Source organism: Papio anubis, chromosome X (assembly GCF_008728515.1).
Source record: "Papio anubis isolate 15944 chromosome X, Panubis1.0, whole genome shotgun sequence".
NCBI lineage: Eukaryota > Metazoa > Chordata > Mammalia > Primates > Cercopithecidae > Papio > Papio anubis.
This window is the reverse complement of record NC_044996.1, coordinates 20,408,130-20,480,218: the sequence shown is the minus strand read 5'-3', so window position 1 is coordinate 20,480,218 and position 72,089 is coordinate 20,408,130. Positions and strand designations below refer to the sequence as shown.

Here is a 72,089-nt window from a genome sequence, read left to right as displayed (position 1 = left end):
TGGTTTCCTTTTGTTGTTGTTGTTGTTGTTTCGTTTTGTTTTTTGAGATGGATTCTTGCTCTGTCACCAAGGCTGGAGTGCAGTGGCACAGTCTTGGCTCACTGCAACCTCTGCCACCTGGGTTCAAGCGATTCTCCTGCCTCAGCCTCCCGAGTAGCTGGGATTACAGGTGTGTGCCACCACTCCTGGCTAAATTTTTTTGTATTTTTAGTAGAGACGGGGTTTCAGCATCTTGGCCAGGCTGGTCTTGAACTCCTGACCTCGTGATCCACCCATCTTGGTCTCCCAAAGTGCTGGGATTACTGGCGTGAGCCACTGCGCCCAGCCCCTTGTCTGGTTTCTTTTACTGAGGATAATTATTTTGAGATTCATCCATACTGTTGCATGTAACAAAAGTTCATTCCTTTTTCTTGCTGAATAGTATTTCATTTTGTGACTGTTCCAGAAATTATCAATTCACCTGTGAACGGGCATTTGAGTTGTTTTCAGTTTGTGGCTGTTACAAACAAAGTTATGACTATCCACGTGCAAGTCTTTGAATGTTTTCATATCTCTTGGATAAATACCTAGGAGTAGAATGGCTGAATCATGTAACAAGTATACATTAAACTTTTGAAGAAATTGCCAAATTGTTTTTCAAAGTGGTTGTATCATTTTACGTTCCCGTCAGCAGTATACAGCAGTTAGAGATTTTCCACATCCTAGTCAACATTTGGTATAATCAGTCTTTTTAGTTTTAGTTACTCTAATAGGTATGCAGTGACATCTCATTGTGGTTTTAATTTGCATTTTGTTAATGGCTAATGGCATTGAGCATGTTTTCCATGTATTCATTTGCGAACTATATATTTTCTTTAGCAAAGTGTCTGTTCAAAAATTTTGCCTCAGAGCCGGGCACGATGGCTCATGCCTATAATCCCAGCACTTTGGGAGGTCGAGGTGGGTGGATCACTTGAGGCCAGGAGTTTGAGACCAGCCTGGAGAACATGGTGAAAGCCCATCTACTAAAAATTAAAAAAAAAAAAAATAGCTGAGCATGGAAATCCCAGCTGCTCAGGAGGCTGAGGCACGAGAATCACTTAAACCTGGGAGGTCCAGCCTATACTCCAGCCTGGGTGACAGAGTGAGACTCTGTTTCAAAACAACAACAACAACAACAACAACAAAAACCCAAAACTTTTACCTGGCCGGTTGTGATGGCTCATGCCTGTAATCTCAGCATTTGGGGAGGCTGAGATGGGAGGACTGCTTGAGACTGGGAGTTTGAGAGCAACCTGGACAACACAACAATGAGACCTCATCTCTACAAAAACAAACAAAAACTTGCCCTTTTTTCTTAATTGGGTTACTTGTCTTTATATTACTCAGCTGTAAGAGTTCTCTATATATTCTCTATACTAGTCCTTTATCAAATATAATATTTGCAATTATTTTTTTCTAGTCAATGCCTTGTTACTTTCTCTTAAGCAGTATACTTTGAAGAGCAGAAGTTTTAGATTTTGATGAAATCCAATCTATTAATTTGTTCTTTCGTAGATGTGCTTTTGTTACTATATCTCAGAAATATTTGTCTAACCCAAGTTCAAAACAGATTTTCTCTAAAGTTTCCTTCTGGAAATTTTAGTTTTAGGACTGTAGTTTAGACTAGGTCTGTGACACATTTGGAGTTAACTTTTGTATATTGAGTAAAGTAGGGATAAAATTTTTTGCATATGGATATTAAAATGTTTCAGTACCATTTGTTGAAAAGATGATATTTTCTCCATTGAGTTGCATTTGCACTTTGTAAAAAAATCAATTGTCCCTATACATGTGGATCTATTTCTGTCTACATTTTGTCACATTGATCTATTTGTCTTTACACCAATACCACACTCTTTTGATTACTGTAGCTTTATATCTTGAAATCAAGTAGTGTTAGCCCTCCAACATTTTTTAATTGTTTTTACTATTTTAGGTCCTTTACATTTCTATATGAATTTCAGAATCTGCTTATCAATTTCTATTTGAAACCTCTGCTGAGATTTGGATTGGGACTGTGTTGAACCTCTAGATCAATTTAGGGAGAACTGATATTTAAAAGTATTGAGTCTTAATCCATGAACACAATATATCTCTCCATCTATTTAGATCTTTTAAAATTTCTGTCAATACCATTTTGTAGTTTACAGTGTACAGATCTTTCACATTTTTAACCAGATTTATCTCTAAATATTTCATATTTCTTATCTTATTGCAAAAATATTGTCTTTTAATTTGAATTTCCCATTATTCATTGCTAATATGTAGAAATACAATTAATTTTTGGATATTGATATTGCATCCTACAACTTTACTAAGCTTACTAAGCTTTCTAAGCTCACTCATTAGTTTTAGTAGCTTTTTGGTCAATTACATTGGAGGATTTTCTTTTTTTTTTTTTAATTTATTTATTATTATTATACTTTAAGTTGTAGGGTACATGTGCATAACGTGCAGGTTTGTTACATATGTATACTTGTGCCATGTTGCTGTGCTGCACCCATCAACTCGTCATTTACATCAGGTATAACTCCCAATGCAATCCCTCCCCCCTCCCCCCTCCCCATGATAGGCCCCGGTGTGTGATGTTCCCCTTCCCGAGTCCAAGTGATCTCATTGTTCAGTTCCCACCTATGAGTGAGAACATGCGGTGTTTGGTTTTCTGTTCTTGTGATAGTTTGCTAAGAATGATGGTTTCCAGCTGCATCCATGTCCCTACAAAGGACACAAACTCATCCTTTTTTATGGCTGCATAGTATTCCATGGTGTATATGTGCCACATTTTCTTAATCCAATCTGTCACTGATGGACATTTGGGTTGATTCCAAGTCTTTGCTATTGTGAATAGTGCTGCAATAAACATACGTGTGCATGTGTCTTTATAGCAGCATAATTTATAATCCTTTGGGTATATACCCAGTAATGGGATGGCTGGGTCATATGGTACATCTAGTTCTAGATCCTTGAGGAATCGCCATACTGTTTTCCATAATGGTTGAACTAGTTTATAGTTCCACCAACAGTGTAAAAGTGTTCCTATTTCTCCACATCCTCTCCAGCACCTGTTGTTTCCTGACTTTTTAATGATCGCCATTCTAACTGGTGTGAGATGGTATCTCATTGTGGTTTTGATTTGCATTTCTCTGATGGCCAGTGATGATGAGCATTTTTTCATGTGTCTGTTGGCTGTATGAATGTCTTCTTTTGAGAAATGTCTGTTCATATCCTTTGCCCACTTTTTGATGGGGTTGTTTGTTTTTTTCTTGTAAATTTGTTTGAGTTCTTTGTAGGTTCTGGATATTAGCCCTTTGTCAGATGAGTAGATTGCAAAAATTTTCTCCCATTCTGTAGGTTGCCTGTTCACTCTGATGGTAGTTTCTTTTGCTGTGCAGAAGCTCTTTAGTTTAATGAGATCCCATTTTTCAATTTTGGCTTTTGCTGCCGTTGCTTTTGGTGTTTTAGACATGAAGTCTTTGCCCATGCCTATGTCCTGAATGGTACTTCCTAGGTTTTCCTCTAGGGTTTTTATGGTATTAGGTCTAACATTTAAGTCTCTAATCCATCTTGAATTAATTTTCGTATAAGGAGTAAGGAAAGGATCCAGTTTCAGCTTTCTACTTATGGCTAGCCAATTTTCCCAGCACCATTTATTAAATAGGGACTCCTTTCCACATTGGAGGATTTTCTACAATAGAAATGGCCTTATTTCTTTCTTCACAACCTGGAAAACTTCTTTTTTTTTTTTTTTTTTTCCTGTTTGAGACAAGGTGTCCCTCTGTTGTCAAGGCTGTAATGCAATCACAGCTCACTGCAGCCTCAACCCACTGTGCTCAAGCAGTCCCTCCCACCTCAGCCTCCAGAGTAGCTGGGACTATAGGCATGCACCACCACGCCCAGCTAATTTCTTTTTTTATTTTTTCTTTCTTTCTTCCTTTTTTTTTTTTTTTTTTTTGAGACAGAGTCTTGCTCTGTCACCCATGCTGGAGTGCAGTGGCACGATCTCAGCTCACTGCACCCTCCACCTCCTGGGCTCAAGCGATTCTCCTGCCTCAGCCTCCCAAGGCTGGGACTACAGGCACCCACCACCACTCCCGGCTAATCTTTTTGTATTTTTTAGTAGACACAGGGTTTCACCGTGTTAGCCAGGATGGTCTCGATCTCCTGACCTTGTGATCTGCCTGCCTTGGCCTCCCAAAGTGCTGGGATTACAGGCGTGAGTCACTGCGCCCGGCTCGCCCAGCTAATTTCTTTAAAAAAATTTTGTATTCGTTCCAAGTCTTTACTATTGTGAATAGTGCCACAATAAACATACGTGTGCATGTGTCTTTAAAGCAGCATGATTTATAATCCTTTGGGTATATACCCAGTAATGGGATGACTGAGTCAAATGGTATTTCTAGTTCTAGATCCTTGAGGAATCACCACACTGTCTTCCACAATGGTTGAACTAGTTTACAGTCCCGGGAACCAACCCAAATGTCCATCAATGACAGACTGGATTAAGAAAATGTGGCATATATACATCATAGAATACTATGCAGCCATAAAAAAGGATGAGTTCATGTCCTTGGTAGGGACATGGATGGAGCTGGAAACCATCATTCTCAGCAAACTATCGCAGGAACAGAAAACCAGACACCACATGTTCTCACTCATAGATGAGAATTGAACAATAAGAACACTTGGACACAGGAAGGGGAACATCACACACTGGGGCCTGTTGTGGGGTGGGGGGAGGGGGGAGGGATAGCATTAGGAGATATACCTAATGTAAATGACAAGTTAACGGGTGCAGCACACCAACATGGCACATGTACACATATGTACCAAACCTGCACATTGTGCACATGTACCCTAGAACATAAAGTATAATAAAAAAAAAAATTTGTAGTGATGGAGTCTCCCTATTTTGGCCAGGCTGGTCTCGAACCCCTTAGCTCAAGCAATCTGCTCTCCTCAGCCTCCTAATGTGCTGGGATTACAGCTGTGAGCCACTGTGCCTGACCAGGAGGCTTCTTTCAAACAATTTGTTCATTTCATCTAGGTGTTGAATTTATTGGCACAAAGTTGTTAATAATATTCCCTTATTGTCCTTTTAATACCTGCAAACTTGGTAGTAATATCATTTCTCTCATCCCATATTACTAATTAGCGTCTTCTGTCTTTATTTTCTGATCAGTTTGGCTGGAAGTTTATCAATATTATGTATCTTCTCAGAGAGCCAGTTTTTAATTTCATTGATTTTCTCTATTGTTTTTATCTTTTCTATATTACTGATTTCTACTTTAATCTTCATCATTTTCTTCATTCCGCTTACTTTGGCCTTTATTTTTTCTTTTTCTAGAATTTTAAGGTAGAAGTTGAATTCATTGATTTGAGAACCTAGAACTGGCTTCTCTTCTAACATAGGCTTTTAGCACTCTAAATTTTCTTTTAAACACTGTTTTAGCTGCATATCTACAATTTTAATGTTTGGTGTTTTCATTTTCATTTGGTTCAAAAGACTTTTAAAACTCTTTTGAGATCTTTGACCTATGTGTCATTGAAAAGTATATTATTTAGTTTCCAAATATTTGAGGATTTCCCCAATGTCTTTCTGTTACTGATGTCTAGTTTAATTCCATTGTGGTCAGAAAACATACTTTGTTTGAACCATTTAAAATTTATTAAGACTTATTTTTATCGCTCAGAACATATCTTATCTTGGTCAATGTGTGTACTTAAAAATATATATATATTCTGCTCCTGGTGGTGGAATGGTCTGTAAACATCAATTAGGTGAAGTTAGCTGATTGTGTTTTTCAGGTCTCCTATATCCTTAATGGTGTTCTGCCTATTTGTTCTATTAATTATTGAGAGAAGGGTGTTGAAGTCTCTAACTACAATTGGGGATTTATTTTTTTCTTATAGTTTGATCAGTTTTTGCTTCATGTAATTTTAAGTTCTGTTATTAGTCACATAAATATTAAAGCTTATTACATTCTCTTGAATAATTGACCCCTTTATCATTATGAAATTGTGCTCTTACCCTTGATAATAGTTTTTACTCTGCAACCTACTTTGTCTGATATTAATGCAACCACTTCAGCTTTCTTTTGATTAGTGGCAACTTGGCATATCTTTATCCATACATTTAGATTTAACCTATTAGTGTCTAGATTAAAGAGCATTTCTTGGATGCAGCATATACTTGAATCTTACTTTTTAAAATTCGGGTGTTTTAACCATTTATTTTTAATGTGATTATTGATAGGCTTAGCTTTAAGTCTACCTTCTTACTATGTATCTCTCTTTTGGATTATGTTTCATTTATTATCTCCTTATTGGCTTACTATTTATTTATTATTATTATTATTATTATTGTTTTTGAGATGGAGTCTTGCTCTGTCACCCAGGCTGGAGTGCAATGGTACAATCTCAGCTCACTGCAACCTCTGCCTCCCAGGTTCAAGCTCCACCATGCCCGGCTAAATTTTGTATTTTTAGTAGAGACGACGGTTCATCATGTTGGCCAGGCTGGTCTCGAACCCATGACCTCAGGTGATTCACCCGCTTTGGCCTCCCAACGTGCTGGGATTACAGGTGTGAGACACTGCACCTGGCCTGAGTGGTTGCTTTTTAGGAGATATAGGGCCAGGCGTGGTGGCCCATGCCTGTAATCCCACCACTTTGGGAGGCCGAGGCAGGTGGATCACTTGAGCTCAGGAGTTCAAGACCAGCCTGGCCAACATGGCGAAACCCCATCTCTACTAAAAATACAAAAATTAGCTGGGCATGGTGGTACACACCTGTAATCCCAGCTATTCGGGAGGCTGAGGCAGGAGAATCGCTTGAACCCAGGAGGCAGAAGTTGTAGTGAGCAGAGATCGCGCCACTGCACTCCAGTCTGGATGACAGAGCGAGATTCCGTCTCAAAAAAACAAAACAAAACAAAACAAAAGAGATATAGTACAGGAAGTCTTCTCTTTGCTTGGTAATGCTAAACTGTAAAAATGACCATGCAAGCTGAACTGTGCAAAGAGATATTAATAATTAATGAAAAAGTTACAATTGTTCAATGACCCTGAAATTTTTTGTCAAAATATTAAAAACTTGCCTATCATTTATAAATGTATAGGGAAATGAAAAAACTATAATATATGAATATTTATTTAGTATACTATAATTTAAAACTTTAGTATACTGTAATTTTAAACACAATATTAGAAATATTGAGAATTAAAGTGTTTTGTTTCTTTGTTTTAAAAAAATATCAAAATGACATCCTCTTCCAGGAATATGGAATAGACACACTTGTCTTTCTTCCCCTCTCTAGGTACAAGTAAAAATTCTATACATTATATATAAAACAAACATAAGAAGACTCTGAAAGTTGAAGAGAAGACAGACAAGATCTTTTGGCTAGAGATCTTGAGACACAAAGAACACGGTGTTGAGTTCCCTGGGTTTTCTTTTTGCCTCATATATCCTAGACATGGTGATGAAGAAACTGGCAACCCGGAAATGCCAATAGGAACAGATAAAAAAGAGCCCCAGTAAAAACTTGTGCTCTCTCGTCAAAGTACCAGGAAAGGGATAGCCTAAGAAAAAAGAAAACATTTTGCAATAACTACTGTACTCCAGCCAAACACCACAGAAAAAAACTGCGGTCCCACCCCCAGCCGCATAAACAAATGCCAAGTGGGGAGCTTAGAATTCCACGCTAACAAGGCAGTAAAGAGGTGCTGCAACAACCCCACCAGGGAAGTGTCAAAGAATGCTAAGTCGGGAGCCAGGACTGTCATCTCTGTTGACCCATAGTAAGCTTTCCCCCAAGGATCTCAACGGAGATCACATGGAGAGCTTAGACTTGCCACTTGTAGCAGTAGTGAGGTGCTCCTTCCCTTCCCTGCTGGGATGGTGTCAGAGGTAATACTAGCTCCATAAAATAAATTGGGAAGAGTTCCCTCCTTTTCTGTTTTCTGAATGAAATTATGCGTAATTGGAATTAAATCATTAATCATTTGGTAGAATTCTCCAGTGAAACGATCTGGGCCTGGAGTTTCTTTGGTGGGGGGAAATTTTTAAATTACAAATTTATACAGAAAATCCTAAATAACTAACAGAAAAATAAAAACCTCTTAGAACGAGTAAACCAGTACAGCAAGGTTGCAGGATACAAGATCAATATACAAAAAATCACTTGTATTTCTATACACTAGCAATGAACACCCCAAAAATGAAATTAAGAAAACAATCTCATTTACACTAGAAATTAAGAAAACATTCCCATTTACAATTCTTAGAATAGAATACTAAGGAATACATTTAACAAGCAACAAAAACAGGTTGGAGGACTCATACTTTCTGATTTCAAAAATTACTATAAAGCTATGGTAATTAAGACTTTGTGTTACTGGCATAAGGATAGACATATAGGTCAACCAAACAGCATAGAGAGTCCAGAAATAAACTCATACCTCTACGGCCAGTTGATTTTTGACAAGGGTGCCAAGACAATTCAAAAGGGAAAGAACAATCTTTACAACAAATGGTTCTGGGACAACTGAACGTTCACATGCAAAATAATAAAATCAGACTCTTTCCTCACAACATAAAAAAAATTAACTCAGGGGTAGGGCCAGCTCCTAGGCCAGCAGCATGCAAATTGGCTTGTCAGCCAGCTACCATGGGTGGTGGCCTGGCAAAGGAAAGGGCTGAGCTCAGTTCCCCTAAAATTATAAAAGGAAACTCAAGAAACACAATGAGGCTAGTGATTTCAGTAATACAGCAAATTGAGCAATATGGAGAGAATTGGTGAACACTAGATGTCAGAGTGTCATTAGCCAAAAAAAGAAGACACAAAATAGAAAAGAAGAGAAGGTTGAAGAGAGAAACCACAGTGAGAACAAACCATAAAAGAAAACTTGATGGCCCTGGTGAAAACATCAATGAAGACGAGGCTCAGTCAATAATTAAGGAAAGAGAGCTAATAAGCACAAGTGGGTACCACTCCACTTTGATGATGTAGGACCATATAATCAATAAAGACCAGTATCCTAAACATCTCACAGGATTCCGAAACCTGAAGCAAATAAATTACACATAACAATAGGCAAAATGATATACAAAATTGAAGGCAAGAGAGACAAAAATAGATGATTAATATAAAGTTTCCAGTATAAATGAGGGTGGCAAGTTCCTTTAGAAACTTGGGACGAGGCCAGGCCAAAGACAGAGATGAGAATGAAAATGAGGCAGAGGAAATCCTCAAATGAGGATTATTTCATTATTCATATAGTTATCAAGAACGTGGTAAAAAAGTTGATCAACCATTTCAAGCAGAACTTAATACCAGGATTATATATTACTATGATGATACTACAGGCATACATACAGGTATATCCTGTAAAAGAAATATTGCATCAAGAGTATATTAAGCACCAAATTAAAAAGTTACTTCGGTAAAAAAAAAATTCAGAGTGGAAATATCTTAGAAAAAAGATGTATGAACGTGGCTTCTTGCCTATTTCCCTGACAGCTGGTTTCCACCACATTCAGACTCACTATAAAGCTTAATCTTATTTTAGAGACATTAAGCAATAGCACAGAAATGGAAATTGTGAATGAGAGCATGAGAAAAAAGATAGAACAAGATAAATAGCCCTTTCCTGATTGTCTTCTATCAAGTATGCCACAGACTTCTTTCAACTGATCAATTGTTCAGAATTCATACTAGGCCAAGCCTTTGGCTAACATACAGAGAGTCTGTCCTATATTCTCCAAGAATTGGAAGTCCACTGAGTCCAAAGAAAATACTGAAACAAGTAATCTTCAAGAAATATCTAGAAGTTTGTCTACCAATTTACCCCATTTAGACTCAGAGCCTTGGTGTCTTAGTCCATTTGGGCTGCTATAATAAAACACCATAGACTGGGTGGCTTATAAACAACATAAACTATTTCTCACAGTTTTGGAAGCCAGGAAGTCCAAGATCAAGGCACCTGCAGATTTGATGTCTGGTGAGGGCCTGCTTCGTAGATGGCATCTTCTCATTTTGCCTTCATATGGTGGAAAGGGTGAGGGGTCATTCTTGGAACTCATTTATAAACACACTAATCCCATTCATGAGAGCTCTACCCTCATGACCTAATCACCTCCTAAAAGCCCCATCTCTTAATACCATCACCCTAGACGTTAGGATTTTAACACATGAGTTTGAGAAGGGCACAAACATTCAGGCTACAGTAGTTGGATAGAAGTAAAAAAGAATCGGCTGGGTGCAGTGGCTCATGCCTATAATTCCAGCACTTTGGGAGGCCAAGGTGGGTGGATCACCTGAGGTCGGGAGTTCGAGACCAGCCTGACCAACATGGAGAACCCCTGTCTCTACTAAAAATGCAAAATTAGCTGGGCATGGTGGCGCAAGTTTGTAACCCCAGCTACTCAGGAGGCTGAGGCAAGAGAAATGCTTGAACCTGGGAGGCAGAGGTTGCGGTGAGCCAAGACCACGCCATTGCACTCCAGCCTGGGTAACAAGAGCGAAACTCCAACTCAAAAAAAAAAAAAAAAAGAAGTAAGGAAGAATCATCAACCACCCCCAGTGAAATAGAAAAAATCAATGCCTGTATCTGATGAGACAAGTCAACTACATCCTGTAAAGTAATAAGAATGAGAAGAACTTGATATTTTATTCGATGAAGAATTGAAATATAGAAGAATGAAAAACACATTTACTGATTTGTCTAATAATGATTCAGATTAGAAAATTTATGATCAAGATTCAGAAAAGATTTTTATTCTAATCCATACTCTGCCTTACATGAGAAAACATCCTAGAGGGTATCAAACAACAATAACGTGTCTTGGGCAAGAATTTTAATATTAACTTGCTAAAGTTATCAATAATATCATTATTATGTATTAATATGTCACATATCCATATAGCATATATCAATGATACTGTTATGAACACTGCACTTCAACCTGGGGGCTCTGTCTCAAAAAAAAATTCAGCTCACCTATAGTATAAGAGGACAATTAGGGGTATAAAGGCAGCAGTTAGATCATACAAGGTTTTATAGGCAATGTTAAGTAGTTTGAAATTTGAAGTTCAAATGCAGTACCTTGAAGGGTTTTACCAAGGCAAAATGACACATTCGAATTTTCATTTTTAAAAGAGCACTTTGGTTGCTAGAGGGAGAAGGGATTGATTGAGGAGAAGAGTGGGCAGAAAGCATCCAATGAGGAAGCTATTGAAGTGATATAAGAGATAGATATTGGTGGCATAAAGTTCAGTGGTGGCAGAAGAAGTGTAGAAATGAAAAGACCTAGATCTGATCCCCGAGGAATAGTAATTTAAGCATTGTATAGAAAAAGGAGGCTCTGTGGAAGCCAAAACTTGGTTCTGAGAGAAAGGGAATAATCATTTGTCAGAAACTGTGGAGAGGTTGAATTAGGTAGGAATGAAAAGTATGTCAAATTGATATGGCAGCTTGGTGATCTTTTCTGACCTCTGTGAAAGGAATTTTAGTGGGTCCAAAAGCTAAGTTGAAGTGGACCATAGAGGGAGTATAGACTTTCTGTTTCTGGCATGTGATCACTGCTGAAAACAACAAAAAAATACAGTCATGCACCACATAATGACATTTTGGTCAATGATGGACAGCATATACAACAGTGGTCCCATAAGATTATAATGGAGCTGAAAAATCCCTATTGCCTTGTGCCATCTTGATGATCCTGACCCTGTGTAGGTCTAGGCTAATGTGTATGTTAATGTCTTAGTTTTCAACAAAAAAAGTCTAAAAAGTAAAAAAGAAAAAGAAAAAAATTTAAAAATAGAAAATAGCTTATAAGATAGGATATAAAATATGCAGCTTGTACAGCAGTATAATGTGTGTTTTATGCTGTGTTATTAGAAAACAGCCAAAAAGTTTTAAAAATTAAGTTTATAAATTTAAAAATCACAGTAAGCTAAGGTTAACTTATTATTGATGATAAAACAACTATTTAAAAATAAATTTAGTGTAGCCTAAGTGTACAGTGTTTGAAGTCTACAGGAGTGTACAGTAATGTCCTAGGCCTTCATATTTACTCACCTCTCACTCACTGACTCACCCAGTGAGTCCTGCAAGCTTCATGCATGGTAAGTGTCCTGTACAGATGTACCATTTAAAAAATTATTTTATACTTGTACTGTACCTTTTCTATGTTTAGGTATGTTTAGATATACAAATACTTACCATTGTGTTATAATTACCTATAGTATACAGTACAGCAACATGCTGTACAGATTTGTAGCCTAGAAGCAATAGGCTGTACCATATAGCCTAGATGTGTAAGAGGCTATACCATCTAGGTTTCTGGAAGTGCACTCTATCATGCTTGCACAGTGATGAAATTGCCTAACAATACATTTCTGAGAACATATCTTAGTTACTAAGTGATGCATGACTATATCACTTAATTAATGGATAAGAAAACATCTTAAAAATCTCAAAGATGGGTAAGGAATTATCAGGATAAATCTAGAGACTGTGAGAACATAGAGAATTGAAGTACTTCAGTTTTGTACTGAAGAAAACTGCAGAATTTGAAGAGGTTGAGAATTTCAGCTTTGCAAAAGCCACTCAAAATTTAAGGGTAAAAGACACAAGCTTGGGGTCCAACTAAAGGTGGAGAGTCTAACAAGAGTCCTTTTTCTATTAAATTGGTACCCAGGAGGATACATCCTCAGTAAAGGAAAACTTAAGTTGCTTTCTTATCCACTACCCCGACCCCAAAAGACTACAAAGAATACTTCCTTGGTGGTGCTGAGCAGGAGAGGGAGGGAAAAAATAACCTAGAAGTTGTAATCATTCGGCTCCAATTCACAGTCCCTAGGTGAATTGAGAAACCTCTAGTCATAAGTTTAAAGTGACCCTGGCCTGTTAGTTTTCCAAGACACCTAACAAAAGCAAATATAAATTTTCTGTGAGGGAATTCACCTTTGTCCTAGACTTCAAAGAATTTACTCAAATTATTTTATAAAGAAATTAAGCAGCTCACAACAAAGTTAATCAAACAAAGAAATAAATTACCCCCAAATGAGAATCAACAAGAGTATCAGGGAGCAGAACTATACCCTGAAATAATTTAGATACTAGAATTATTAAACACAGAATATGAAGAACTACACTTTCTGATTATTTTTTGAGATGGGATCTCACTGTACCGCCCAGGCTAGAGTGCAGTACTGTGATCTCAGCTCACTGCAACCTCAACCTCCTGGGCCCAAGTTGTTCTCCCACCTCAGCCTCCGGAGTAGCCAAAACTACAGGTGTGTGCCATCGTACCCAGCTAATTTTTGTGTTTTTTTCTACAGATGGGTTTTTGTCATGTTGCCCAGGCTGGTCTCAAACTCCTGGCCTCAAGCGATCTGCCTCCCTTGGTCTCCCAAAGTGTTGGGATGAACCACTATGCCTGTCTGCTTGCTGAATTTAAAGAAATAAAAATATATGCAGGAAAAAAAAAACTGAAGAATAATCACATGTGAAAAATTACCCCATTGAAGTTCTGGAAGTGAAAATAAAAACCATGGTGGGAATTAATAACTCAATAAACTAAAGAAATTAGCAGCAACTTAGATACAATTAATTAATGAATGAAAGACAGTTCAGAAAAAAATTATTTCAGAAATCAGCACAGAGAGGCAAAGGCAATATATGAATGAGGGTACAAAATTACTTTCTGGACAAACTTTGCCAGTGTTTGGTAAGTTTCCATTCAAGTTGTATCTAATAGATGTTAATGAAGTTGTTTATGGGAAAAAAAAAGAATAAAATAAAGCAAATACCAGGCAGGGTGGCTCACACTTGTAATCCCAGCACTTTGGGAGGCCGAGGCAGGTGGATAACCTGAGGTCAGGAGGTTGAGACCAGCCTGACCAACATGATAAAACTCCATCTCTACTAAAATTACAAAAATTAGCCAGGGGTCATGGCAGGTGCCTGTAATCCCAGCTACTCAGGAGACTGAGGCAGGAGAATCACTTGAACCCGGGAGGCGGAGGTTGCAGTGAACTGAGATCATGCCATTGCACTCCAGCCTGGGTGACAGAATGAGACTCTGTCTCAAAAGCAAAAACAAAACAAAAACACAAAACAAAAGAAAGAAAGAAAGAAAGAAAGAAAGAAAGAAAGAAAGAAAGAAAGAAAGAAAGAAAGAAAGAAAGAGGAAAGAAAAGAAAAGGAAAAGAAAAGAAAAGAAAAGTGACAGACTGGATTAAGAAAATGTGGCACATATACACCATGGAATACTATGCAGCCATAAAAAAGGATGAGTTTGTGTCCTTTGTAGGGACATGGATGCAGCTGGAAACCATGATTCTCAGCAAACTATCGCAAGAACAGAAAACCAAACACTGCATGTTCTCACTCATAGGTGGGAACTGAACAATGAGATCACGGACTCGGAAGGGGAACATCACACACCGGGCCTATCATGGGGAGGGGAGGGGGAGGGATTTCTGTATTGGGAGTTATAATTTTGATGTAAACACGAGTTGATGGGTGCTGATGAGTTGATGGGTGCAGCACGCCAACATGGCACAGGTATGGGCCATATGTAACAAACCCGCACTCGCTATCCACATGTGTACCCTAGAACTTAAAGTATAATAATAAAAAAAAAGAAAGAAAGAAAGAAAAGAGAAGCAAACAAGAAAGAAACGCCAGGCATGGTGGCTCATGCCTGTAATCCCAGCACTTTGGGAGGCTGAGGCAGGCAGATCACCTGAGGTTGGGAGTTCAAGACCAGCCTGACCAACATGGAGAAACTCTGTCTCTACTAAAAATACAAAAAAGATTAGCTGGGCATGGTGGCCCATGCTTGTAATCCCAGCTACTCAGGAGGCTGAGACAGGAGAATCGCTTGAACCCAGGAGGCGGAGGTTGCAGTGAGTGGAGGTTTCACCATTGCACTCCAGCCTGGGCAACAAGAGCAAAACTCCATCTCAAAACAAAAACAAAAACAAAACAAACAAACAAACAAAAAAACAAGAAAGAAACTTGGAATTTAGTGTGATGGAGTCAGAAAGTCAAAATATACATTTAATCAGAGTTCTAGAAAGAAAGGACTGGAAGAACAGGGCAGAATCAATACTTTAAGAATTAGTATCTAAGAGCTTTTCAGAACTAAGGAGGGACACTAGAGTAAAGCAGCCAGGGGGTGGGGGGAACATATTACTTTCAAAGAAAGGATAGACACTAGATAGCCAACTGACAGCTGACTCTCAACAGCAACAGCGGAACCCAATAGACAATTGAATGATCACTTTAATGTGCCAAGGTGAAAATACCTATCAACACCTAACTGTATGCCTTCTAAAATAATCCTTCAAATAAGGTGATGAAATACAATGGGAGATATTGCCAGCAGTAGAGCCTCATTAAAGGAAATTCCAAAGGTAGAATAAAAGTTATTGCAGATACTAAGGATGCAGACAGGGAAGCAGAGCAAAGCAAGAGAAAAATATGTGGATAAATCTAAATGAATACTAACTGTATAAAAAATTAACTATATTTTACAGGGTTAAAGTATATACATATATAGAATTAAAATATGTAATTAACATAAACTGACAGGGAGTTTAGTATTAAATCTAGTATTTAATGGTCCTTCTGTTTTCTGGGAAAAGAATATTAAATTTTGATAAGTTTGCATATTGCAGTTTGTAGGACAACCATCAAAAATTAGAATTAGCTGGCATAACCTTGAAATTAAGAGACAGAAAAACTGTGGAATAAGAAAAGGCAAGAAAGAAGGGGAAAAACATGAAAAAAGAGGGACTGATAGCACAAAAATAAGGTGGTTGATATAACCCAAATATTTAAGTAGCTAAAATAAAGATTTTCAGATTGGACCTACGAAAAATATAATCAGTTATTTACTGAGACACATAAAAAGCATAAGGAAGCAAAATGATTGAAAGAAAAAGAATAGAAAAATATACACCACAAAATATAACCGAACCCAACTTGATCCACAGATTCAAGGCAATTCCCATCAAAATCTCAAATGTTTTTTTCCAGAAATTGACAAGCTGATCCTAAGATTCATATGGAAATTCAAGGGAATCAAAAGAGTAAAAAAATCCTGAAAAAGAAGAACAAAGTTGAAGGACTTACACACCAAACTGACTACAGAGTTATAGTAATAGTGTCCTATGGTACTGGCACAAAGATAGACATATAGATGAATGGAATAGAATTGAGAATCCAAAAATAAACCTTCAAACTTATAGTCAATTGATTTTTGACAAGGGTGGCAAGACAATTCAATGTGGAAAGAATAGCTTTGGTTAGGCACAGTGGCTCATGCCTTCAATCCTAGCACTTTCCAAGACTTAGGTAGGAGGACTACTTGAGCCCAGAAGTTTGAGACCAGCCTGAGCAATATAGGGAGACACCCTCTCCACAAAAAAAAATAAATAAAAATAAAAAATAAAAAAATAAAAATTAGCCAGACACTGTGGCATGTGCCTGTGGTCCCAGCTACTCAGGAGGCCAAGGTAGGAGGACTGCATGAGCCTGGAAGGTCAAGGCTGCTATGAACCATGATTGTGCCACTGCACTCCAGTCTGGGTGACAGAGCGAGACCCTGTTACCAAAAAACAAAAACAAAAACCTTTTCGACAAATTGTGCTGGGACACTGCAGGTGGATACCTGCAAAAGGACTGGACCCCTACCTCACATCACATGCAAAAATTAACTTAAAATGGATGTTAGATTTAAATTTAAGAGCTATAACTATAAAACTCTTAGAAGAAAACATAGGTGTAAACCTATGTAAACATAGATTATCAATCATTTCTTAGATGACACCAAACACTTAAGCAATGGAAAAAAATCGTATTATCAAAATTTAAAACTTTTGTGCTTCAGAGGATACCATAATGAAAGTAAAAGACAACCCGCAGAATGGGAGAAAATATCTGTGATAATACTGTATATTTAATATATAAAGAACTCTTACAATAGTAATAAGAAAGTAAATCCATTTAAAAATAGCCAAAGGATCTGAATGGACATTTCTCAAAAGAAAACATACATATGATCAACAAGTACACGAAAAGATGCTCAACATCATTAGCTACCAGGGAAGTATAATCCAAAATAATGAGATACCTCCTCACTCCAACTAAGATAGCTATAATCAAAAGACAGATAAAGACAGGTGATAGTGAGGATGTAGAAAAACTGAAACCCTAAAACATTGCTAGTGGGAATATAAAATGGTTTAGCTTCTTTGGAAAACAATCTAGTAATTCCTCAAAAGGTTAAACATAGCATTACCATATGAGCAGCATTTCCACTTCAAGGTGAAATGAAACCTTATGTCCACACAAAAATTTGCATATGAGTGTTTATAGAGCATTATAAAATGCAAATAATTCAAATATCTATCCACTGATGAATGCATAGATAAAATGTGATATATTGATACAATGAAATATTCAGCAATAAAAAGAAATTAATTACTGATACATGCTAAAACATGAATGAACCTTGAAAACATGCTAAGTGAACAAAGACATATGTTAATAAGTGAAAGAAGCCAGTCACAAAGGAGCACATATTGTAGAATTCCATTTATATGTAATGCCTAGAATAAGCAAATTATAAAAATAGAAAGCAGGTTAATGATTGCCTAGGGCTTGGGAGCGGTTGGAAACAAATAGGGAGAGACTACTAATGGGTACCAGATTTCTTCTTAGGGTGATAAAAGTATTCTAAAAGTGATTGCAGTGGTGGTCGCATAACTATGACTATACTAAAAACCATTTGCTATGGTTTGAATAGGTTCTCCAAATTTCATTTGTTAAAAACTTAACTCCCAATGTGGCAGTTTTGAAAGGTGGGGCTTTTAAGAGGTGATCGAATCACGGTTTAACGGGTAACAGTATTAACAGTCTCTCATAGGAATGGAACTGGTGGCTTTTTAAGAAGAGAAAGAGAGACCTGAACAAGCATTTGAGCATGCTTGGCCCCCTCATCATGTGACTCCCTGCACTGCCTTGGGACTCTGCTAAGTCCCCACCAGCAAGAAGTCTCTTAGTAGATGGTGGCCCCATGACCTTGAACTTGTCAGCCTCCATAACTGTAAGAAATAAAATTCTTTCCTTATAAGTTATCCAGTTTTAGATACTGTGTTATAAGCAACAAAAAATGGACTAAAACACCATTGAATTCTACACTTGAAGTGCATGAATTATATTGTATATGAATTATACCACAATAAAGGTGTTAATTTTTTTAAAACCTACCTTCCAAATTTAAAAAAATGACAATGAAAAATTAACTTAAAAGAGATTAAAGACCAAAATGTAAGAGCTAGAACTATAAAACTCTTAGAAGAAATTATAGATGTAAATCTTATGACCTTGGATTAAGCTACAGTTTCTTAGATCTAATACCTAAAGCACAAGCAGAAGCAGGACATCATAAAAATTAAAAACTTTTGCGCTCCCAAGAATACTATCAAAAAAGTGAAAAGACAATTTACAGAATAGGAGAAAATACTTGCAAATAATGGATCTGACAAGAGTCTAGTATCTGGAATATATTAATAACTCTCACAACTCAACAATAACTCAAATAAGGAAATGAGCAAATAATTTTTTTAAGAAAGCAAGTTTATTAAGAAAGTAAAGAAATAAAAGAATGCCTACTCCATAGACAGAGTAGCTTCAAGGGCTGCTGGTTGCCCATTTTTATGGTTATTTCTTAATTATATGCTAAACAAGGGGTGGATTATTCATGCCTTCCCTTTTTAGATTATATAGGGTAACTCTCTGACACTGACATAGCATTTGTAAACTGTCATGGCACTGGTGGGAGTGTAGCAGTGAGGATGACCAGAGATCACTCTCACCGCCATCTTGATTTTAGTGGATTTTAGCTGGCTTCTTTACTGTAGCCTCTTTTATTAGCAAGGTCTTTATGATCTGTATCTTGTGCCAACCTCCTGTCTCATCCTGTTACTTAGAATGCCTTAACCATCTAGGAATGCAGTCCAGTAGGTCTCAGCTTCATTTTACCCACCCCGTATTTAAGATGGGGTTGCTCTGGTTCAAACATCTCTGACATTTCTCCCCTTCCTTTTATAAGAGAATGCTTAATCCTAAGAGTTGTAGAGAATGAAGATTCATCTACTGTAATTTCTTCAGGCTGAATAGGGGTGATGATATTCCTGCCTAACTATTAGGGTTTCTTGTATTCAGGTAGAGAGGAGCTCAGTCAGAAAGCACCAGTATGGTGATGGCCATTCATAACTCCAAGTTCTAACAAAAAAAAATTATCTGGAAGATTAATAAGTGCTCAGTTTAAGAAAATATTCAGTGAGCTTATTGTGCATTCCTACACAAAGAGTACAACAACAATATATTCCACAAGAGTAAAGCAAGATAAGTAAAATGATCCCAAGTAAGCTAAATAAGAAGGCTTTCCATGAATTGGGCAACTGTTGGAACCAAACAGATATGGAGTTGCTAGCCAATTCCAATATGTGCCCAGAATTAGAATATTGATCCAGATTTTTGCATTACCCAACCCTTTTGTTTCTTCTGAGGTGCAGCCAGAGATCACTGGTTGGTTCACAAGAATAAGCAGGGGTAGTGTAAATTGCAGGGATAACCTCAAAAACAACGGATGAGACTAGAATCGAGTAACAAGTGTACCATAGTTCTTGAAAAATAATTTCTCTCTGCAGTTTCCCGTTTTTACTAAAGACAAATCATGGTAAGACCGATTTGCTTTATTTTACTTGGTCTGATTATTTGTGTAAAGTGCAGCAAGAATAATTATTTTTTACATCAGCCCTTTTTAAATTGGCTTTGATGGAACTCTGTTCCATAGAAGGAATCTCAGATAAGACTTTTAAAAAGCTGGGCCCAGCCATCAATTTGTACCCTCAAATACCTATGAGTTGGGAAAATTTCTCTCCTCTTGTGATCCCAAGATAACTTGGGACTCCTGGGCATGTCAGAAAGTGACATTCTTTACTTACCATAGGTCAGGAGCTGTGCACAGGTACTGTGTAGACAAGGTATGAGGCCAGTTTTCCCAAGGCGCTGTTATTAGTGTTACAAGTCAAGTTTGATTCCTTAAAGAAAAGTGCACCATTCCAGTCAAAGCCTTGGTAAGATAACCAGTTTCTCCAATTGTGCCCTGTTGCAAAAGAAAACAGATTTTGTTTTTTTGAGATGGAATCTCACTCTGTCACCCAGGCTGGAGTGCAGTGGCATGATCTTGGCTCACTGCAACCTCTGCCTCTCGGGTTCAAGCGATTCTCCTGCCTCAGCCTCCCGAGTAGCTGGGACTACAGGTGCCTGCCACCACATCTGGCTAATTTTTGTATTTTCAGTACAGATGGGGTTTCATCATATTGACCAGGCTGGTCTCAAACTCCTGACCTTGTGATCCACCTGCCTCAGCCTCCCAAAGTGCTGGGATTACAGGCATGAGCCACCACGCCTGGCAAAAACAGATTCTTATTGCACTCATGCAAATAATTATGTTGCCATAAGTTAAGAATACTCACAAGTAGTTTCCAAATTCTGGAGAAATCAGGTAGAGAGAAACAAATATGCTCCAAATTTTGTTCACAGGAGTATCCCTTACTCAGTTGTTAAAAGCTGTATATAGCTCAAAAGAAAAGTCTTCTTGACTCTGAAAAACAAAACGAAGGATCAGAAACATTTTAAGCAAAATCAAAAAAATTACTTCAGACTTCCACTAGTTTAGTCCATGCAGTTAACTCCTGTTCTGCTTGATATTCATGAACATTCCAGCTCTCCAAGGGAGTCCTGAAAGTTTTTTCCTCTATTCAAATATCACAATTTCCAAAGTTATCAGAAACCTTTATTTAAGAACACTGTTAGAGTTCTATAGTTAATTATAAATCACCTTTTAAAGGGAATCAAAACAAGATAGCAATTGTCTGTGAATGACAAAAAGTCTTAGGACAACCACTACTAAAGCCACAATTGACAAAGAATTTTGGTTACTTCTGTGGCATACAACAATTTGACATAACCATGGTAATTATTAATAACACACACACTAAGTCATATTAGAATTATAGGAGTTTTCCAGCTGGGCGTGGTGGCTCACACCTATAATCGCAGTACTTTGGGAAGTCGAGGTGGGCAGATCACCTGAGGTCAGGAGTTCGAGACCAGCCTGGCCAGCATGGTGAAACACTGTCTCTACTAAAACTACAAAAATTAGCTGGGTGTGTTGGCAGGTGCCTGTAATCCCAGCTACTCAGGAAGCTGAGGCAGGAGAATCGCTTGAACCTGAGGCAGAGGTTGCAGTGAGCCAAGATCGTGCCATTGCACTGCAGCCTGGGCAACAGAGTGAGACTCTGTCTTGGAAAAAAAAATTATTATAGGAGTTTTCCATAATTTTGGAACACATATGAGTAACATATTTATAAAAATAGAGCCCAAAGAAAGCCAAATACCATTTTATATTTGACAATGCTTCCTGTATGGTTTTTTTTATTAGTAAAAATGATTTAATGTTGAGTGACAATGCGAGTTTACAAGCAATTCTATATATCATTTTTAAGTAAAACAAGTACCTGGCCCATTACATTACATTACATTATATTGCATTACATTAATTTTATCGGTTCCTCTGCAGAAAAAAAAAGGAAAAGAAAGAGGGAGGAAAGCATAGCATTATTTATCTGTAATTTTATATTTATTTTTTTCCTTTCTTTTTTTTTTTGGAGACCGAGTTTCCCTCTTGTCGCCCAGGCTGGAGTGCAATGGTGCGATCTCAGCTCATGGCAACCTCCGCCTCCTGGGTTCAATTGATTCTCCTGCCTCAGCCTCCTGAGTAGCTGGGATTACTTTCTCACAGAAAGTAGCGCCCGCCACCACACATGGCTAATTTTGTATTTTTAGTTGAGATGGGGTTTCTCCATGTTGGTTAGGCTGGTCTTGAACTCCTGACTTCAGGTGATCTGCCCGCCTTGGCCTTCCAAACTGCTGGGATTACAGGCGTGAGCCACCCTGCCTGGCCTTATTTCTTTTTTTATATACTTTTAAAAATATACTTTAAGTTCTGAGATACATGTGCAGACCACCTATATGATTTTTATACCACATAAGCCAAATATGTCATTTTGGACTTAAGGTGATGTAATATGTAAAAGATTAATTAGGTCAGAAAAAGACATATTTTATAATTTGATTTTGGAAACTTTGTCAAATATCAAAGGTTTAAAACACTGGATGTCACAAAATAGAATCCCAGGTCACTATAAGTCATTCATTTAGCCAAAATGACAACTCAAAAATTTTAAAAAGGCAAAAACCTTCACTCATTAATAGAGGGAAGACTTAGCTTTTCAAACAATCCGTCTCTTTTTTCGCTTTCTTGTTGCCCAGGCTGGAGTGGAATGGCACAGTCTCAGCTCACTGCAACCTTTGCCTCCTGGGTTCATGCGATTCTCCTGCCTCAGCTTGCCAACTAGCTGAGATTACAGGCACGTGCCACCACCCCCAGCTAATTTTTGTATTTTTTGTAGACATGGGGTTTCACCATGTTGACCTGGCTGGTCTCACACTCCTGACCTCAGGTGATCCACCTGCCTCAGCCTTCCAAAGTGCTAGAATGACAGGCGTGAACCATCGCACCCAGCCAAAATCTTTTTAACATGAAAATATTGTTCAAGGGAGAAAGACAAATTTCACCCTTTGCATTAGTGTACTATCACTGTTAAACTGAATTCTTAATAAAATCTTATGGACATATTTACCTAATTTTAATGTTTGACCATAAGGTAAGATTTTCATAAAACTTTTATAACCCTTTACAAAAATGTTTGTGAAAGGGCAGATTAGTGCTCTAAGGAAACCTGTTGTGCTTTATTCCAATGTTCAATTTACAGAAAAACTGAGTAATACCCCTTTAACTTTGGCCAATATGTTTTTACACAGAACCTCTTTTACAATTAATTTTTCACAAACCTTCCACAACTTGCTTAAACATTCAGCTTTATTCTGTCTAACTTAAAACAATCCTTTAACCTTTTAGTCTAGGCCAAAAAATCCACGTTTCCATGGCTTCTTATAATCTTTTACCAAAAACACATTTCACTTTCTTTACACGCCTCATATGTATCACTTTTTATTTCACAAAGATTACTTAGTTCACACGAACTAAAAGGCATTACACTTTTTACTTTTCTCACAAAATATTTGATTTAAGCACTTACTATTTTTAAACCAGTTAATCAAAGCTATTTCATATCACTTACACAATGCATGTAAATACACAGTCAGACAGAAGAAGATCCAGTAGTAGCAACATGTTTCATTTGCCAGTGTTTAAGTTTCTCTTTTTAAAGTATGCAGTTTGTAGGGCCTAATAAGCAGGCACAGCTGGAAGGCAAAACAGATCTCCAGAAATTAAGGGTCCCATTTTTATACCAGATCCTGGATCCCCAAAAGAGAGAATTAATCCATCTCCCATAGGAGTCTTATCTCTCATTGTGGGGTGGGGACATTTCCATATTTCCTAGGTGGCCAAGAGTGCGCTTCTCTGATCCAAACGTGCAGAACTGAGTATCTCCCCATAACTACTATTAGCTGTCCCTCAAAGTATATTTCTTACCTGGTTATTACACAACAAAGTTCTCATAATGTGAAGTAATTTCTGATACCCCACCCCCAAAGTCAAAAACATCAGATAATTCAACACAAACCAGAACAGAGCCTTAGATTTTGACAGGGATTTACCCACTTTTAATTCCTGGAGTTTCATGAAGAAAACAGAGTTTTTTCCCAAAATGGAGTCTGTGGCACCTCCTCTGTTTTTCTCAAGGAGTCCCAGGCTGTTACAGCTTGAATAACCACTTTTAATTAAGCTGACTTTTAACCATAGCACTCTTTAAAAAAAAAAAAAAAAAAAGTCCTTTTAAATCTTTTATTGCCCAACTAGTCAGTCCAAATGACCAATATTTCTGGCTTTTGAACTTTATGAAAAGTAACCTCACAGGTGCTCTGAGAAAAGAAATTCAAGACAGTTTGTGGAGGGGAAGAGAATTAAAAAATGGCAAAGGTCACCCAAATAGCAATCAGAAAGGCTCATCCCCTAAGCTAGGGATTGAACCCTGAGACCAAGAGGAAGTACTGCCACGTGGTTACAAGGTCAAGCTCCCCAAGGACATAGAAGGAGACGAGAGGAGAACCTCATCCTGTTTCCACTCCACCCCGCTCCCCACCACCCAGGGACCTGCAGCAAAGTTTATAACTGACCAGTTTGCTGGGCTGTCTTGAACAGCAGGCTTATGGGGTCCTAGGCCTGTGTTCTATCATAAGGTACCACTCTTTCTTACAGAAAGATACAGAAAGACAAATTCATAGCACAAAGTACAACAGATTTGCTACAGCTTGAGACTAGCCTTACAAATCCTTTTTCAAATTAATCAAAACTTTACAGAGGAGATAAACAGTGATTTTTACCATTCATTCCACCGGTTCTCACAGAGAGAGAGAGAGAGGCCAGAAGTCTGACTGGTAAGAAATTCTTATCCTTTTGCTGTGATGCCAGGCTTCTGGGTTCCCTTTCCCTGAGTGGCCCTAGTGACCCAGCTGAAACATAAAGGAAAATTATGTTTTTCCGTTCTGGCCAGAGCAAAATACATGTGACAAAACATAGACATTAGTCACTCTGCTTAGCACCCAATATCAAACCGGCAAGGCTCAAACTTGCCCCTAGTTAGGCTCTGTCATCGTCAATCCAACTTCGGACTAGGAGTTTCATCATGTGGTCTCTGGGCAAGTTGGTCGCTCTAAGTAATAGAAAAAATAAGAAAGAAAAAGCAGAGAAAGGGAGAAGACCCTTCCCTGCAGTGGGGTGCGGAAGGCAAGCAACTCACAGAGGCCAGAGAAAGACCCACCGATTGCAGCGACACTGAAAAGTTCAGGCAGCCACTTGTCAGTCGTGAAGGGATCTTTTCCAGCAGTCCCATCAGCTCTCAAGTTTCCCCTTTTGTGGAGGAAAAAGCCCCCCATGTCCCATGGTCCTGTACATGCCTAATTCTGCCACCCATAATCATCAGCAAAGAGTGCAAGGCAGATTAACCCAAAGAGGATAGCAGTTAACACCCCATAGTGCCAAACCCATTCTTAGCCGAGAGGAACTTTACCGAGAGGGGCCTCTAACCCCCTAAATCATAGGAAGGGCTCTAACCTTTCAAGTTAGGTCAATCATCCTTGCCTTTTATTAAGAGGGGCCTTTAACCCTCTCTGTCTTAGGAGAGACTCTTAACTCCCCTAAGTTGGGCCTCTAACCCAATCCCATCCTTTACCTGGGTATATGCACCCCACTTACCCAAAGTCAGCCAATTGGTGGGCGCAGATGATTTTTCTTTGGGTCGGGGGTCTCCTTAGTATCATCCCCTCCATGGTTCACCAGAAAGATGTTACCAGACCCCACCACTTACTGTAAGTTAGCCTTTGGGTGTGTGGGTGGGGGTTCTTCTCTATTGTCCCTCTGTGGTCACCAAAAAGATGTTACCCGAAAGGGGTCCTGATCCAGACCCCAAGAAAGGATTCTTGGATCTCGTAGAAGAAAGAATTCAAGGCGAATTCATAAGGCAAGTCTATTAAGAAAGTAAAGGAAGAAAAGAATGGCTACCCCATCGACAGAGCAGCCATGAGCAAATAATTTGAATCTATATAGCTCCAAAGAAGATATACAAATGGTCAATAAGCACATGAAAAGATGATCATTATTATTAGTCATTAAGAAAATGTAAATCAAAACTATGAGATATCACATCACACTCACTAAAATGGCTATTATTAAAACAAAAAACAGAAAACAAAAAAATACAGTCTGGGCTCAGGCCTGTAATCCCAGTACTTTGCAAGGACAAGGTGGGCAATTGCTTGAGTCCAGGAGTTCAAGAACAGCTTGGGCAACATAGTGAAACCCCATCTACACACACACACATACACACACACACACACACAAAATGGCTGGGCGTGGTGGTATGCACCTGTGGTCCCACCTACTCAGGAGGCTGAGGTGGGAAGACTGCTTGAACCCAGGGAGGTTACAGTATGCTGAGATCGAGCTACTGCACTCCAGCCTGGGCAACAGAGCAAGACTGTGTCCCTCCCCCTCCCCCACTAAAAAAAACCATGGAAAACAATAAGTGTTGGTGTAGATGTGGAGAAATTGGAACCCTCATGCATGGTTGGTGTGAATGTGAAATGGTTTAGTGCCTTTGGAAAACAGTTTGACAGTTCCTAAAAGTGAAAATGTAGAGTTACCATATAACCCAGCAATTCCCATCCTGGGTATATACCCAAGAGAACTGAAAACATATGTTCACACAAAAACTTGTACACAAATGTTTATAGCAGCATTACTCATAATAACTAAAAAGTGGAAACAACCCAAATGTTTGTCAGTTGATGGATGAATAAAGAAAATGTGATATAGCCATACAATGGAATTTTATTCAACCATAAAAAGGAATGAAGTATTGATACAGGCTACAACATGGATCAACCTTCAAAACATAATAAGTTAAAGCCACCAGACTAAGAGGCCACATATTTTATAATTGCATGTGTATATAATGTCCAGAATAGGCAAATGAGCTCATGAATAGGGTGAACCAACATAGTAAAGGTGTCAATTGTTCCCAAGTTGACATATAGGTTGAGTGCAATTCCTACAGAAATTTAAGCAAAATATTTTGTAGGCATAAATAAGATTATTCTAAAATATAAGCAAAGGCAAAGGAAGTAGAATAATAAAACAATGTTGAAAAAAATCAACTGAGAGGTATCAGTCTATCTGATTTTAAGGCTTATATGGCTATAGTGATCAAGATTGTATGGTTTTGGAGAAGGGATATACAAATACATCAAGGGAAAAGAATACAAAACTCAGAAATACAGCAACAAAAAGATATCCATCTCCTTGGTTTTTTTTTTTGTTTTCGTTTGTTTGTTTTTGTTTTTGTTTTTTTTGTCAGAGTCTTGCTCTGTCACCCAGGCTGGAGTGCAATGGCATAATCTTGGCTCACTGCAACCTCCACCTCCCAGGTTCAAGCGATTCTCATGCCTCAGCCTCCTGAGTAGCTGGGATTACAGGTGTGCACTACCGTGCCTGGCTAATTTTTGTATGTTTATTAGAGATGGAGTTTCACCATATTGACCAGGCTGGTCTCGAACTCCTGACCTCGAGTGATTCACCTGCTTCGGCCTCCCAAAGCGCTGGGATTACAGGCATGAGTCACCATGCCCAGCAGACATCCATCTAATTTTTGACTAAAGAACAAAAGCAATTCAATGGAAGAAAGCCTTTACAAGAAATGGTGCTGCAGCAATCAGACGTCCATAGGCAAAACAGCAAACCTTTTTTTCCAGCTTTATAAGATATAATTGACAAATAAAAATTGAGCCAGGCGTGGTGGCTCACGCCTGTAATCCCAACACTTTGGGAGGCTGAGGTGGGCAGATTGCCTGAGCTCAGGAGTTCGAGACCAGCCTGGGAAACATGGAGAAACCTCGTCTCTACTAAGAACACAAAAAATTAGCTGGGCGTAGTAGCCCGTGCCTGTAATCCCAGCTACTCAGGAGGCTGAAGCACGAGAATCGCTTGAACCCAAGAGGTGGAGGATGGAGTGAGCCGAGTTTCCACCACTTCACTCCAGCCTGGGTGACAGAGTGAGACTGTCTCAAAAAAAAATTGTATCTGTTTATGGTATACAATGTGATGTTTTGATACATGTGTACATTGCAACACAATTACCAAAATCAAGTAAATTTGTCTACCCATCCTTTACTCGTCTACCGTTGCAGTGTGTGTGTGTTGAGAACATTTAAGATCTACTCTCAGCAAATTTCAAGCATACAATACAGTATTATTAACCATAGTCACCATGCTGTACAGTAGCTGTCCAGAGCTTATTCATTCTGCATAACTGAAACTTGTACTCTTTGACCAATATCTCCCCATCCCTTTCTCGAGCCCTTGGTAACCACCATTCTACTCTCTGCTTTTATGAGCTCAACTTTTTTAAATGCTACATGTAAATGAGACCATGCATACTGTCTTTCTGTGCTTGGCTTATTTCACTTATAATGTCCTTCAGGTTCATCTATGTTGTTGTAAATGACAGGATTCCTTCTTTTTTTTAAGGCCCTTCACTAGTCAGCCCATCCATAGATTCTGGGTGGGCTGTCTGGTGGGCTGTGAAGGCAGGCTTTTTGCTGGAGTCATCAGGCAGGCTGCCCCAGTGCCTGAGTCCACAGGGACTGGCCTGGTGCCTGAGTCTGCAGGGGTGGGCTTTAAATCTAAGCTCTGGGGGCAGACCTAGATCCTGTGTCTGCAGGGGCTGGCCTCAAGCCTGGGTTCATGGGGGCTGACCTGAAGCTGGGGAAGGCTTTGAGCCTGAGTCTCTGGAGACGGCCTGGTCCTGGGGCAGGCCTGGCCCCTCTCTGAGCCCACAGGGATAAGTTTGGACCTGAGTCCCAAAGAGGCTGGCCTCGTTCCTAGGTGCATGCAGAGAGGCCTGTTCATTGTTCTGCAGAGGCAAGTCTGGAGCCTGGATCCATGGAAGCAGGCCTGGACCCTGGAGCTGCTGGAGCTTGGGGTCATAGTAGGAAGCAGGGTAGTCTATAAGCTGGGGCTACAAAGGGCTGGCCAGGCACTGGGGCAGGCCTGGAGCCTAGGTTCTCAGGGGCCAACCTGGCACCAGGGCTCACTGGAGCAGGCCAGTCCTGGGGTCCACAGCAAAGTCAGATGCTCACTTCATTCTCCTTCCCTTTGTGGAGAGTATCTCTCTCCACACTGTACTGTCTGGGTTTGGGAGAGAGGTGACATGAATAATGTGAAACTGTCTGTCCTACTATCTTTGATGTGCCTTTTAAATTTTCTGTGCTACACTCAGGTGCTCTAATCTCTCACCTGGATTCCTTAGCTCTTATGAAGGTATATTTTGCCTGGGTAGTTGTTCAAATTGACGTTTCTGTAAGGGGATGAACACCAAAGACTCTTACTCTACCACGGATGTGTTCAAAAACATGAACCTTGATGTAAGTCTTACATCTTTTATTAAAAAATTAACTAAGTCTGGGCACGGTGTCTCACTCCTGTAATCCCAGCACTTTAAGAGGCCGAGGCGGGCAGATAACCTGAGGTCAGGAGTTCGAGACCAGCCTGAACAACATGGTGAAACTCCCTCTCTACTAAAAAATATATATATGTAAAAAATTAGCCGGGTGTGGTGGCACTCACCTGTAATCCTAGCTACTTGGGAGGCTGAAGCGGGAGAATTGCTTGAACCTGGGAAGCGGAGGTTGCAATGAGCTGAGATCACGCCACTTCACTGGGCAACAGAGTAAGACTCTGTCTCAAAAAAAAAAAAAAATTAATTAATTAAATACCAAACATGATGATAGGGAAAAAATTAACTAAAAATGTATCATAGATTTAAATATATAATGTGGACTGGGTGTGGTGGCTCATGTCTTTTAAGAAAAAAACAGGAGAAAATCTTAAAGATCTAGGGCTAGACACTGTTCTTACACTTGATACCAAAAGCATGATGCATAAAAGAAAAAATTGATAAACTGGACTTCATAAAAATTAAACATTTTTTGTACTCTGAAAAACTGTGTTTAGAAAATTAAAAGACAAGGTACAGACTGAGAGAAATCACATATCCAACAAAGGACTAGTACCTAGAATATATAAAGAACTCTCAAAACTCAGTAGCAAAAATCAAAAACAAAAATTATTCACATAGAAAATGGATAAAAAGTACAAAAAGACATTTAACTGAAGCAGATATACTAATCCTCCATAAGCACATGAAATGCTGTTCAACATTAGCGACAACCACTAGGGAAATGCAAATTAAAACCAAAAGGATGCCGGGCACGGTGGCTCACGCCTGTAATCCCAGCACTTTGGCAGGCGGATCACCTGAGGTCAGAAGTTCTAGACCAGCCTGGCTAACATGGTGAAACCCCATCTCTACTAAAAATACAAAAATTAGCTGGGCGTGGTGGCACACACCTGTAATCCCAGCTCCTCGGGAGGCAGAGGCACAAGAATCACTTGAACTTGGGAGGCGGAGGCTGCAGTGAGCCAAGATCATGCCACGGCACTCCAGCCTGGGCGAGAGAGAGAGAGAGAGAGAGACTCTGTTTTTTTTTTTTTTTAAAAAAAAAAAAAAAAAAAAAAAAAGGAGATATCACTGCATGACTAGCAAAATGACTAAAACAAAAAATAGTGCCAATACCAAATGCTGAAAATGATGTAGATAAACTGGATCACTCATTCATTGCTGTTGAGAATGCAAAATGGTACAGCCACTCTGAAAAATAGCTTGACAGTTTCTTAAAAGCACTAAACATGCAACCACCATATGATCCAGCAACTGCACTACTGGGCATTTATGCCAGACAAATGAAAACTTGTATTCATACAAAAACTGCTACATAAATATTTATAGTAGCTTTCTTTGTAGTAGCCCCAAATGTTAAACAACCTGAATGTCCTCCAAAAGGTAAATGGGTAAACAAACTGTGGTATATATCATAGAATACTACTCAGCAATAAAAAGAAATGAACTATCCATGCGTGCAACAACCTGGATGAATTACCAAAGAATTATGATGAATGAATAAAGCCAATCTTAATAGGTTACATACTTTATTATTTCATGTGCATAACTTTCTGGAAATGACAACATTATAGAAATGGAGAACAGATTAGTGATTATCAGGAGTGAAGGGGATGTGGGAGGAAAATGGGTGTAACTATAAAAAAGCAACAGGAGGGGTTCTTGTGGTGATGGAAACTGGTGGGAACTGGGTAAAGGGTACATGGGGCCGGGCAAGGTAGCTCACACCTGTAATCCCAGCACTTTAGAAGGCCAAGGCAGGTGGATCATCTAAGGTTAGGAGTTTGAGACCAGCCTGACCAACATCATGAAATCCCATCTCTACTAAAAATACAGAAATTAGCTAGGCGTGGTGGCAGCTGCCTGTAATCCCAGCTACTCAGGAAGCTGAGGCAGGAGAATCGCTTGAACCCAGAAGGCAGAGGTTGCAGTGAGCCAAGATCACGCCATTGCACTCCAACCTGGGCAGCAAGAGTGAAACTCCATCTCAATAAAAAAAAAAAAAAAAAAGACACACAGAATCACTATGTTATTTCTTACAACTGCATGTAAATGTGCAGTTATCTCAGAATTTAAAAGTTTAATTAAGAAAAACTTATCAAAATAGTTTGAACAGTAAGGATTTCTCATTGCATGACTATCTGAAGCAAGCATTTTTTCTACGCCTTGGCAAATTGTCATGGTCATTTATTTATTTATTTATTTTGAGACAAGGTCTTGCTCTGTTGCCCAGGCTACAGTGCAGTGGCACAGTCATAGCTCGCTGCAGCCTTGAACTCCTGGGCTCCAATGATCCTCCCACTTCAGCCTTCCAAGTAGCTAGGACTATAGGCATGCAGGACTATGCCTGGCTAATTTTTTTAAAAAAAATTTGTAGAGACAGGGTCTTGCTCTGTCGCCCAGGCTGGAGTGCAGTGGCACAATCATGGTTCACTGCAGCGTCAACCTTCTGGGCTCAAGAGACCCTCCTGCCTCAGCCTCCTGACTAGCTGGGACTACAGGTGCATGCCATCACACCTGGCTAATTTTTAAAAATTTTTTGTAGAGACAGGGTCTATGTTTCCCAGGCTGGTCTTGAACCCTTGGGCTCAAGCAATCCTCCTGCCTCAGTCTCCCAAAGTGTTGGAATTACAGGCATGAGCCATCACACGCAGCCATCATGGTCCTTTCCAATTTTGAATCCACTTTCAACATTTTATTCTCTCTGCTTTCGATATCACTAAATGTCTCCAAAATTTCCTTTAATGTGGAGGGATTTTTTACCCCTGGCATTACTTCTTCTTGAGCATCTTCATTCTTTTCACCACAATCAGTTTCCTCCTTTATGTTGGTGAGTTTATCTTCACTAGGTTCCTCTGGTTGCATATCTAGAGTCTTTGGAATGATGTCAACATTCCCATGATCAACAATTTGTTCTGTGACTCCATATATATTGTATTCAAATCTCATTTCCAATATTCTTACTTTCTATTTCTTTGTTGCAACCTCATCTTTGTTGTCCAGTTTTCTCTCTTTTTAATTGATCTTTGTAAAATGTCACTTGGGTTTATCACTGGGATTCATGGAGTCAAAATATCTACATGCTTTGTTGTCTGTGCATCAACTGAATAACAGCTGCACAATGACCAATAGCTGGCAAGCTTTGAAAGAAGTGATGTGATTGGCCACTGATCATGATGCATATCTGTTATTTATGTAGTTATCTGTGAACTGATGAGCTAGCAACAAATTCTGTACTTTACGTAATTATAGTTAATATACTATGGCAAGTAAAATTTGAACTGTGTTATTGGGGGACTGGTGTTATTTAACCAAACTGTGTAACTGAAATTTGTGCGTACTGAAACCGTGCAAAGTGAGCACTACCTGTAAATATACTTTACCTATTAGATTCTACCTTCAAGTGATTTATATTGTGCAAGAACTTTATAATATCATACTTCCATTTCTTCCCTCCCAACATTTGTGCTATTTTCTCATATATTTTATTTTGACATATGTTATAATCTCATAAAATATCAATCATTTTTGCTTAAGACAGTTGACTATCTTTGGAGAGTTAAACAATAAGAAAAAAGTCCTTATACCTACTCACATATTTACCATTTTCAGTGCTTTGAATTTCTTAGTGTAGATCCATATTATATTTTTTATCTGGTATTAATACTGAAGGACTTCCTTTAACATTTCTTGTACTGCAGGTCTTCTAATGACTAATTCTTTCAGCTTTTGCATACCTGAAAACGTCCTTATTTTGCTTTTGTTTTGCTGGTTGAAGAAGTCTAGGTTGAAAGTTTTTTGTTTTTTTTTTTTACTTTCACTTCTTAAAAGATGTTCTTCCAGTCGGGTGCAGTGGCTCACGCCTGTAATCCCAGCATTTTGGCAAGCAGATGTAGGTGGATCTCCTGAGGTCAGGAGTTTGAGACCAGCCTGGCCAACATGGTGAAACTCCATCTCTGCTAAAAATACAAAAATTAGCTGGGCGTGGTGGCATGCACCTGTAATCCCAGCTACTTGGGAGTCTGAGACAGGAGAATCGCTTGAACCCAGGAGGCGGAGGTTGCAGTGAGCCGAGATTGCACCACTGCACTCCAGCCTGGGCGACAGAGCAGGACTCCGTCTCAAAAAAAAAAAAAAGATGTTGCTCCACTGTCTTCTGGCTTGCATTTTTTTTTTCCTGTCCTGTGTATATAATGTGTTGTTTTTTCCTCTGGCTGCCTTGAGGATTTTCTCTATCACTGATTTTAAGCAATTTGATTATCATGGGCCTTGGTGTCATTTTCTTCAAATTTATTGCGCTTGGGTTTGTTGATTTTCCTAATTTTTTTTATTTTTAATTTTTTAGAGACAGGTCTCCCTCTGTCACTCAGGTTGGAATGCGGTGGCACAATCGTGGCTCACTCCAACCTCAAACTACTGGGCTCAATCAATCCTTCCAGCTCAGCCTCCTGAGTAGCTGGGACTATAGGCGTGTGCCACCACGCCTGGAAAATTTATTTTTATTTTTAATTTTTGTAGAGCTAGGGTCTCACTCTATTGCTCAGGCTAATCTCAAGTGATCCTCCTACTTCAGCCTCCCAAAATGCTGGAATTACAGGTGTGAGCCACCAAGCCAGCCTGATTTTAGTCGTTTTTGAATACACAGACTTAGCACACTACCTGATATGTTGTAAATAAATGAAAAAGTGTTTTCTGAATCCAACCAAATGATTTAGTAAGGCAAATCAAATATATAAATGCATCTATTTGGATTTTCAAATATTTTAATCTGTTAAACAAAAGTAACTTCACCTACAAATAGCACCTTTTTCTGTGGGCTCTTACTCTCACTCAATCCCCTCCCAACTCCTGCCTTCCACTTTAAGCTCCAGTAAATCTGAATTAGTTTAAGATTTCTAACCCATCAAGGCCAGGTGCGGTGGCTCACACCTGTAATCTCTGGACTTTGGGAGGCCAAGGCAGGCAGATCACAAGGTCAGGAGATCAAGACCATCCTGGTTAGCACGGTGAAACCTCGTCTCTACTAAAAATACAAAAAATTAGCTGGACATGGTGGCACGTGCCTGTAATTCCAGCTACTCAGAAGGCTGAGGCACAAGAATCACTTGAGCCTGGGAGGCGGAGATTGCAGTGAGCCGAGATCACACCACTGTACTCCAGCCTGGGTGACAGAGCGAGAGAGCGAGACTGTCTCAAAAAAACCAAACAAACAAAAAAAAAGATTTCTAACCTGTCATGCTGTTTGCTGTTTCATACTTCTGTGCCTTTACACGTGCTGTTCCTTCTGCGTTTACCTCCTTTGTATATGTGAACTGCTATTCATCTTTCAAGACCCAGCTCAGATGATTCAACTTCCAAGGGGCTTGAGACTTCTTTGACTCAAGCCCCTTTCCCATCTGATGGATCACTCCTTTCTCTGAGCCCTCCTTAATTTGTGCATACACCCATCACTGCATTTATTACATTTGTCTATTTAAATACTTTCAGCTTTCAGTCCAATTCCAGGCATATTGAGGTGCTCAGCAAATGTTACTTGAATAAGTGGGAATTTGGAGAAATTTTTTAAAAGGAATACAGAAATTAAGAGAAAGTGATATGGGGGAGGCTGCCTTCAGTTGTTTTTAAATCGAACTTGTATTGAGGTATGCAAATAAACAAATAAAAAAGTCCGAAACTTAAGTGTACATTTCCATGCTTTTCACAAAGTAAACAAATCCACATAACCATGCCCACATCAAGAAATAGAACATGACCGGCCAGGCATGGTGGCTCATGCCTGTAATCCCAGCACTTTGGGAGGCAGAGGCAGGTGGATCACTTGAGGTCAGGAGTTTGAGACCAGCCTGGCCAACATGGTGAAACCATGTCTCTACTAAAAATACAAAACTTAGCCGGGCGTGGTGGCACACGCCTGTAGTCCCAGCTACTCGGGAGGCTGAGGCTCGAGAACTGCTTGAACCCAGGAGGCGGAGGCTGCAGTGAGCAGAGATGGTGCCACTGCACTCCAGCCTGGGTGACAGAGCAAGATGCTGTCTCAAACAAACAAACAAAAACGAAAGAAATAGAACATTACCATAACCCCTAAATCTGCCTTGTACTCTTTTCCAGTTACTACCCATATCTCAACAAGATAACCTTTATTATGACTTCTAACATCAGGGGTAAATTTGTATAACAACTTCTATATTATAGGCAAGACTACATCAAAATTTGTTACTTACAGAAAACTACTAACAGTTAAGACCTATTCAGTACTTTCTATTTACCAAGCACTGTTCTAATTGCTTTACATATAGTAACTAATTTATCCTTACAGCCACCCTGTGAAGTAGGTGTTACAATTACTCCCAGTTTACTCAGGAAGAACCTAGGATACAGAGAAGCTAAGCAGATTGCTCAAGAACATGTATCAGTTAGATAGTGGAGCTGGTATTTGTACCCATATAGTTTCCAGAGTTTGTGTGATGCAATGTATAAACATCATCAAAGTGTATCTTAGCAAAATATGGCATGAATAGTTTGAAAACTATTACTATTCATCACTTGCTGTTAGAAAATGTGAATGTCAGAACAAGACATAGCTGGGATATAAGGTCTCCCTGACACTCGTGGTCAGATGCTCTCTTATATGTCAATGCTGCATAGTCATTGAAAGACTCCAGAGCCAGACCTTCCTGAGTTCAAACCCCAGCTCCACTTACTAATTGTGTGACATTAGGCAGGTTACTTAATCTCTGTGTGCTTCAGTTTTCTCATCTGTAAAATATAGGAATAGAGAAATGAAGAGAAAGTGACATGAGGGAGGCTGTAATAATAGTACCTACATCATAAGATTGTTGTGAAGATTAAATGAAACACTCCTGGCACATGGTGTGAGCTCAATTCATTAATCCATTCATCTATTCATTCATTAACTGTTCCATGCCTACCATGTGCCAAGCAATGTGCTTGGTGCTTAGTATGTATCAGTGAACGAATCAAAGATCCCTGCCCTCTTGGAGTTTATGGTGTAGTGCAGACTGGGGGCAAGGGGTGCAGGAAGAACAGAAGATAACATACTGGAGTATCTTAGAAAATAAGTGCTATATTAAAAAAAATTAGAGCATGGTAAAGAATAGTGGGAGTGCTAGGGAGGCTATAAGGTAGCAGTAGGTGTCACCAAGAAGCTAGGATTTGAACAAAGATTTGAGGGAGGTAAGGAAGTAAGATGTGTAGATGTCTTAGAAAAGAGCATTCAAGGCAAAGGGAACAGGTTGAGCAAAGCCCCTAATGGTGGGAGGGTGCCTGTGTATTCTCCGAACAACAAGGCAGCCACTGTTGTTGAGTGGTACCAGCAAGGGCCAAAGGTGTAGGAGAGGAGATCAGAGAGGTATTGTGGGTATGGGTGTGGAGTTAGAGGATTCTTGATGCGAATCCCGTAGGGCCTATTACAAAGGCTTTGGCTTTTACTAAAATCAAATCAAGAGCCTTTGTAGGCTTTTGAGCAGAGTTGTAACATGATTTGACTTAGTATTTTGTAATGGTCTCTCTGGATACTGTGCTGAGAATAGACGCTGGGCAGGTGTTGTGGGTTGAATTGTGTCCCCCCAAAAGATATGTTCAAATCCTAACCCCCAATACCTATTAACTTGATCTTATTTAGAAATAGAGTCTTTACAGGGCTGGACTCGGTGGCTCACGCCTATAATCCCAGCACTTTGGGAGGTGGAGGCGGGTGGATCATGAGGTCAGGAGTTCGAGACCAGTCTGACCAACATGGTGAAACCCCATTTCTACTAAAAATTCAAAAATTAGCTGGGCATGATGGTGCACGCCTGTAATCCCAGCTACTCAGGAGGCTGAGGCAGGAGAATCACTTGAACCTGGGAGGCGGAGGTTGCAGTGAGCTGAGGCTGTGCCACTGCACTCCAGCCTGGGCAACAGAGCGAGACTCCATCTCAAAAAAGAAAGAAAAGAAAGAAAAGAAAGGAAAGAAAGGAAGAAAGGAAGAAAGGAAGGAAGGAAGGAAGGAAGGAAGGAAGGAAGGAAGGAAGGAAGAAAGAAAGAAAGAAAGAAAGAAAGAAAGAAAGAAAGAAAAAGAAAGAAAGAAGGAAGGAGAGAGAAAGAAAGAAAGAAGGAAGGAAGGAAAGAAGGAGAGAAAGAAAGAAAGAAAGAGAAAGAAAGAAAGAAAGAAAGAAAGAAAGAAAGAAAGAAAGAAAGAAAGAAAGAAAGAAAGAAAGAAAGAAAGAAAGAAAGGAAGGAAGGAAGGAAGGTCTTTACAGATGCAATCAAGTTAAGATGAGGTCATATTGGATTAGGGTGGGCCCTAGGCCAACAACTGGCATCCTTATGAGAAGAGGAAGGGAATTTGGGCACACAGACACACACAGAAGGAGGACAGCCGTGTGAAGACACACAGACAGATAGGGAGAAGACCATGGGAAGACGGAGGCAGAGATTGGAGTGATGCATCTGCAAGCCGTGCAGAGTTGAGGATTGCTGGCAACCACCAGAAGCTAGGAGAGACAGATTCTCACTCAGGCCCTCTAGAAGGAACCCACCTCAAACCCCCTTAGTTTTGGGCTTCTAAGCCTCCAGAACTGTGAAAGAATAAGCGTCTGTTGCTTTAAGCCACCCAGTTTGTGATACTTCATTATGGCAGCTGTAGGAAAAGAATACAGCGGGCAAGTGTAGAAGCAGGAGGCTATTGCAACATCCAGTCAAAAGACTATGAGGACCAGAGGAGGGATGGTAAAGGTGGAAATGGTGAGAAGCTGTCAGATTCCGGACATGTTAGGAAGGTACGGCCAACAGGATTTGCTGATGTTTAGGATGTAGGGTGTGATAACTGTTAGCTATTATTATTATCCGCACAAATAGTTTATCCACATGTAATATATGCTTATAGACCAGGTGCAGTGGCTCACATCTGTAATCTCAGCACTTTGGGAGGCTGAGGCGGGTAGATCACCTGAGGTCAGGAGTTTGAGACCAGCCTGGCCAACATGGTAAAACCCTGTCTCTACTAAAAATACAAAAAATTAGCCAGGCGTGGTGGCACACGCTTAAATCCCAGCTTCTTGAGAGGCTGAGGCAGGAGAACCACTTGAACGCGGGAAGCAGAAGTTGCAGTGAGTTGAGATGACACCACTGCACTCCAGCCTCAGCGACAGAGTGAGACCCCATCGCAAAATATATATATATACACACACATATATATATATATATGCTTATAAATGTTTATGTTTTCATTGCCCCAAATAGCCCAAGTTTGGGTTTGAGGCTACTGAAACTAGGATCATTTTCCAGGGCAATCAAGAGTAGCCTATTTTGCTGCATGATCAAAGAAAAAATCACATTACTTCTCTGGGTCTCAGTCTCCTACGTGGTGAAATGAGAAGGCTGGGCTCCATTGTATGACTGCATAATTCTATTAATACAATATCAAGTGCTTTGTTGTCTTAGTATTCGTAAATCTTCCAGAGGATAGTAAATGTTTTCTGACTTACATATTTGAAAACCTATCTCCAAGTCTGCAGTAGCTTTGAATAACAAAACTCCCTGTCCTCATCGTTGTTGATCCTCTGCCATATGATACCTCTGGTACAAAGAGTGACCCACCATATTTAAAAAGATAATTACGGCAAGACCAAGGCAATCTTTGTGCCTTTTATTCACTAATATGGGGGTGGTGTGGAGTTGCTTGGTGAGAATCTGAAACTCTATCTGAAATAGAGGCTTGGAATTCTGGGTCTCAAGATTTCTGACTCCATTTTTCAGAACACACCCTGAATTATCACCATCAGTGTGTTTGTATTTACATTTTAGGAAAGTAAGGAATGTATAAGGCAATATAATAATAATAGCAAACAGTTATATAGGATTTATTCTGTGTCAAGTACCGTTCTAAGGGTCTTAAAAACATTAACTCACTTGATCCTCACAACACTCATGAGTTAAGTCCAATTAGTATTCCCATTGTACAAATGAGGAAAGTGAGGCATGGAGCAATTAAGAAAGATTCCTTTATTATAAGGGATCTTACCTCAAGCAGAAATAAATGGGATCCTTTTAAAATAATTAAAACAAATGATAGGCCTGGTGCGGTGACTCATGGCTGTAATCCTAGCACTTTGGGAGGCCAAGGCGGGCAAGATCACTTGAGGTCAGGAGTTCAAGTTCAGCCTGGCCAACATGGAGAAATCCTTTCTCTACTAAAAATACGAAAACGAGCCAGACATGGTGGTGCGGGCCTGTAGTCCTAGCTGCTCTGGAGGCTGGGGCAGGAGAATCACTTGAACCCGGAAGGCAGAGGTTTCAGTGAGCTAAGATCACACCACTGCACTCCAGCCTGGGTGACAGAGCCAGACTGTCTCAAGAAAAAAAAAAAAAAAAAAAAAAAAAAAAAAAAAACATGCAAGATGCACGGCAATTTGGAGACTCAATGTCAAGGAAAGAAGTTCTGTCAGAATCCCACAAACTAATTCTGAAGGAGTCAGTCAATAATAAAACACACATTGACATTAGGACTCTTCCTACCTCCAACCCTTTTTGACTTTGATTCTCTAAGGAGGAAAAAGGGGATTGAGAACTAGGCCTCAGGGCACCTAAATAAAGCTTTGCCAGCTCCCAAACACCTGTTACATCCAGTTCCCAAGAAGTTTTGAAGCTTTGGAATGTATCCTGGTATTGTTCCTAAGTCACTCCCTTGCTAGGTCCTTGATAAATTAGACTGGCACTTTAAAAAAATTCTTAAATCTCCTTTCACTTGAGATTCCAAAGCCAATATTTCTTTTCACCCTCATGCTTCCTAGAAAATTCTAGCTTTCCTAAGAATCACTCTTGCTACTATTTCAGACACCCCAGACCCATGGTTTCAGGTCCCATGGCCTGAGTCAGGTCCATCGTGGTGATGGAAGAATTAATACTGGTCTACCAGGATAATCAAAATCTGAGAAGATATTTATTCATTTACTTATTTAGAGATGGAGTCTCACTCTGTCGCCCAGGCTGGAGAGCAGTGGTGCGATCTTGGCTCACTGCAACCTCCGCCTCCCAGGTTCAAGTGATTCTCATGCCTCAGCCTCCTGCGTAGCTGGGACTACAGATGTGTGCCACCACACCAGGCTAATTTTTTTTTTTTTTTTTTTTTTTTTTTTTTTTGTATTTTTAGTAGAGATGAGGTTTCACCATGTTGGACAGGCTGGTCTCGAACCCCTGACCTCAGGTGATCCGCCCACCTTGGCCTCCCAAATTGCTGGGATTACAGGCATAAGCCACCGTGCCCTGCCTATTTATTTATTTTTTGAGATGGAGTCTCACTGTTTCACCCAGGCTGGCGTGCAGTGGCATGATCTCAGCTCACGCCTCCCAGGTTCAAGCGATTCACCTGCCTTAGCCTCCCTAGTAGCTGGGACTACAGGCATGTGCCACCACGCCAGGCTAATTTTTGTGCTTTTCGTAGAGATGGGTTTCCCCATGTTGGCTAGGCTGGTCTCGAACTCCTGACCTCAAGTAATCCGCCCGCCTCGGCCTCCCGAAGGGCTGGGATTATAGGTGTGAGCCACCGCGCCTGGCCTAAGTCTGAGAAGATCATTTGTTGATTCAACAAAATACAATGTTTAAAATCTATAACACAGTGAAAAGCATTGACTTGTCACCCAACCAAATCCCGGAAGTTGTGAGCAACCTTTGAAGTAGGAAGAGAGTACTTTGGGGACTAATAAAAGGAAACAATTTTACACTGTCAGTAGTGTGGAACTAGTTGCCCCCAATGGGTTTTAAATTCAAGTAGGGTGCAAGAGTGGTTTAGAGAAATTCCTGAGCGGCAAATGAGGAAACCATGGGCTCTCTGAGATACAAGCCCAGTCTTCCGTAGGGGCATAGCCACGGCACAATGCTCTCCTGACCTAACGTCCTTAAAACCTTGGTCAGAAGTCAGACCATTGTGCTAATGCGTGAGGGTGTGCGTGGGGATGGAGGGTGGGATGGAACTCCTGCATAGTTAGCAACCCTGCACCAAATCCTGGCGACCTTCCAGGGCAAACCCTCCACTATGTCATGCTAATAACAGCAGGCCTAGGAAATGGCCCTATGCTACGTAGTCTTGACCCCCACACAGTCACAGTGTCCAGGTGGCTTTGTGAGTCACCCAGACCCTCCGTAATAATCCCACTGCGGGTGGGGCTGCCTTGCAGTTTCTGGCCGATTCCCAACCTGACTCAGCTCTCCGCCCATGAGCTCCTATTTCTTGCCGGGCAGAAGCCGCCGCGGTACCCGCTCCACCCGGCATGCTCAGTCCTCGGGCCAGGCTTTGACCGCTGGACGCCAGCGCGCGGCCCCCTGCGCGCGTCCCGAGTGCTGGTCCCTTTAAATCTGGCAGGTCCGTTGCTAGGCAACCGCGCGGCCCGCTCTGGCGCTGCACTGCGGTGGCTCAGGCCGGAGCCGGCCCGGCAGGGTCGCGGTGGCCAGAGCCGAACGAGGGGCTGCCGCGCGCCGGTGGTGATTGGCTTTGAGGAAGAGAGGTTCGGGCTCTCCAGACCGCAACCACGTTTCCAGGTATGTCTGCGCACGGGAAAGCCGGGGCTCCCCCGAGCTCGCCCCTCTTCTTCCCGGACACAGGGGTCGAAGGGGCAGAGAGCCAGGGGCAGGGGCCCAAGTCCGCGCCCCGACCCCCACTGCAGGTTATTTCTGTCTTTAGAGGCTCAGGCCGGGACTGGAAAGCGTTTGGGAGGGAAAAGACCAGGGCGTGGGAGTGGCAGTGCGGAAAGAGGAGTGGGGTCAGGCCTCTCCCGCCGCCCGCCAGCGACTAGGTCGGGACTGGGGAGGTGGAAAGTGTCACCTGCAATGGGGACCGAAGCAGCGCCCCGACCCTGAGCTACCTTCTCTCCTCTGGAGGCAGCGATGGCAGGAGTTTCAGTTAACAATTTACAGAGAAAACTCCCAAACTATGCATACAAAGATACAGCTTTGTGGCAAGAATGTGACTTCCATACTAATAAAGTCTCAGCCTTCGGAATTAAGGTGACTCGCCGTATCTTTTCTTATAGAAGGAATAACTTCACACTAATAACAAAGAATTGGGGAGTAATAACCATTCACGGGGTCCAGTTTTCAATGGTACTTTTCTTCCCCCTCCATAGCTGCCAAGCAATACAGAAGACAATTTGTCCCAGGGAGTGGACACTTTGGCCCATATATTAGGACCCTGACAGATGAAAGCAAAAATCAGGATGACTTCCCTTTTCGATGTTTTTGTTTGTTTGTTTGTTTCAAATTAACTGCACTCTGAGGGAGGGAGGCAAGGCCTGGGTTCCAGCCTTTTGCTAATGTGGTTCGTGGCGTGCTGATTAACAACGAGCCAGGCTCCCTCCTTTGCCCAATAGGTGTTAAAAGTGAGGAGGTACTGTGTTGGATAAAATTTCCTCATGATTCTTGTCCCATTTGATATCTGTATGGCTTGAGGAAGGAAGACTAGTGGCATAATAGTTGGGGAAATGGGTTGACAAAAAGAGAAATTACCTCTTAGTGTCTGGTATCACATTTCAGATAGACCAAGTGACATTCTAAGTATATCACTTGTCTTTTTTTTTTTTTTTTTTTTTTTTTTTGAGACGGAGACTTGCTCTGTCGCCCAGGCTGGAGTGCAGTGGCGCGATTTCGGCTTACTGCAGCCTTCGCCTACCTGGTTCAAGCGATTCTCCTGCCTCAGCCTCCTAAGTAGCTGGGATTACAGGCACGTGCCACACCGCGCCTGGCTAATTTTTGTATTTTTAGTAGAGACAGGGTTTTGCCTTGTTGGTCAGGCTGGTCACTCCTGACCTTGTGATCCGCCCGCCTCAGCTTCCCAAAGTGCTGGGATTACAGGCGTGAGCCACCGCGCCCGGCCATCACTTGTCATTTTAATCTACATCTCAGATATAAACATAGGTTTGGGCATTCTGGTTAAACATATTTCCTGATTACACGGAGGGAGGTGGAATTTTCATTTTTCCAGTTCAAACTGGAGAAGGAGGGCAAGGATATCCAGTAGATAGAAGATCTTGGACCCCAGGAAGTGTAAGTACAGTCGTGTTAGCTGATATTTTGTTGGAGTGTTTAGAAGCACAGAGCCTTACGCAACATAACTCTTCAGCCTTGTAATTGATCATCTGCATTGTCAGTAAACTCTCAGGAAGGCCTCATAAAAATACAAAAGAAAAGTGTTCTGCCGGGCGCGGTGGCTCATGCCTGTAATCCCAGCACTTTGGGAGGCTGAGGCGGGCGGATCACGAGGTCAGGAGATCGAGACCATCCTGGCTAACACGGTGAAACCCCGTCTCTACTAAAAATACAAAAATTTAGCAGGGCGTGGTGGCGGGCGCCTGTAGTCCCAGCTACTCGGGAGGCTGAGACAGGAGAATGGCGTGAATCCGGGGGCGGAGCTTGCAGTGAGCCGAGATTGCACCACTGCACTCCAGCCTGGGTGACAGAGTGGAGACTCCATCTCAAAAAAAAAAAGAAAAAGAAAAGTGTTCTAAAGACTTTTAGCTAAGCCAAATAAACTTCAAGGGAAAAAAATGTGCTTTCCCTAAAATACCACCCCCAAAACTTTATAAGCCAGAGGAGAAATTATGTCAAAAAAATTTTAAAAAACTAACTTAGAATCAAAGCATTGTAGAGATTTCAGGAAGAATATTAAGGATCATTCATTAAACAGATATTTATACAGGGCTACTATGTATCAGGTAACAATGCCAGGCCATCATAGCATATTTGTATAATAAAGGTCTGTGTGAAATGCCACAGAAGCACAGGAACAATCCAGAGTGCAAAGTCATCCTTGCTAGTCTTCAAACGAATACTCATTTCTGAGAAGTTATTGGTGCCTCTGAAATACAGTGGGACATTTGGAAAGCTCTTGGTAGAGCAATTGGTGATTTTAAAATGCTGATATATTAGGGTGTAGAAAAGACTACCACTTTTTTGTTTAGATAAAATCAATTCAGCTTCTGAAATCTGGGGACATCAACAACTAACTTACAGAAGTTAGGGCTAATTTTTCCCTGAGGATGCAGATGAAATCAATCTGAGATTGGAATTTAGGCTTCCTTATATTTGTTTTAATAGTACCTACTTTTTTTTTCAAACTAACTTTTTCTGAGGTCTGATGACTTCTGGCTGGCCACTTTGGAGTACCTATCTCTGGAGAAAGTTTAGGTTGTTTAACTGGCTGGTTTACGTTCAAAGGGAGGGTAAGGAAAACCTGAAAATGAACAAAACCCATTGTTTACAGTACACTTTAAAAATTGCTTTCATTTCCATTTTCATTCGTTTTTCTTAATCACCTGTGAAACCAATATATTGTCCCTATTTTACACCTGAAGAATCTGAGGCTCGCAGTTCTAAAATGTGGGGGCCAAGATATCTGACTCCTTCAGTCTTTTTTCCACCATAGTCCACACTCAGTTCCTTTCTCAGAAACTTCCTTTTCCTTCTTCCCCACAATTTTGCACGGTAATACATGTTGATCCATCTTGACTTCAGACAGTTCATTTGCGTCCTTCTTTTGGTATTTAATAGTTTTCTGCAAGTCAGTGAAAGAAGGTGGAGAATGGGGAATCTCCCCTATGGGGGCAGGTCAGAATCTTCTGAGGAAAGAGGGTAGTGATGGGAGTGTTTTTGTGTCTGGAAACAGTGGAAGCAGGAAAAAGAAAATTTAAAAAAAAGGTTGAGAACCACTGCTCTGAAGTGAGAGTAAATTGGACAGTTGAGAAAGAAGCAAAACTAGTGATTTCCTTTGTAACAGACTTTTTTCCTAGTTTGGTGGAGCAGTTTTTCTAAGGGTCCAGAGAACAGACTATCCAAGAATAAGGGGAGAAAGTTCTTTATGCTAAGAGGAGCCCTTTGTCTTCACCTTACTGCCCCTGGTTAGTGACTAAAAGCCATGCCCCTTCTTGAGCGCTACTAAGCGACTAAGGGTAATGACAGGTTACTCAACACAGGTTGGAGATAACCTTTTCCAACCATCATTCCCAGTTTACAAAGTTTGAGAGGAAGGACCCTTGCGAGATGGGAAAAAGCCTCTGGCATTCTTCCAGAACTGTTTTCCAGTCCCTACCTACTCTGCCTGGAAGAATAATGGAATTTTGCAGGCAGATCTAAATTTGTGAAGAGAGATGGTCCTGAAAATTTGAAACCTAAATTTTTTTTTTTTTTTTTTTAGGAGACCGAGTGTCGCTCTGTTTCCCAGGCTGGAGTGCAGTGGCATGATCATAGCTCACTTCAGCCTCAACCCCCTGAGCTCAATCAATCCTCCCACCTGAGCAGTTAGGACTACAGGCATATACCATCACACCTATCTAATTTTGTTTTTAATTTTTGTAGACACGAGTCTCACTATGTTGCCCAGTCTGGTTTTGAACTCCAGGCATCAAGTTATCCTTCCGCCTCTGCCTCCCAAAGCACTGGGATTACAGATGTGAGCCACTATGCCCATGTAAATGGGATAAGACAACAGAAAAAAAAAAATTTGATTTATGTCATCGAATTTCCCTAAAGCCTGTGATTTAAAATATGAATATTTTAGAAAACAAATAATTAAATTTCACATTCACTTTAATATGATTATATTCTCTAGGGCCCCAGCTCAAAAATGAAACTGAGATGGTTTGTAGATTTCTCCTTTCACAGTAAACAGTAGTGTATTATTTTCTGGAGCTATTTGAGAATAAATGTGCATTCCTCTAAGATTTTTATGGAACAGTGCACCTACAGGTCCATTGTAAATGACTGTTCTTTGCTTAGCTCTCGACATTTATGTTACATCATGTTATATATAAATTCATCTTCAATTTATTTTATCAGTGGTTCTCAAATTCTTTAGGTGAATACAAACCACTTTCATGAGACAAGAGATCTCTTACTCTGCAAAAATGTTCTATTACTTTGCCACTGCAAAAAAAAAAGTCACCCGAGGATAAATGATAATGTTTTCAGTGAGACACTAACTAGAACCATCAGGAGTCCATTATTAATTCATGTCAGACACAAATGAATAGATGTAGTCATATTGTAGACACATACGCCTTAACAGTGCAGTCCTGCGGGCTTCTGGGGGATTGCTATCTTAGAGGACTACTGATGTAGTTTTTGTCCTATGACTTTTTATTGTTTTCCTGTCTGTGTTCTGGATTATTTGCTTCTAAAGAAACCAGTTTTTCATCCCCTCGAGGCCTCCTTCCCCTACTCTTCTGACCTTCAGGATCCATTGTAGTGTTGAGTAGGCGCTTACACTAATGTCCACAACTGACCCACTAACAGGCATGCCTACACTTTCAATAATGGCTTATGGTTTGGTTTGCCTTATGCTGGAACAAATTACCTAGTCAAGTTTATTGAGAACAAAATGGCTGCCAGCCCAGGGTAAAGGAGTGTCATTGCCATAAAGCATATTCCCTGTTCTCGCCAGAGAATTCTAATGCCATACTCGTTCTGCATAAAAAAACAGACAGTGCAATTTGTGAAGAGAAAATGAGACTGGCAGCTTTTACCCCGAGTCTGGGCTTTGCCACATTCTGTGACTAGATTTGGGAACAAGCCCTTAAAGGATATCTTGCCAATGAAAGAGAGAGAGAAAAAAAAGAAGCAGCTCAGAGACCCCTTGACCCTGCCCTGTGTAAGCCATGGGAGGGAAATTCCAAAAGGCTTTTCAAACCTTTCTTTCTGTTCTTTGAAATGTGACATGCAGTTCTCCTTACCCTCCCCCCTTCACTTTTCCTCTCTTCTTTTGTGGCCTTTTAAAAGATACCTAAGCTCTGAAAATAGTGGGTTGTTTTCTTTCAATGTGGGGAATGAAACCTAGCAGATGAATAAAGAAGAATTTTAGAACAAGCACTGACCTGGGACACAGGGTCCTCAGTTTTACTACTATGGGCTGTGTGGCCTTGGTCAAGTCACTTAACTTCTCTGGGCCTTAGTCATAAATGGACTCTTCCCATTTCAGTAACTATATAGGCTTCACTGAAAGGCATTTCCTTTCAGACACCAGGAAATTATACAGAGGCTCAGGGAAGAAAGACAGTGAAAATTAAAAAGTGTGTGCATGTGTGTATGTGTTTTGCCAGAGATTTATGGGATGGTTGGATGTAGAAGTTACTTTTTCAAGGAGCAAAATTATTAATGAAAAGAGTTTTTTATTTTAACCTTTATCCATACCCAGACCTCTATCTCAGATGTGTCATTCTTGCTATCTCCAGATATAAAGTGGCCACACTTTACTTGCCCCTGTGCTCACCTCCTTCCTAATCAATCCCACCAATGCCCTTCATCCAGAATTAAGAGAAATAGTAATCTCTCTGCCATTGCTACCTGATTAGAAGCATTTTTATCATCTATAGAATTGTTGGGTAAAAATTTGACTGCTAAAAAATGTGACTGGCAATTAATATCACCCTCTTTTCTCCTCTCTCTGTTCCTTTCCTCTATGATTGCTGTAATAATTCCTACTGATTTGCATTCATATTTCTAGAGAGGAGGGAAACCAAGAAATGATGTTTCCCTTTAAGAAGAGATTGATCAATGATGCTTCTGGATGGTGACTCGTAGCATAATAAAAGTCAGAAAGGACTGTTTCAAAAGAAAGAAGATGATACTCCAATGGCAAATACGTACTGTAAATTTCAGGTCTGAGTTTATCACTATGGTCTGATTGACCTCAAGAAAGCTTGGCTTCTGGCTTTTGGACCAATGATTTTAGTACCTTCACTGAACTCTCCAAATAGTTCATCTTAAGAATATGTGTACCTTCTCCTTTCCTCAAAGCCAAGTAGTTGCCAGTAGGGATGTACCCTTGGGGATGGTGAGTCCCTTCCATCTTTTGTGTGGCAAAGGGGAGAGATATGTTCAGTGCCTATAGGTATCAAGTTTATTCCTTCATTGCTTATAGTAAGGAAAACCTGCGTTATTTAAAATAAACTACTGTTTGTGAAAAGAAAAGAAAATATCATACACCAAAAAATAGTTATCTCAGGGCCATGAGATTATGAAGGAGATTCCTTCTGTTTTATGTGCTTTTCTGTATTCTCCAAAATTGTTATAATAATCAAAGAAAATATTAATTAAGTTATAAATACAACATTTGCCATTTCTCATTACCAGCAGAAAATTACATTTCAGTGCATAGATAAAAGAGATGCAGGCATACTTTGATTTTTCTCCATGGTAATACTACAAATATGTCTTGATAAATTAATATATAAAATGAATAAAGTGACCCTCTCCGTCTTCTCCTCACCCTTTAGGGCTAACTTCAGCTACTGGTTGGTGGCTTCAGGTGCCAGTGGCCCTCCACATGCTGCTTTGGTTCTTCTTTCTCCCTTCCCTCAGAAGTAGTCACTTATCAAATAGTTCAGTGCTGTGGGAAGGCTGTACATTAAGGATTCCCTTTGGGTAGGGAAGACTCTTTTTGAAACAAAATAATCATCCTCATATTTTTATAAACTTGGAAAGTTGTTCGTGATTTAGTATGCTGAATTTTCACCTAAAAACTACACTCAGAGTCAATATCTTGAGAAAAACACATTTGGTGGCATTAATATTTGCAATTGTTGACATTAGGTTCTCCTCAAGAAATTGCTGTCAAAACAGATAGAATTCTGTACACTTGGCAGTCTTGACTAAAAGCAAAGCCCAAGACTGGAATAGCAGGAATTTATAGGTCAAGACAGAAGGGCATTTGGCAGAGTTAGTCATAAGGAAGTCCGCATGGTATACTTTACCAAAAGCAGCTCACATCTCACTAAGCCCTGATGTTTTAGTCACTTTAAAGAATGAATAAACAATAGTCCAATCCACAAGAACTAGAAAGGCATCAGACACATTGAAAGCACAGGTATTACCAACATTAACCTATTAATTTCAAATCACTTTTTTATTTTAAAGCAGTCTGTTTTTATGTGTACAGTTGTTTTCTTATAGAATCACTTTCTGTGTGTACAGTAAGTAGCTAAATGTGTCAGTTTACCAGTTCTATTTCATAGGATCAGAGACTTTTAAAGCTGGAAGCATCTGTAGAACTTAGCTCGTTCAGCCCTTTCCATTTATAAATGAGGGAACTGAGGCCCAAGTCATTCAGTGAGTTAGAGAGAGAGCCAGCACTCAAATATTTAGATTCTTCACCCATGAGCCAGCATTCTTATTTCTTTCTACTATGCTAGCTACTAGTGTAAATAATGTGCCTGCCTTGGTTTTAAATTGTGTTTTTCAGATATTGGAAGAGGGGCCTGGAGAAATGGATGCTAGAAGAAAACACTGGAAGGAGTATATGTTTACTCCTTTTTTTAGTGCACAGGATGTTCTAGAAGAGACTTCTCAGCCTGAATCTTCTTCTGAACAAACGACTACAGATAGCAGCAAGAGAATGGAAGAAATTTATAATTTGTCCAGTAGAAAGTTTCAAGAAGAAAGTAAATTTAGGAGGAAAAAATATATTTTCCAACTAAATGAAATAGAACAAGAATCAAATTTAAGAGAGAACAAGATAAACATTTCACAGAACGAGACAGACACAAATTCTGCATCCTATGAATCATCTAATGTGGATGTTACAACCGAAGAAAGCTTTAACAGCACGGAAGATAGCTCTACCTGCAGTACAGATAACTTACCAGCTCTACTAAGACAAGACATAAGAAAGAAACTTATGGAAAGAATGTCTCCAAAACTTTGCCTGAATATTTTGAATGAAGAACTGGAAGAACTTAATATGAAATGCAGAAAAATAGAAGAGGAATTTGAAAACGCTGAAAAAGAACTTTTGTACTACAGAAAAGAAATATTCACAAAACCTCTAAATTTTCAAGAAACAGAGACGGATGCTTCAAAAAGCGACTATGAAGTTCAAGCTTTAAGAAATGACCTGTCTGAAAAAGCAACAAATGTAAAAAACTTAAGTGAACAACTCCAGCAAGCCAAAGAAGTCATCCACAAATTGAACCTAGAGAACAGAGATTTAAAAGAAGCTGTTAGGAACTTAAAACATCAAACCAAGTTTGGAAATGTGCTCCTAAAAGAAGAAATGAAATCGTATTATGAATTAGAAATGGCAAAGATCCGCGGAGAGCTCAGTGCCGTCAAGAATGAACTGAGAACTGAGAAGACCCTACAAGCAAGAAATAACAGAGCCTTGGAGTTGCTTAGAAAATACTATGCTTCTTCAATGGCAACATCATCAAGTATCTTTGACCACTTTACTGGGGATTTTTTTTAAAACTTAAAAATATCCTTCCATTACACAAGTCATTGAGCCAAATCAGTGTTTATTGTATTTGCTTTGTGTATTACTTAAAATATATGTAATAGGATGTTATTTTCATTTTCGGTAAATCACAGTATCTATAAAACATATACATGTTTCCAAGCTTCTGCTTTCTCTTTCTGATGAAGTTATTCCAGGAGTACAAATGGAAACGAAGCTTTGGAAATCTCATATATTCACTCAAAAACACATACTGATTCACCAAATCATTTATGAATACAAATCAACAGCCATTTTGTGATCTTGTAAGCAAATATGTCCTTGCAACGTGAATATTTTTCCATCTGTGTTCATTGATGTTAACAATAAAAATCTTGTTTATGTGTATAAGCCTAACATATGCCTGTGGGTCTTGTAACTGCCTGTTCAAACTCAATGGGATACCAAAAATGTATCTGCTTACTTTGGGGGTCTAACTTTAATTCGGTACATATAAACATCTCTGAAAAAAATGTAGTTTTTTTCTTCCCCCTGCTGTTTTTCCCCAGGCTTTCTCCTTTGACCTGGCCACGGTTCCCATAGACTAGAAGACAACTTAGAGACATTGCTGTGACCTTTGCTAGAGCCCTGCTCTTGTCAGCAGTGGCTTTTGTGTTTTCTTATGTTGACCAGTAAGGGGCGTTGTTTACACAGTTCTCTCAAAACTCGACCAGGGGAAAATTTCGAAGCTTCCTCTCCGGCTTACATCACAAGTTGGTGGGGACTGTGGTGAAGTTGGATGTCATCTGGATAAACTTTCAGTGAGCTGGCTTGATTTTTACAGTAATCCAGCCCTGTAAGGGCCCCAGGTGATGACAATTTATTTTACACTTATACGTGGTGAAAATGGACTGCCTCAATCTTTTGGTGGAAGTGATGGGCCAGTTGATCCTTTACCATTTGTTTGTATCAGTTATCAAGATATCCTGTAATAGGAGCTCTATTTGCATGGTGTTTTAAAGCCTAATGAACCAAATGTTACTGCAGACTATGAGGATGAGATACAATTGTAAGGGTTTAGGTATCTTCCCTGTTGGGAAAATCCCCAGACTGGGGATTTGGCTTCTAGTACTTGCTCTGCCAGTAACTAGTTAGTTAACTTTCTTCCCCTAAACGTCCTTATCTATGAAACAAGGCAGCAGATCTATCATCAAGATTCTGTTCAGTTCTAATGTTCTGTGATTTCACCTCAATGATTTTATTTGCAAGTGTAACTCTACCTGTAAGGAAGTAAAACTCCTATGGCATTGGATGCATTCAATTCTTTTTTGTTTTGTTTTGTTTTGTTTTTTTGAGGTGGAGTCTTGCTCTGTCACCCAGGCTAGAGTGCAGTGGGGCAATCTCGGCTCACTGTAACCTCCGCCTCCCGGGTGCAATTCTCCTGCCTTAGCCTCCTGAGTAGCTGGGATTACAGGCACCTGCCACTACACCTGGCTAATTAATTTTTTTTTTTTTTTTTTGTCAGTAGACAGGGTTTCACTATCTTGGCCAGGCTGGTCTCGAACTCCTGACCTCATGATCCACCCACCTCGGCCTCCCAAAGTACTGGGATTACAGGCGTGAGCCACAGCGCCCAGCCTGGATGCATTCAATTCTAATACTTTGGGGGACCTACTTTGCAGACCCCCTTCGAAAGAAAATATAAGCAGGGTCCTTTACATAGATTGAACATCTCCAAATACTATCAATAATAAATCAATAGAGGTTGTTTCTCTACCTTTCTCTTGTTTCCTCTTTATTCATTAAGGCTGGGGAAGGCACTGAATGGATACTGACTAAGCTGACCTGGAGGCTGAACAAGTCTTGCCTTGCCTGGGAAGATTGGCGTAAATTGGAAGATGCTAATCGTTGGAGCTTTCTGACTTAGTCCTGATAAACCTAACCCAAGCACTGGCAGCCTGCCTCAAAGGGGGAGATGACTTTCAGGTTTTTAGTGGTCACTGGCTTCCCACCAAGGGTCTAAGTATGAAAGCAAACTAGGAACTCGTTGCCCTGTTTTACTCTCTTCTTCATCACCCCCTTATAAAATTACCCCTTTGTACTTGCCTCATAAAGACTCTCATTCCCTGAATGCTAATGCGAAGAACTGCTTACATGTTTAAAAATTTTATAATGTATTAATTAAGCTACTAGGCTCAATCCTTTCAGTATAATTCTTTTTTTATTATTATTTATTTATTTATTTATTTTTAGAGAGAGGGGGACAGGGTCTTGCTATGTTGCCCAGGCTGGACTCAAACTCCTGGGCTCAAGTGATCCTCCCCAGTAACTTGGGCTACTGGCATATGCCACCATGTCTGGCTAGTGTAATTCCATTTTCTTTTCTTTTCTTTTTTCTTTTTTTTTTTTTTTTTAGACTATGCCTTGCTCTGTTGCCCAGGCTGGAGTACAGTGGCATGATCTCAGCTCACTGCTACCTCTGCCTCATGGGTTCAAGCAATTCTCGTGCCTCCGCCTCCTGAGTAGCTGGGATTACAGGCAGCTATTTTTTTTTTTTATTTTTCTTAGAGATGGGATTTTGCCATATTGGCCAGGCTGGTCTCGAACTCCTGAGCTCAAGGGATCCACTCACCTCAGCCTCCCAAAGTGCTGGAATTACAGGCATGAGCCACCATGCCTGGCCTATAATTCTATTTTCAAAGAGGAACTTTTATTCCAGGAGTATTTCTGTGAACCAACCATACATTTAAGGTTTTCAGTGACAATTTGGTTTATCTTGCCTGAGCGTGTATGCGTGCTTGGGGGCAGGGAAAGAGTGGTGGAAGGAGGTCGAGAGATATTAAGTGTATGGCTTAGACTAGGTCTAGGGCAGGGGGTGGGGTTTCTTTCTAGGATGGAACTAGAATTCAGATTCTTGATGAGACAGCCTGAAATACTAAGACCCAGCAAGGCCTGCCCTATGGAAAGATCCTATGGAAAGCATAGGTCCAGACAGACACTAACCAGAGAAGTAATATACGATCACTAACTTCATAGGGCCAAGGAGAAACGGGAGCCAATGTCACAGACCAACAGTTTGGAATTAGGAAGGGATTGCATCAAAATAAAAGCAGGGCTGGAATAAACTGGGAGAAAGCTGAGCTACTATTCCTCTTCATGGGCAGATGATAACAGCAGTGCGTTGAACTAGTTTAAGGAACTAGAATCAGTATATCATCACTTTACTTTCTAGTATATTAAATGGGAGATCTGGAGGTGTCTTTGTTGTTGTTGTTGTTTTAGAGGTGGGGGCTGGCCTTGTTGCCCAGGCTGGAGTGCAGTGGCACAAGTAACTCACTGCGGCCTTGAACTCCTGGGTTCAAGCAATCCTCCCCACCTCAGCCTCCTGAGTAATTGAGACTACAGGGGCTTGCCTCCATGCCTGGCTAATTTTTTATATTTTTAGAGACAGGGTCTCACTATGTTGTCCAGGCTGGCCTCAAACTCCTGGCCTCAAGCAATCCTCTGCCTTAGCCTTCTGAAGGAGTGGGATTACATGCATGAGCCACCAGGCTTGGTCCTTGGAGGTGTTTATTTTATTTTATTTTATTTTTAAATAGGAATGGCACATCAGGCCACTCATCCCTTTAACTAATCTGTTGGGTAAAATATTTGAAATCAGCAATGCAGTCACACACCATTCATCACCAACTTCTAATCCCTTACTTATTAAGAAGCATGGGCTGTCACAGTTCTCTAGAAATATCTGTTCCACCTTGGTTTAATAATTCAGTTCTATAAACATTTGGTGAGTACTTATTGCCACAGTTCATTCCTTCTAAAACACATTTTTAAAAATTTATTGACATTTCCCGAATTTGGGACATATCTTCAAATTGATGATATGTCATAGAATAATTGTCAGTATTTTGTTTCTCTTAGTAATTCATGAAATAATGGTGTGTCTTACAATTGATGGAGTTTTAGATTTGATGAAATAAGGTATGTGCTAGGCTGGGAATATGGGAATCAAAGGGTTTATGAATAAGACAAGTCTCTGACCTCAAGGAGCTTACTTATGCAATTAACTTAAACAATGTGGTAAGAGCTATACCACCAACGCTAATATAAAGTGCTGTGGGAGCATAAAGGAAGATCAATTAATTCTGCCTGTGGGACTGGGAACCACTTCGTAAAGGAGGTGACATTTGAGCTGGGCCTTGAAGGATATGAAGGATTTTTCCAGACAAAGCATGGGAGTAGGAGGCAGGGACATTTCTGGAATGTGAATATGGAAGGTTTATTTGGCTTCAAAGAGGACTCAGCAGCAATGAATTAGAGCACTGGTATGTTACGTGTTACTGATTTTTTTTGTTTGTTTGCTGAGACGGAGTCTCGCTCTGTTGCCCAAGCTTGAGTGCAGTGGCACAATACTGGCTCACTGCAACCTCCACCTCCCGGGTTCAAGTGATTTCCTGCCTCAGCCTCCCGAGTAGCTGGGATTACAGGCACCTGCCACCACGCCCAGCTAATTTTTGTATTTTCAGTAGAGACAGGGTTTCGCCACGCTGGACAGGCTGGTCTCAAACTCCTGACCTCCTCAGGTGATCCGCCCGCCTCGGCCTCCCAAAGTGCTGGGATTACAGGTGTGAGTCACCTCGCCCAGCCATGTTGCTGATTTTTAATGTCTCGTTTGAGGTTCTACCCTGAAAACTACTGGGAATTCCAACATTTTTGGTCATTTGCAGATAGACTGGAGAATGATGTTCTCAAGACATAAAGACCAGGTTCCAGATAACAAACTGCAGAAAACCATTTTGCTGATGCTACTCTACCTTTGAACGCTATCATTTTTGTTTTGGAAACAAAAGACCTAAGAGATTTTTGTCATAAGCCAAGTCTGCCGTGAGTAGACTGGTTTCAAGGAGATGTATGAAAGAGAAACATCACAGTTGCTCCTCTCTCCAAAGAAACATAGAGCATAGAGGTTAAGTGCACAAACTTTGGTTATCCACTTACTAGCTGTGTGACCTTGGGCAACTTGTGTAATTCTCTGTAGCTCAGTTTCCTCATCTTGTAAGACAGGGTTCATAAATAGTGTTTTTGAGAGGTAAGATGAGATCACATACAGTCAATAAATGTCATCCTTGTTATTATCATTATTGCCTAATTGACAATGGGAAATCGACCAAATCTATCTGTCTCCTCCCAGCTATTACTCTCACCAAGCTTTTTATACCTATTGTGTTCCCTGGAGAGAATATGATGAACTAATTCATAATATGTGTATCAGTGATGTGTGTATATATTTGGGAAGGTGGAGCAAGTTGCAGAGAAGACATGTTGGTTTTATTAGTATACGAAGTCTTAAGGCAAAGTAGCAAATCTATTGTGATGGCTCTTCTGGCCTCAGGAAGGATCCTGTGGAGGGAATTTCTTGGGTTAGAGCCTACCCAGCCCCCCTCCAATCAGGTCTGTGTTCGACTGGGCCCTGGGTCTAGCAGGCAGAGTACCAGAAGGAGGAAGAAAGCCCTGCTATAGTGCTCCAGAGGGAAAAATCTCATCTAGGAAAAGGGAATGGAGACAAGAGAGGCTACTATAGCATTTTTCATTTCCCCTTGGCACAGGGAGCCATGCAGCTGGGGACCCACTACTACAGCTGCTCAGATAAAAATAAGTCATTGTCTTGTCCTTTGTACTCATAAGACACTGAAGCTATAGTTATCTATGTATTGTAGGTGTATCCTCCTTTCCATACTGAGTACCAAGGTGGTGTCTCCCCTGTTTAGTGGTCAGAGCTATTGTTCACAGGGTCTCTCTCTCCCTCCACCTCACTACCTCTCTCTGTGAATGACACCTTTGATCACACTCAACTTTCTGATGATTGCTATGTTTCACTGGGTGTAGGTTGTCATTTCCCAGGAGACTGGGCTTATTACTGGTTCTATGAGGATGTGTTATGGGGTATCCTCAAAGAATTACTTTTGCCTTTCAGCCCATGCCTGTTGACTCCGCAACAGGTGTTGTCATGTATGTTTCAGACCATGACAGGAGGCATACCTAAGAGATTCTCCTTATGCCACTAGCACCCTAGCCTGTATTTGGGCTATTGGTTGGAGCCTAGTAACAAAACTTTATCATGTGTCACACATTTCCACATGCATTGTCTTGTGTAGTCTGCACAAAAATCCTTGATTGCCACTCATTTTTTACAGGTGAGGAAACCGAGGCTCAGAGATATGAAATGACTTAGTCAGTATCACAGAGCTAGCAAGTGGTGGATCTGGGATTCAAACCAAGCCTGTCCAACTCCATTAGGATGCTTGCCCCATTATATCAGGTCACCTTTTGTGCTAAAATTAATGAGCCAAAGATTAATCATCGTAGAGATTATTTAACTTTCCCAAAGACAGACTCATTTAATACTGCCACCTGGACTCAACTTGAGTCAGTCATCTAAATGGCTGAGATGAGCAGTGAAGATGCAGCTTATTACTGGAAAGACTGACGTGTGCATGTCTTCTGATGGCAGGTTAGTAGGTCTACATGAAGACACAGCATCCTCTTCCTATGGTTATGGAATGGATGGTAACAGTAACATCAACGAGAACAATTGAAATATGAAGCCCAACTAACAGCTCTCTAAATAAAGAAAGCTCCAGCACTGATGGAGCCAAATCAATAAACAACCAGGACTCTTTGATGAACACTCACTTTAGCTTTGGGCTCTGACTTTTATAATTCAAAATGATTGATCCTATTTCACCCAATACTCATTTTTTCCTTAGATTATTTGCCTCCTAAAGTGTTTTCATTGAAAGCTAACTAATTTTTGAGAAAAATAAATGCTGTGAACCCTCACCCCCGAACCTTGCTGCTTAGAAAGTGTTAATTATACTTGATGATTTATATGTTTTCCTCTTCTTTCCTTGACTCCCTGGTAATCTTCTTAAAGTTACAGTAAAGGAATCATATTCTGCTCACTCATAACTGAATCAATCCTTGAAAAAATATTTCAGGATCTTTTTACTAAAATATCTTCAATAACAAGACAAAATGTTTTCTTTCAAACTGACAAATGTATGCAAGATTGTCCAAAAAAACATTTCCCCTCATACAATGAAGGAGAAGAAAATCGGGAAAGCTGCTTTTGACTTCGTAAATGTGGGTTATGTCAGCAGAGAGCCTGGAGGGCATTTCTGGTTTTGAGGTAATCAACCTTTTAAAATGCATAATACACTTTTATGTGGTTTTAATGAGTACAAAAATATATTTGCATGTAGCATAAGGACTTTTTCCCCACAAAACATGTGTTATCTTGAATCTTTTCCTTTGGGTATATATTAAGGTATGTTTATAAATAAACTGCTGAGAGCAAAGGGGCTCCAGTTCCTATGTTTGTGCCAGGGGAGAGTGCTGTACTAGAAAAAGCAGGAGACGTGGAGTTTGCCCACTTTGTTCCTCTGGTAGAAGATAATGAGATGGAATTTTGGGTGGTAGATGTTTACTGGGGATTGACACCTGTGAAGGAAAAGGGGGAGGAAGCAAGACTGGGCAGAGAGAAGTTGAATCGCCATGCAAGCCTGACAAAACCTCAGCAACCCCAGCAGGGACCTCTGGAGTATTGTTCATCAGAGTGCCCCGAATTGGGTAGAAATACCTGGGCTTTTGTTTTACTTTATTTTATTTTATTTTGAGGCAGAGGCTCACGCTGTCACCTAGGCTGCAGTGCAGTGGTGCAATCACGGCCCACTGCTGCCTCTACTTCCTGGGCTCAAGCGATCCTCCCACCTCAGCCCTCTGAGTAGCTGGGACCACAGGCGTGCGCCACCATGCCCGGCTAATTTTTGTATATTTTGTAGAGACGCGGTTTCACCATGTTGCCCAGGCTGGTCTCAAACTTCTGGGCTCAAGTAAGCCACCTGCCTCGGCCCCCCAAAGTGCTAGGATTTCAGGTGTGAGCCACCGCACCTGCCCCCTGGGCTTTTATTCTCCTGCCTCATTGAGTCGCCAGATGCAAGCTGCCTCTGTCTGGAAGAATATAACCTGGGGCCGAGTGTATGAGTGTCTCTCTGCAGGTAAGGCAGGCCTTGCAGGAGCTGACAGCTGGAGACTGCCTGCCAACCTCACTCCCCACCATTGGACAGCAAATCCTTTCTTGAGGTGGTGCATCTTTGTGTCTACCACAGTCCATCGCTTACATCTCTTTCTCAATTCCTTCACGCCTCTCCCAGAAGGGAACCTTGGAAGAGTGGTATTAGTGGGACAAACTACAGCCCCCACTGCTACAGCTAGTCTTGGGGCTGCAACTGTTTCTCAGCACCTGCCGCCTCCACTGCTCATTCTAGGTCACGCTCACCCATAGCTACTGCCCTCTGGTGGCCATGATGGCTTCCTGGTTGGCCTGACCCAGACCCTAATTTCTGAGGGGCTAAGAGCAGCCTGGTCATTATCCCCTTCTCAGGCTGGGGCTGCTGTATCTGTCCACTTATAGTCACAATTTGGCAAGGAAGTACTGAGATATGCCCAGGTGGCACACCTATTTCTCCCTCTCCCCATTGTGGAACAGCAGCCCCATCTCCTCCTGATAATTTGAGTGAATTACTGCTACCAAGTCAGTGACCCCTCTTCTGGCCTACTGGTCTCTGGACACAAGGAGCCCAAAGTGTCCAGGCAGCAGCTGTAGCTTATAATTCAGTAAGAGGTTGACTCTGGAAATGATGTGTCTCCTTTGGAGACCAGGTCCTCTAGCCCTGTAGCATGTAAGGGAGAAAATGTTTCTTTCCTCACCCATTGTGAGGTTCATACCTAGCACCCCTATAACAAAACACAAATTAACAAGATAAAAGGAGACAAATTTATTTAACACAAGTTTTAAGTGACATGGGAACCCTCAGAAATGAAGACCCAGCGAAACAGGAAAAACTGCTTCTGCTGTTTTCTCAAATGCCAAGGTATCATAGTTGGGGGTAGCGTGTCCTGAACCCTGTCAAGAGTTACAGAGCACAAAGTTCCTATATTAGTCAGGATTCAATCAGAGAAATGGGGCCATTAAGAGATTTTATTTATTATTATTATTATTATTATTTTGAGACAGAATTTCACTCTGTTGCCCAGGCTGTAGTGCAGTGGCGCTACCTCAGGTCACTACAACCACTGCCTCCTGGGTTCAAATGATTCTCCCACCTCAGCCTCCCAAGTAGTTGGGATTACAGGTGCATGCCACCATGCCTGACTAATTTTTGTATTTTTTGATAGAGATGAAGTTTCACCATGTTGGCCAGACTGGTCTTAAACTCCTGACCTCAAGTGATATGCCCGCCTCAGCCTCCCAAAGTGCTGGGATTATAGGAGTGAGCCACCACACCCAGCAAGAGATTTTATTTTTATATTTATACCATCTACATCTATCTATCTATCTATCTATCTATCTATCTATCTATCTATCTATCATCTATCTATCCATCAGAGATTTGACCTTAATTGTGGGAGCAGGACTGGTTAAACAGCCTCTGCATTTCTTCACATTTAATGCTGTAGCATGAAGTCTGCAGGACAGTCAGGAGGGGACAATGAATGAAAAGTGGAGGAGAACAGAGACAAACTAGAACCCAGAAGCATGAGCTGGAACACAGGAGGATGAACTAGGGTCTGTATCAGTCTCTCGTTATCTCCAACTTGGGTGATGTGGGTATCCTGCAGGGGAAGCTGGTGCCCTTTGCCCACAGCTATACACACACCTGGCCTATATCCAGGAGTCTGAGACACTAAAGGATGGTTGGGAGGAAGGTGTAGCAGCCGCTGCTGACCCAGTTGCTGCTGCACGCCACTGAGGTGAGCCAATAGATAAGTGACAATGTGCATGAGCTACAACTGCACCTGGTTTCCCTGCACTGATTTTCCAATGTAGAAACTATATGGCTCCTAACTGACTAAGGCCCAACAAATCTCCAAAAGATCTCTGTGACCCACTCTAATTGGAAACATAGAAGTGAGGGAATTCTGGGAAATGTAGTTCAGCTGGCTGTTTCAATGCTCTATCAGACCAGCAGCTTCTGGATGGTGTGCTATGTAACACGATTGGTGGGTCCCCTGATCCTGGGCCCACTCCTGCATCTCTTTTGTTGGTCTTCTGGTCTGTCTCAGTGTTATGTGGAATACCACACTGGTGGATCTAATACTACCAAAGTCCTGAAATAGAAGTGCTGCCTGAGACCCTGCAGGCTGGAAAGTTAAACTCATACTGGAAATATGCATGTATTCCTATGAGAATGAACCATTGGCCCTTTCAGGATGGAAGGGGCATAATGTTGTGAACTCGCCACCAAGTGACCTGTTGGTCTCCTCAAGAAATGGCACCATATTAGGGGCTCATTGTTGGTCTCTGTAGCTGGCAGGCTGAACATTCTTTAGTGGCAATTGCAAGATTGGTCTTTGTAAGTGGGAGTCCATGCTGTTGGACCCAGGCTTAGCCTCCCTCTCTGCCTCAGTGGCCACTCTGTTCACATGCCTATTGCACCAATACTGAGGTGGCCAAGGATAGAGACTAGCTGATGTCAACTGCCAAGGTCATTTTGTCTGCTTGGTTGTTCAATGCTTCTTCTGAGCTAGATGCTCTCTAACTGGCGTCAATATGTGCTACAAACATTTCATGCTTAGTGCCCACTTGCACACGTCTATCTACATCCCTCTACTTCAGATATCATTGTTTCCAATTTTCCAGACTTTTCCCTTCCAAACGCCTTACAAGCTGAGCAGGCCATTCACCAGTGACCACAGCTTCATAAATATTTTAACCTCAAGCCACTTCTCTTTCCACCCAAGGTGGGTGATAAAGTGCATCACCCAAAGCTCGGCCCACTGGGAGGATTTTCACCTGTCACTGTCTTTCAAGCACCCCCAATCTCCCAAGAGAGGCTATAATGCAGCCAGTGTCCATTTTTGGCTTGCACCCGCATACTGACCCAATCCATTCATAAACCAAACCTTTCCTTCTTTTCTTCAGTTGATCTGATGGAATCCCCATAAAGTTGCAGGCATGAGCTGAAGGAGGGCACTTGTATAACAGTGGTGCATGCCATGGTGGTCTAGGCTACCTGATCTTGCACTTTACTAGTGCCCCGTAGTCCTCATCATAAGCACTCCTGGAAAGCCCCCTTTTGTCTTTTGATGAATTGTTGCTGGGTCCGCCTGACCTTTAGTGGGTCTGATAAGACCCAGCTCATGATAAACAGTTCTAGTTCCATGATCACTTGGTGTTCTGTGGTCAGGTGTTTCATATTTTTTAATTAATTTATTTTTTTGAAACAGGGTCTCTGTCACCCAGGATGGAGTGCAGTGGTATGATTTCGGCTCACTGCAACCTCTGCCTCCCGGGTTCAAGTGATTAACCTGCTTCAGCCTCTCGAGTATCTGAGATTACAGGTGTCCACCACCATGCCCGGCTAATTTTTGTATTTTTAGTAGAGATGGAGCTTCACCATATTGGCCAGGCTGGTCTCCAACTCCTGGGCTCAAGTAACCTGCCTGCCTCAGCCTTCCAAGGTGTTGGGATTACAGGCGTGAACCACCATCCCGGCCAGGTGTTTCATCTTTACCAGGGCCCAATAGCATACCAGAAGTTGTTTTTCATAAGGCATGTGATTCTCTTCTGTAGGCGACATGGCCTTTCTCCAGAACCCCAGGGGCCTGCATCATTATTCTCCAACAGGGGGTTGCCGCAAAATCCATTCTGCATCTTTTCCCACCACTCATACCTCCAACAGCACACGATCTGCTAGATTGTATGGCCCAAGTGTCAGGCAGGGCACTTACATGACAGCCTGGACCTGATGCAGAGCCCTTTGCTGCTCCTGGGCCCCAGGCATAACTAGTAACCTTCCTTGTCACCTGTTATAGAGGGATGGAGCAGAATCCCTAGATGTGGGATACATTGCCTCTAAAACCCAAAGAGGCCCACCAGGTGTCATGATTCCTTCTTTGTGCCAGGAGGTGCAATGTGCAGGAATTTATCTTTTACTTTTACTTTGGAGAGAATGCCCCAGTATACCCTGAACCACTGGACCTCTAAAATTTTTATGGATCTGGTAAACCTCTAAATCTTTATAGAGTTTATCTCCCACCCTCAGAGTATATGTGTCTTACCAAGAGGTAGCACACTAGTTACCTCCTGCTCATCTGGTCTGATCAACAAAACATCATCAATGTAATAGGTTAATATGATATTCTGCAGGATGTCCAGATGTTTTTACTCTCTTCAGACTAAATTATGACAGAAGGTAGAAGAGCTAATATAGGCCCAGGGCAAAACTATAAATTTATATTTCTTCCTATTTATTTGAATATTTCTGATTCTTTTTTATGATTGAAATAGAAAAGAATGAATTTTCCAAATCAACACCTACACAACATATATTGGAGGCTATATCAATCTGTTCCCACAAAGATATCAGGTCTGACACAGCAACTATGATCAGAGCTACTATTTGGTTCAGCTGGCAGCAGCCTACAGTCATCTCCAAGGATCTATCTGGTTTTTTCAGGCACAAGACTGGTAAATTAAATGGAGATATGATGAGAATCACCACCTCTATATCTTTTAGATCCTTAAGGATGCTAATCTGCATATACCACCACCCCAAGGGGATGTGATAATTTACTATCTTGGCCAGGAGTGGTGGTGGTGGTGGTTTAGTATCAGAGGCTTCCACTTGGTCTTCCCCATTGTAACAGCTCTTATCTCACTGGCCAAAGACACAAAGTAATGGCTGCCCCAACTACCCGATCATACACTTGGAGACTGGGGTAATGACCACTGAGTTCTTGTACCCAGTGAAGTTCCTGTGAGCTGGATCTTGGCCAAGACTCAATTTCTTACCTGGTTCCCATATGTCCCCACTCTCACAGTGGGCCATGATGATGCTTTGGGTCTCTGAGTGTCCATGTCAACTCAGACTCTAGGTCCAACACTCCTTGAAACATCTAAGTATTCCCTTTCTCTAGTGCACAGTTACCTAAATGCATGCCCAGAGGTCTCTGCAGGAGGAAAAAGAAGAATCATGGCAGTGTCCTTTCTCCTAGGGACCCAATCACCTCTTCTGTTAGTGAGTTCTGGAACTGAAAACTGGCTCAAATCTGAAAACTCTACAAGAGATCATGACTTTTTTTTACTGAAGTGACTGCCCTCAGCCTCCCAGATATTTTCAGCTATTACAAGCTGAGTAATACTCTTTTCAATAAATTTTGCCCCTGGAGATGCTCTGTTCTATTAACCATCTCCATAACTCTCCTGGATCAGGCTTCCTGAACTATCATGCTAACTTTGTCTTATAATAATTGCAACTTCCTGGCTTCTGGAGATTAAGGACCACCACCTGCCCTCTGCTGTCTTGGGTCTTATCATCCATAGTGCTATCAGTGAGCTAAGTTTATAAGGGCTTTTCCTGTTGTCAGTTCTGACCTGCAGAGGAGGCCACTACTAAAATTTTGAGTGATGCTTGCTGGCGATCATCTTGCCAGTGGATTCCTGATGGCCTTGTTGAACAGTATGTCCTCTGAACCTTTCCACAGAATACAGTCTTCTGGTGGGTCTTGTGGTTGTACATAGTGACATGAGTTCCAGCATGCTCACTTCCTTGAGCCTCGAATCCCTCCCTCTGCAATTTGCCGCAGCAATTCTGACATTTCAACTTCACTCAGCATAGGCTGTATTTCTTACATCTAGGAGCCATCTTAGTAGAAAATTTGCACCATTTCCTGGGGTCTTTGACAGGATGTTAAATCCCGTATCTCAGGAAAGCACTCCCAAGTCAGCAAACTTTTCCTATTGTATGATCCCACTGCCTCTATTCCCACCGCCTTGATCAAGCCCCCTCAGAACCCAGCCTCATGTGTATATTCCCCTTTCTCCTGCTAGTACACGTCAGCTACTTATTGCAGTTTCTTTGAAGTGTAATCCCTTTCCTCGTTTGCAAGGCCCAGCGTATTCCCAGCGCAGCATATCCCCAGCAGCTATGCTTAAACTGATCCCTGACTGTGAGGCTAGTGCCCTGAAAGGGAAGTGGGAGCAGGCCCTAACAGGGAACATATGTTGTCACGTGGGAAGAGGCCTCTGCATAGTCTTCTACCATGGGTGCTAGTAGGGTGCTAGCTCTTGATAGGAATGAGGTGGGCCACATCTACTGGTTCAGAAGGTTTAGGGGAGTGTGGGGAGTCAAAATCTTTGTAGTCATTCACCTAGATGACTCCATCCATGTGTCACAGTGCCTGATTTTTCCAACCAAGGGCCTTGTTTGGAACAGGCCCCCCAAAATCTGGCCATAAACTGGCCCCAAAACTGGCCATAAACAAAATCTCTATAGCACTGTGACATGTTCTTGATGGCCATGACACCCATGCTGGAAAGTTGTGGGTTTACGGGAATGAGGGCAAGGAACACCTGGCCCACCCAGGGCGAAAAACCACTTAAAGGTGTTCTTAAACCACAAACAATAGCATGAGCGATCTGTGCCTTAAGGAGATGCTCCTGCTGCAGATAAGTAGCCAGACCCATCCCTTTATTTCTGCCCATCCCTTTGTTTCCCATAAGGTATACTTTAAATCTATAATCTATAGAAACAATACTTATCACTGGCTTGCTGTCAATAAATACATAGGTAAATCTCTGTTCAAGGCTCTCAGCTCTGAAGGCTGTGAGACCCCTGATTTTCCACTCCACACCTCTATATTTCTGTGTGTGTGTCTTTAATTCCTCTAGCGCCACTGGGTTAGGGTCTCCCCCACCAAGCTGGTCTTGGCAGGCCTTGCCTTGGTTGGGTATTTAACCTTAGTAGAAGTCCAGCCACTCTGACTATTGAGTCCTAGGTTTAGTTCCCAGAGTACTCTGCCCTCCTCATAGGAGATGAAATAGCTTTCTAATTTTTATTTTTATTTACTTATTTATTTTTTTTGAGACAGGGTGTCTCTCTGTCACCCAGACTGGAGTGCAGTGGCGTGATCTTAGCTCACTGCAGCCTCAAATTCCTGACTCAAGCAATCCTTCCACTGCCACCTCCTGAGTAGCTGGGACCACAGGCATGCGCCATCACCCCCAGCTGATTTTTTAAAATTTTTTGTAGAGGCAGGGTCTTGTTTTGTTGCTCAGGCTGGTCCCAAAACCCTGGCCTCAAGCAATCCTCCCACCTTAGCCTCCAAAAGTGCCAGGATTATAGGCATGAGCCACTGAACCAGGCAAAAGAGCTCTTTTGTATATAATCACAGAGGCCTTCTCAGCTTTTGCACCTGGCCTTCAATTGCCTATTACCCTCAGCAGTTAATTAAATCTTTAGTCATCCGATCTTGTCAGCTACATAGTTAATATTCCCTCCCTATATTTCAAATGCCTTCTGTATCACACCCATAATGCATTTCCAATGCACCTCAGGTGAAAGTTTAAACAATCAGACTGCTTCCTGGTGCCATCTGTACTCCTCACTAGTGAATAAGGGGTTCTCATTTTCACCTGAGAGGTGAGTGATCTGACTCCAAAAGTCCATCCTATTGGCTGCTTTCTCAGAACGCTCCCAGTATCAACTGTCACAGGGTTCTGCAGAAGCAGGCATGGAAATGAAATTTGGGGTACAAGATATTTATTAGGGATAAACATTTGTGCAAGGAAGAGGGAAGAAACACTATTGGTCAGAGGGAGAAGACGAACTACTGTGCAGGTCCAACAAAGCCTTGGCCAACCCAGTAGGAAACTCTGAAACAAATAATGCTTGTTCAAGTGCCCCATCTAAAGCCAAAATGGCCTTGCCTTTATAGCCCTCCCTCTCTCACTCACCAGAAGCAGGCTGTTCCAGGAAAGGTGTGACCTTGGGGTAAGGTGACTCTCTGCAGCTGTGGAAGGAGCTGACAGAAAGGTGGAGGATGTTTGCTAATCAAACTTCCCATAACTGGGCAGCATGTCCTTCCTTAAGGAAGGATTCAGGTGGTAGATCTCAGTGTCTACAACAGAGTTAGAAGTCGAGGGTCTGAGTCCTGACTCTTATCACTTGCTTGCTGTGTGACACTGGGCAAAGTGCTCCACATTGTTGAATCTCTGTTTTCATATTTTGAAATGGACATACCATGGATGGAACTGGAGATCATTATGTTAAGTGAAATAAGCCAGGCACAGGAAGACAAACATCTCATGTTCTCACTTATTTGTGAGATCTAAAAATCAAAACAATTGAACTCATGGACATAGAAAGTAGAAGGATGGTTACCAGAGACTGGAAATGGTAGTAGGAGGCTGGTAGGAGAAGTGAGTATGGTTAATGGGTACAAAAAATAGAAAGAATGAATAAGACCTACAATTTGATAGCACAACAGGGTGACTATAGCCAATAACAATCGCACATTTTAAAATAAAAAAGTGTAACTGGGTTGTTTGCAACTGAATTTGTAAATGCTTCAGGGATGGAGACCCCATTCTTCATGATCCTCTTTGCATGCCTGTATCAAAACACCTCACGTACCCCATAAACATATATACCTACTATGTACCCACAAAAAAAATTGAAAAATTTTTAAAAGAAATAAATAGGAAAAAATAAAAACAAAATAAAATAAATTGTTGGCTGTAAAAAAATGGAAATAGGCCAGGCACGGTGGCTCACGCCCGTAATCCCAGCACTTTGGGGGGCCGAGACGGGTGGATCATGAGGTCAGGAGATCGAGACCATCCTGGCTAACACGGTGAAACCCCGTCTCTACTAAAAATACCAAAAAAAAAAAAAAATTAGCTGGGCACGGTGGCAGGCACCTCTAGTCCCAGCTACACCAGAGGCTGAGTCAGGAGAATGGCGTGAACCCGGGAAGCGGAGCTTGCAGCGAGTGGAGGTTGCGCCACTGCACTCCAGCCTGGGCGACAGAGCAAGACTCCGTCTCAAAAAAAAAAGAAAAGGAAATACTTTCCACATGGGGTAGTTATGAGAAGATTAAATAAAGCAATGCACACGCAGCAGCATTTTGTAACTCTAAGGTGTGTTATAAACATGAGTTTTTATTGCAGGAAAAGGGCACATTTACATTCATAGAGCTTCTTTTTTTTTCCTTTACTCTTCTCTGGCCTATTTCCACTTCTTTCAGTCACCTACATTAAAACAAGTAATACACTGGATAAAGTTTATTCATTTTTTCTCTATTGGAGCAAATATCCATTCATGTGAAGATCTATGTGTGACTTATATTTAGATATTTAATAGTGACTAATACAGAGCTTTGCACCCCATCATATGGGACCTACAAAGCCAGAGACAACAGTCATTTGCTTCCTTATAACAGGAATGTCTTGTTAGCAAGATTTAACTGGTGGCTTTACTATCAGTTTCATTCAAGTAAGCTTTTGTGTGGATAGACAATATTTCTTGAATATTGAATGAGAATCAAATGAGACCATATACATAAGAAGCTTTGCAACGGACTGTGCACATGCTTTCATTTCCATTAATATCATTTCCTGCCCAATCATTTCCTTCTCGAAAGGTAATTTCAAGCCTCTGTAAAGAAGTCCTGTGCTTAAGGATCTTGCTCAAAAATGCCACTTTCTTCCTGAAGGCTGGACTTTAAGGAATTTCCACTTCTTTCTTACCAAATAAGCTCCTTGATTATCATAGTACACATATTCAATAATATTTGTTGAATGACTTAGTGACTGAATGAAATACTTTTAAAAGGCAATAAAAGAGAGGCTTTTCTTGCTAAATGGAAGGCCTCATTTGTCCCCATTCTATTGAATGTGCTGGTTCTGAGAAGAATTGAGTTACTTTAATTTTCACTCTAGGCTTTCCCCAAGTTTGGTGAAACTTTCCACAGAAACTGTTTGTTTCGTTATAGTACCATCTTCTGTTTTATTTATGATACTAGCCTTATATATGTGTGGCTTATATTTAGATATTAAATATTGCCTAATACAGAGTTTGGCACCCAATAAGTAAATATTTTTTCAGTGAATGAATGAACAGGAAGTATTGTGCCCACTTTTATAGGGGAAAAACAATGTTATCAGAAGTGAAGAACTATCTGCAAAATTATATTAAATAATAAATCCAGAATATTTTATTTTCTTAATATACCTATATATTATGTATATGTACACAGTATAGCTATATATACACACATATATACATGTATGGTGTCTACGTATAGTCAATATGTTTGTGACTTTTTCTATTTAAACTTTATTTTAAAAAATTTTTTGAGACAGAATATCACTCTGTCGCCCAGGCTTGAGTGCAGTGATGTGATCTTGGCTCACTGCAACCTTTGCCTCCTGGGTTCAAGCAATTCTCCTGCTTCAGCCTCCCGAGTAGCTGGGATTATAGGTGTGCGCCCCCATACCTGGCTAATTTTTGCATTTTTAGTAGAGACAGGGTTTCACCAGGTTGGCCAGGCTGGTCTCAAACTCCTGAGCTCAAGTGATTCGCCTGCCTTGGCCTCCCAAAGTGCTGGGATTACAGGCGCAAGCCACTGGCCCAGCTGGCTACATAAATTTTCTATACAAAGTCATTGCCGATTAATATCATCATTGATGGCATAGAGCTTGAACAACCAAAATGCACTTAAAAAGCTTCAGTCTTGGACCCCTCCCTCTCCAAAACTGGATAATTAACAATGCCCTAACTTGCATGTATAAACAGTGTCTGAAAAAAATAATTTCCATTACACTGTACAATATTTAACACAGAATTTAGTAACACTCATTATTTATTGTTATTTTTGCAGAACAGTGTCACATTACAGAAATTGTTTTGCTTTATTATGGAAATTTTCATACATATACAAAAGTAGGCAGAATAAGATGGTGAACCACTATGTACACATCACGTCGCTTCAATAATTACCTACACAGGCCAGGCACGGTGGCTCATGCCTGTGATCCCAGCACTTTGGGAGGCCAAGGCAAGTGGATCACTTGAAGTCAGGAGTTTGAGACCAGCCTAGTGAACATGGCAAAACCTGTCTCTACTGAAAATTCAAAAATTAGCCAGGCATGGTGGTGTGCACCTGTAGTCTCAGCTACTCGGAAGGCTGAGGCAAAAGAATCGCTTGAATCCTGGAGGCAGAGGTTGCAGTGAGCCAAAATCACGCCACTGCACTCCAGCCTGGGTGACAGAGGAGACTCTGTCTCAAAAAAACAAAAACAAAAACAAAAAAACACCAATACATTGCTCAAACTTCCCAAACTTGTTTCATTGATATTCCCCCAATTCTTCTGAACCCCAACCCATCCTGTCCTCCTCCTGCTGAATGATTTTTTATTTTTTATTTTTTTTGAGACAGAGTCTCACTCTGTCACCCAGGCTGGAGTGCAGTGGTGTAATCTCGGTTCACTGCAACCTCCACCTCTTGGGCTCAAGTAATTCTCCTTCCTCACCCTCCCCAGTAGCTGGGATTACAGGCATGCCCCACCACACCTGGCTAATTTTTGTATTTGTAATAGAGATGGGGTTTTACCATGTTGGCCAGGCTGGTCTCGAACTCCTGACCTCAGGTGATCCGCCCACCTCAGTCTCCCAAAGTGCTGAGATTATAGGCGTGAGCCAATATGCCCAGCTGCTGAACGATTTTAAAGCAAATCCCAGACAGCATATCATTTCACCTATAAATGCTTCACTTTATAAAAACCTTTGAAGGAAGTATTCACCATATCTTACTGTTTACTGGTGTGTGTAACAATATTAGTTCCCTTGAGGAAGACATAAAATCAAATATTCTGAACAAGGCAGTATTGGTATTTAGCCCTGCATTTTTTAAAAAGCAGCTTAAAAGAACACACGTATTTATTATCTCATGCTTCTGGAGTCCAGGCATAGCTTAGCTGTGTCCTCTTAGCTGCAGTCAAGTGTTGGCTGGTGCTGGGGTCTCATCTGAGACTCAACTGGGGAAGGATCCACTTCCAAGATCTCATGGTTGCTGTCAGGACTCAGTTCCTTGTGGTCTATTAGCCAGAGTCTCACCTCATTTCCTTGTTACATAGGCCTCCCTAATGGCTGCTTGTTTCATCAAAGCATGTAAGTTGAGAGAGAGAAAGTCTGCCAGCCAGATGGAAGTTGCAATCCTATGTAATATAATCATGGAAGTGACATCCCATCACCCCTGTCACATTCTATTGGTAAGAAGCAAGTCACAGGTCTTACCCACATGGAGGGGAGAGATTACACAAGGTGTGAATTCCAGGAGACTGGGATCACTGGGGACATCTAAAAGCCAACCCATCACACTTGGCATGCTTGAAGCTGATAGATAAGATCCAGGTTCAAAACAGCTTTCCAGAGCAAGAGGCAGTCACTTAGGAGCAGGGCTCTACTAAGATTGAGTGTGGCAGAGAGGTGAGCTGGGTCCAATAAGAAGTCTCTTGATAAAACTCTATTAACCCAATCAGGTGGACTAGCAGGTGCTTTCTGTTCTCTCTGTGAAATGTGCTCACTAATGCTCAAAGTTTCTGCACGTGGGAGGATGGAAGGCTTCTCTCAGGCCAGCATTGAGTACTTCTGTCTCCTCCGTTTAGGTTATATGCCTTCCACAAGTCAGCTGAGTTTGTCCTCAAAACTGATAACTCCAGTTACTATAATTACATTATTGTATAACTAAATATTACATAAATTGACTAGATATGGGTATGAAAAAGTGTTTCATAAAAATGGACTTTAATGTTATAGAAATTATTATTAAATGACTCAAGTTGCTAAAAACATCACTGTCAACTTAGCCATGGTTGAAACATTGGTAAGTATGAGGGAAAGATGAAAATCTAGAAGGAGTCTGCTCTCAGATTTCTTTGCCCGTGTTTCCTAAGTTCTTCATCCACTTTAAATAAACAGGAACTAGTAATCAGATGAAGCATATATGTGCTGTGTATACAAGAAGGATGAGGAGAAATGCTCATCAGCATGTTCACACTTGAAGAAAAGTCTTTAGTCTTAAGTCAGAATAGTAAGTGTACAAATATAGGTTTTAAGGTAGAATAAAATTTTCACATATAATTTTTCAGTTTCTGAATAATTGTGTAGTTAAGTCAGGCCTAGCTATTGATCATCTCCATTCTTATTTCATGGGCATCTCAGGTGAGGGATTGCTTTCCACTTACCTTTTGTTTTGCCTTTTTCTCAAGTGGTACCATCCCTACTTGACCCAGTGACTTTCATTCCTAGCTGGTATTCCCTGCTGGATAGGTGAGTTCATCCACCCATGGGCTTAGGTGGCTGGAGATCCAGCTGATTGACATGTCAACTGAGCATCCTTCTTCTCCCAGCTCAAGATGTTTCCCTATGCCCATGACAGGCTGAAACCACCAGAGTCGTTCAAGTGCTTGGACAACTGTACCTGTGGATCCTTCAAAACCCCAGGTCTGAGAATAGAGGCCTTTTAATCCAGTTGTGCTCACAGGCTCAGCATTAGATCTGGCTATCTCTAGGAAAGCCTCCACTGTCAGGTCTCCCAGGGACATACGATCATATGCAACCTGCTATCCTCACACTTGAATTCCTGTTACTCATCTATGCCATAATCACTGGGTGTCTGCTTCGAGAACAAAACCAAATTTAATTATTAACCTTATCTTAAACAGAATTAGGCAACTAAAAATAATAAAATTGAACAAAGAAGTATATATATATATTTTGGAAAAATTAGGCGGGTGGATCACATGAGGTCAGGAGTTCAAGACCAGCCTGGCCAACA

General features: G+C 40.9%; 1 protein-coding gene across 1 annotated transcript; it reads left to right on the top strand.

Annotated features, from left to right (window-relative positions):
• Positions 1 to 40,694: 40,694 nt before the first annotated feature.
• CCDC160 (coiled-coil domain containing 160) lies at positions 40,695 to 50,822 on the top strand. Its single transcript, XM_003918299.4, has 2 exons — positions 40,695 to 41,749; positions 49,437 to 50,822. Exons 1-2 carry the CDS (start codon positions 41,252 to 41,254, stop codon positions 50,436 to 50,438), a joined length of 1,500 nt encoding a protein of 499 aa, XP_003918348.3. The 5' UTR covers positions 40,695 to 41,251; the 3' UTR covers positions 50,439 to 50,822.
• Positions 50,823 to 72,089: the final 21,267 nt, after the last annotated feature.

Coding starts and splice junctions, on each gene's coding strand:
- CCDC160 (XM_003918299.4), top strand. CDS start 41,252: ATGCTAATAACAGCAGGCCTAGGAAATGGCCCTATGCTACGTAGTCTT. Junction 41,750..49,436: donor GACCGCAACCACGTTTCCAG/GTATGTCTGCGC, acceptor TGTGTTTTTCAG/ATATTGGAAGAGGGGCCTGG.